Raw genomic sequence first — 72,089 nt, 5'->3', positions numbered from 1 at the left:
TTTGTAGTAACAATTTATATTATTTATAATAATTATAATCATTTATAATATTTATATATTATATATTATTTAATATACATTAAATATATTATATTTTATAATATAATACCAAATATTTATGCATTAGTAAATATAATATATAATATATTATATATAGTAAATATAATATATATTTACTATATATTTATGTAATACAGTGTATTTATATTTACTCTATAGTATATTTATATACTATATATTTATATAATCAGGACATATAATATATATAATATATCATAATTATATTATGTATTATATGTAATATTATAATTATACATTATAATATATTAGCAAATATTTGTGCATTAGTAAGTGATGGTTTTAACATTAATCTTTTCAAAATATTACAATCTAATTGTTGCATAGCCTCCTTGCCCAATGTGTGCCATGTAATAAGTATTTCTTGAATACATTTGAATTAAATGGATGTAAGTCACATCAGGGCACTACAACCTGATTGTCATTCTCAATTAATTATTATCTTTTACCTCCATGAGATTTTACTTTTTTTTTATGCCTGTGATGATGGACGGTGTAGAAATACTCAGGACTGAGACATTAAACTCTGGAGGAACTGTTGTTATTTATGGACAGATTTCAGGAATTCCAATTGTCTTCTGTCTGGCTTGTAGTTAAAGAAAAACTAACTCAGTATGTAAGAAGAATTTCAGACAAGAGTATCCTGGAGTTTAAACTCATTTATAAAACTGAAACTCTTTGTTCATGGCTAGAGATCATTTATAGTTCTTAAAAATTTTTTTTTCCCAGATGGAAAAATAATCACTCCAAAGAAGCCCTTGGGAAATAGAGCCTCGCCTTGATGTAGTTAATATTCTAGCTCATCTGCATCACTGCTTAAAGAAGGAAACAAAGAGTGGACATCAAGGGAATGCATTAAAAAATCACCTAGTGACATGCACCATTTGATATCAAAGATATAACATGGAGTGGCGTGTATAGAGAGCCTATGAGTATATATGCATCACTCCAGGTGATTATTCATTAGGCATACCTGTTCATATTCCTGGGTATAATTAATTGCCTTTTTTGTTGCCCACCTCAAAATGGACAACTCATGGTTGAGCAATGGATCAGGGAACAGCAGAAGTGTTTCTACTCAGTAGCTGGGAATTTGTAGGTACATGTTCAATGTTGTCAGTGTACCTCTTGTCTTCCAGTAAGTACAGTTCCTTGTGACCCATCTGCCACTGAAGATAATTCATGAGACTGCTGTCCTAGGAAAAGAGGGGTCAGTATCCTTGCAGTAAAGAGATGACCATACCACTTCCATTCACAAAGTTGATTGTTCTGGGTTCAGAGGAATATGCTGTTCTAAAATTCAGGCTTTTCAAAGAACTTCTTTTTTTCTAAATTCCTCCTTATACATCTTGGTGTCTCTAATAAATACTCCCATCGTACATCAGTCCTGGTCTATGCAGAGAACTGAGATTTTATGCGACTGTAAAGTGGGAAAAGGGGAGGATCTGAAGAAGGGGAAGGTCCAACCCAAGAGAAACGGAAGGACCTCTTTAGCAGGGAAGATGAAGGAGACAGAGGGATGAAGAAGATAAGACTAGAGTGAGAACACTGCCTGGGTCCCAGGCAGCTTCAGGCTTCAGCCAAAGTGAGAGGGAGAGACAATAGAATAGATGGAAATCTCAGATAAATGAGGGAGAATCTGAGACCATCCAGACTGGCTTTCCATTTTCCACTGGAAACGAAGATGGCAAAACCCAGTAGAGCAGCTTGGGTCGTATGAGATTTCTACACAGATGAGCCTGAAATGGCATGCCCTAGGCCCCCTGCATTTCATTTGTGGTGTGAGGGCTCTGGCAGTTTTCACAGTGCTGTAGCTGGTGCCCAAAAGACAGCCGAGGAGAAAGGTTGGCTGGCTTGCCAGGGAGAACAACCACAAGATGGAACAAAGACTACATGGTAGATTGGCAAGATCTTGCCAAACCTATAGAACAAGGAAGAGCCAAGTTGGACCTAGTCAACTTGGAGAGGTGGACAAGGTCCCAAGAACTGTCAATCATGGCATCTCCTCCATGAGGAGAGAAGGGCCACAGCTTATCCCACCTACATAGGCATCCGCTCCCTGTGCCACTGCCCAATAGAACCAGACGGTATTGGTTCCTCATCCTCTGGCCCCAGTGCATGAGAAAGCTGTAAAGATCAAGCAGGTAGCATTCAGACTTCTTGTTCTTCCAGCTCTTATTGCCAGGAGGCAAGGAGAGGACCTCATCCACACCCGCACAGGACCTCCAGTTTGGGAGCTCAGAGTGGGGAGAGAAAGGAAAAGCTCTGTCCTGATAGAGACTTGAACCTTGAATTGAACTTGAGTTAAACCACAGAGGGAGTTCCCACTGTGGCTCAGCGGGTTAAGAACATGACTAGTATCCAAGAGGATGTGAGTTCGATCCTTGACCTTGCTCAGTCGGTTAAGGATGTGGCATTGCCATGAGCTGTAGTATGGGTCGCAGACATGGCTTGGATCTGGCTTAATTGGTTGCGGTTGTGGTTGCGGCATAGGCCAGCAGCAGCAGCTCAGTTGGACCCCTAGCCTAGGAACTTCCATATGCTACAGGTGTAGCCTTAAAAAAAACAAACAAACAAAAAAACAAACAAAAAAAAAAACTTCCAGGCTTGTCGCATTAGTTCACCTGGAATACCCTGATAAGTAAAATTCCCAGCTCAGCTTGTGATGAGCCCCCGTTACACACTGTTCATGGAAACATATGTATGTTCCATTTAAAGATAATCTATGAATAGAATATTAAGTATGAACTGGAAATTAAAAAATAAACTTCAACAGTGTTTTAATCGAAACACACTGAGATATCATCTCACATCCATTAAGATAGCTAATCCATGTTTAAAAAAAAAAAGAAGAAAAGAAAAGAAAGAAAAAGTGTTGGAGAAAGTGTGGAGAATTTGGAAATTTTGTGTGCTGGTGGCAGGCATATAAAATGGTGCAGTCACGGTGGAAAACAGGAGGGCAGCCATGACACTTTGTCCAAAGAGTAAACAGAGAATTGAAGTTTCAGTTCTGGGTATGTCTCTGAAAGAATTGAAAGCTAAGACTCTAGCAGACATTGGTACCTTTGTATTCAGAGCAGCCTCATTCACAAGACCTAAACGATGGAAGCAAACCAAGTGACAGATGACAGATAAATGGAGAAACAAAATGTGGTGCATGCATAACATGGAATATTATTCAGCCTGAAAAAGAAGGAAACTCTGACACAGGCTACAACATGGATGAACCTGGAGGACATTATGCCAATAAGCCAATCACCAGAAGACAAACACTGTAGGATTCCACTGACAAGAGGTACCCAAAGGGGTCAGATCCATAGGGACAGAAAGTAGAGTGGTTGTTGCCAGGGGCTGGGGGAAGAAGCAACGGGTAATTGATGACTCATAGACACAGAGTTCCAGTTTTGCAAGATAGCAAGAGTTCTGTGGACAGAAGATAGTGATGATATCCCAGCATCATGCATGTACTTAAGGCCAATGAACTATACACTTACCCATTTTACGGTATGCATTATTTTACCATAATTTTTTTAACTAAAAAAAAATGTTTTGAGAGGTTAACTTCTAATAATGGCTGAGTAGGTTATTTGGGGATGACCCTTCCTCCAAGAACAACTAGAAAAGTTGGATTCAAATAATAATTCAAAAATACATTCCAGGGAGTTCCCATCATGGCTCAGTGGTTAATGAATCCAACTAGGAACCATGAGGTTGCGGGTTCGATCCCTGGCCTTGCTCAGTGGGTTACGGATCCAGCGTTGCCATGAGCTGTGGTGTGGGTTGCAGACACGGCTCGGATCCCACTTTGCTGTGGCTGTGGTATAGGCCGGCGGCTACAGCTCTGATTAGATCCCTAGCCTGGGAACCTCCATGTGCCACAAGTGTGGCCCTAGAAATGGCAAAAAGTCAAAAAAAAAAACATATATATATATATATACATTCATTCCATTTGAAGGAATCAGAGAGTAACCAGGACAGGAAGAATTTGCAGATTTAAGATCTGAGAGAAAGCAATGGAGGGAAGTAAGATGTGCATGCATGAGGCCACTTGTCCCCTCAAGCTGACTATGGACTTTGAAAGTGAACGTGGTGACTAAAAAGCTGAGAACGAGGACAGAACTTTAATAGTCTCGTGTCTGTTGGAGCAAAAAGAACAAAGTTCATGGCCCATTCCAGGGCTTTTCTTGTGTCTCCAAAAGGCTATACCAACAGATAAAAATAAACCGGAAATTGATTAGTCCATATCAGATTATTTAAGGATGATTAAAATCCATATTCAGATTAAATCTAACTATGTTTAATTTCTTTGGTTAGAACATGATGGAAGATAGTATAAAAAAAAGAATGTATCAGAGTTCCTGTTGTGGCGCAGCAGAAATGAATCCAAGCAAGAACCATGAGGTTCATCCCTGGCCTTGCTCAGTGGGTTAACGATCTGGCGTTGCTGTGAGCTGTGGTGTAGGTCGCAGATGTGGCTCGGATCCCACGTTGCTGTGGCTGTGGTGTAGGCCAGCTCTGATTAGATCCCTAGCCTGGGAACCTCCATATGTTGCAGGTGCAGCCCTAAAAAGCAAAAAAAGAATGTATATATGCATATTATATAGAATATATGACTGGGTCACTTTGCTGTACAGCAAATGTTGAAGGAACATTGTAAATCAACTATACTACAATAAAAAAATTTTTAATATTCTGTATCGAATAAAAAGATCTTCCCCTAGCCTAGCAGCCTGCTAGAAGAAGGAAAAGTAAATTCTCACTGGGGAAAGATAATAACATCCAGAACTTCAAATTATCTATACAGTTTATCCTTATAAATGCCTAGCACACCATCAAAAATAGCCAGATAAAGTTTAGAATTCAGTTGATAGTAAAGTACTACTGTGTTGTCTTAGCTTTGACAACTATATACCATGATGATGTGTGATGATGTAAGATTATGGTATTAGGAGAAACAAATTTGAAGGGATATATGGGAATTCTGTGTTACCTTCACAACTTCTCTATAATATTCCAAAGGAAACATTTATTTAAAAAAAAATAACCAGGCATCCAAGAATATAAGACTGTATTTGAAATCAGTTGACTGAAAACAAGGAGGAAAAAAATAACAAGAAACTGGAATTATTAGCCAAAGACTCAAAAAACATGCTGCTGAATACATTCAGGGAATTAAATGAGATGAAATTTTTCTGTAAACTGGAAAATATTTTAAACATGGAATTTCTAGAGCCAAAAGATATAAGAACTTATAGCAAAAGCTTATCAAATGGGTGAACATCCTGTTAGAAAGTGAATAAGTTAAATCAGGAAAAAATATTGAAGATGAGGCACAAAGAGATGAGAAAAGAAAACATAGGCAAGAGTGTGAGACATGAAACAAGTAATTGAAGTCCCAGGAGGAAAGAAAAAAGAGAATTATGAAAGTATTATTTGAAATGGGAGTGGATGAGAATTTTCAAAATCTGAATAAAGATACCAAATCACAGATTCAAGGAGCACCATGAATGCCATGTCAAAAAATAATAAGATTTATGAGAGAGGAGTTCCCTTTATGGCTCAGCAGTTAATGAACCTGACTAGTATCCATGAGGATACCGGTTCAATCCCTGGCCTTGCTCAGTGGGTTAAGGATCTGGTGTTGCCATGAGCTGTGGTGTAGGTCACACAGACGTGGCTCAGATCCCTGCATTGCTATGGCTGTGGTATAGGCCGGCAGCTGTAGCTCCCATTGGACCCCTAGCCTGGGAACTTCCATATGCTGCAAGTGCAGCCCTAAAAAGCAAAAAAAAAAAAAAAAAAAAAAAAAAAAAAAGGATTTATGAGAAGTTTCAAAGAGGAAATGCAAATACAAACCATAATAAGATACAACTCACCAAGGTGCCTACTATCTTTTAAGCTGATGATATAATTGTGGGCAAAATTGAGGTGCATGTCCACTCTCCCATACAGCTCTTAAGACTGCAAACTGGGAAAAATCACTCTGAAAAACTACTCGTGATGTTCCCTAATAAAGATGCTGACCATAAAATATATACCCTATGGCATAGCAGTTTTCCCCCCATAAGGAATGCCCAACAGAAATGCACCCTACGGTACAGACAAGACAATTCACGGCGGCACTATTCATCCATCAACAGTAGAACAGATAAATAAAGTGTGGTAACTGGCAATCAATGAATCACACAAGCAAACAATTGAGGGAAAGGAAAGTCTAGACGTAAGAGGATACATACTGTATTTGGTTTGGAATTTAGAATACTAAATTACCTTTGACAGGGTGGAAGGAATAGTTATTCAGTAGGGCTGCTGTAATGTTGATCGTGATCGGAGTACTGATTATATGGGTGTGTTCACTTTGCAAAAGTTTGTCAAGCTGTGCATTTAAGATTTGTGTACTTTACCATATGTAGGTTATGCTTCTTGAATTTTATTTAAGGTCTTTTTTGATGGACCGTGGTGTAGCACCCTGACACATGCATGCATCCAAACACAAAGGCAAAGTGAAAAACTAAAGCAGACGCTTGTGTCAAGAGTGAAAGCATATCCTCAACAAAGACACTGCTGACAGAGGCAGAATATATGCAAATCCTCCAGATTTGGCTAAGCATCTCCTCTGTCCCAGGCACTGCGCTGGGGGCTTCTTACATTTTTTTTTTTTTTTTTTTGGTCTTTTTAGCCCTGCACCCACGACATACGGAAGTTCCCAGACTAGGAGTCAAGTCAGAGCTGCAGCTGCCAGCCTACATCACAGCCACAGCACGGCCAGATCCAAGCCACATCGCTGCCTACACCACAGCTCATGGTAACACCCAGATACCTAGCCCACTGAGCAAGACCAGGGATCGAACCGCATCCTCATGGATACTAGTAGGATTTGTTACCGCTGGAGCCACAACTCAAACTCCCTTCTTATATATTTTGTAAATCATAGGTTCTTTCATAGATAAGTTCTTCCTGATTAACTACTAGCTCAATCATCTAGCCGACACACAAATACCATATACTGTAAAATTTTTATTTAATCTAAAATATATATGTGTGTGGCTTAACTAGAACCACCACCACCCCTCCCGCTAAGAAGAAAGAAATCCAGTAATCCCTGCCTCATGTTTCTATCCTAAATTTCAGCTTTTTAGATGAAACCACTTCCAACATATTTTTTTTTTCTTTTATGAGAGAAAGCAAGGGAGAACCCCAAATGGAAGATGCAGTCTTTTATAACCTAATGTTGAAAGGGACATACCATCACTTCTGCCGTATTCTATTGGTTACAGAGACCAGCACTCATTCATTGTGGGAGGGACTACCCAAGACAGTGAATACTAGGATGTGACCATCACAGGGCATCTTACAGGTTGGCAACCATAGCCTGCATTATAAAAACCTCAACTCTGACTCTGCCAGCTCCTCCATCTCCTCTTTCTAGGATCGTTGTCTTTTCCTCTCATTTTCTATTTTATTTTATTTATTTATTTATTTATTTATTATGTTTTTGGTCTCTTGCCTTTTCTAGGGCCGCTCCTGCGGCATATGGAGGTTCCCAGTCTAGGGGTCTAATCGGAGCCGTAGCCACTGGCCTATGCCAGAGCCACAGCAACTCAGGATCCGAGCCGCATCTGCAACCTACACCACAGCTCACAGTGACGCCGGATCCTTAACCCACTGAGCAAGGCCAAGGATCAAACCCGCAACCTCATGGTTCCTAGTCAGATTCGTTAACCACTCAGCCACGACGGGAACTCCTCCTCTCATTTTCTAATCACTGCCTATGTCCCACTTCCCTTAAACCCAAAGCAGGAGTGTTCAGAATTCATAGAAGAAGAATGTGGATAGAACTGACAAGTAAATCTCCCCTCTTTTTCTAGGGCAATTGTTATCACCTCCAACTGTTTTGAATGTTTCTTGGGATATTTATGTCCATATTTCAAAATAACCGGCTGTCCCTTGATCCTAATCACCTTTGAACAGCCATTATCTTCATGCAATGGAAATTGAGGACTTAGCTCCACCCGCTTACCCTATAAATGTCCCACTCTTCCTTTTGATAGAGCTCCGTTTTCTTTGCTATCTTTATTTTTAAAATTCTTTTGGCCATGCCCACAGCATGGGGAAATTCCCAAGCCAGGGATCAAACCCACGCCACAGCAGGGACAAAGCCAGATCCTTAACCACTAGGCCACCGTGGAATGCTCTACTTTTCTTATTTATTTTTTTATCTATGTATTTATTTATTTTCTTTTTGGGGCCACACCTGTGGCATATGGAAGTTCCCAGGCTAGGGGTCTAATCGGAGCTACAGCCATTGGTCTACGCCACAGCCACAGCAATGCAAGATCCAAGCTGTGTCTGCAACCTACACCACAGCTCACGGCAATGCCGGATCCTTAACCCACTGAACAGGGCCAGGGATCAAACCCACATCCTCATGGATACTAGTTGGGTTCATTACCGCTGACCCACATTGGGAACTCCCTATACCTTTCTTTTTTAAAGGAATGGACTTTCATTATTTATATTATTACAGCTACATAAATATTATTCACACTGAGCCATGTGATGGATAGATCAGATGAATATCCTCATACAAAATTTTGCTTTCCCTGGAGTTAACTTTTTCATTTTTCTAGATTTCTAAGAACCTTATCTCCAGTCTCCACAGATTGGCTCCTGATCAGTTGTATCGAGAGGTCTGTCTGCTTCTTAGAGAAATTTTCAACCAAGCCTCTCAATGCCCCACCATGCCTGCCTGGGACGTTCCTGGTACCCTCATTTCCAAGACTTTTCTGAGGTTCCTCAGCTGTAGAAGGGACAAGCCCACAAGAATTCCTTGATGTAGAATGTGCACAGGGCAGTCCGGACCTCAAGGGACCCCAGGTCTGCTTTTTGGGGTGAAGGCTTGAAGGGAGCTGGGCAGTCTCTGATGTCACCTCAACTGCATTTCTGTGGGTTTTTTGCTCGGCTCTGCCTCTCTCCCCTCACTACCTTCTCCAGCTGCCTTTCCCGCTGCCTGCAGCCCTGGAAACTCTCTCATGATGTGTGTCAGGTGATGCAGAGGCAATGCTACCCCACACGTTTTTTTCTTTGTCCTGAGTCACTCAGAGGCAGTTCTCTCTTCCCAATGCATTTTCCCAGGACTATCATGGTTCATCAGGACTGCTGATGCCCTGCTGTGAGAATGGGCAGGAATAATAAAAAAAATCTAGGGAGTGGTGGAAAGAATGATAAATTCTCTCACATGGAAGGCTGCTGACTTCTTCCCTGCTAAGCGCCACCCCAGCTGAGCATTTGTCTTAATCATTATTTCTCTTCCTTGTTTCTTACTTTCCAGAATTTCACATTCTTAGGTGGATGATGATGGATTCCTTCTCATCTTACATCTTCTGTGCATGACTAAACCAAAGAAATAGAGTTTCTGGGCATCCTTGCCAAGGTCATGACAGAGCAGCAACCAACATCTCACTGGGCTGTGAAGGGTCCTAGCTCCACCATGTCTAGTTTCTCACCCTGATTTGGCATTTCTACCTGATTTTGACTCCTTTTGGGTTCTCAGTAATCTTAAAAATCCATAGAAGGGAGTTCCTGTGGTGGTGCAGTAGTAACAAAACCAACTGGTATCCATGAGGATGTGGGTTCGATCCCTGGCTCTGCTCAGTAGGTTAAGGATCCAGCGTTGCTGTGGGCTGTGGTGTAGGTTGCAGACATGGCTCCAATCCCGAGTTGCTGTGGTGTAGGCTGGCAGCTGCAGCTCTGATTGGACCCCTAGCCTGGGAACCTCCATAGGCCAGGGGTACAGCCCTCAAAAGACCAAAAAAAAAAAAAAGAAAAATTCTATAAAACCCAGTTAATCTCTGCTCAGTTTGTCACTCTGTAACCTCTAGTTATAATTTCCAGATATTTGCTTATCACTACCGGGCAGTGCTTTTTTTGTTTTTGTTGGGTGTTTTGGTTTGTTTGTTTGTTCACCAGGAGGAAAATTTCCCTGGATTTTTGAAACCTTAGTTTCTCTTTTAACCAGCTTTTAAGCCAAAAAGTCTAACAAGCTAACAAATCTAACACTTTCCTAAATCAAAACCGTTTCTCCCTCCAGCCTCTCCTCCATTATTATCTTGTAAGTGTGTTATCCACATTTTATACCACAAGGAATAGAGGCTGGGCAAACCAGACAGTTCTCATGATTAAACCCATTCCCAGGTATTTTTTAAAAATGTAATGATTGGATTTCCCATTGTGGCTCAGTGGGAATCAACCAGACTAATATCCATGAGGATGAAGGTTTGATCTCTGGCCTTGCTCAGTGGGTTAAGGATCTGATGTGGCCACAAGCTGGGGCATGGGTCCCAGATGCAGCTCAGATCTGGCATTGCTGTGGCTGTGGTGCAGGCTGGCAGCTGCATCTCTGATTCTACCCGTACCCTGGGGAACTTCTATATGCAGGAGGAGTGGCCTTACAAAAGAAAAAAAGAAAGAAAGAAAGAAAATGGTATAAGAAAAAGAAAATATATGTATATGTATGCCTGGGTCACTTTGCTGTATGGCAGAAATTGGCACAACACTGTAAATCAACTATACTTTAATAAAAATAAATAATCTTGAATGTGGCCCCCCAAAAAGCCACAGCTAACACCACACTAAATGGTGAAAAACTGAATGCTTTCACCCTCAGGTCAGGAGCAAGACATGATTAATATAGGAGTTCCCATTGTGGCTCAGCTGGTTATGAACCCTAGTATCTATGAGGATGCGGGTTCCATCTGGGCCTCGATCAGTGGGTTAAGGATCCAGCTTTGCCACGAGCTGAGGTGTAGGCTCAGACACAGCTTGGATCTGGCATCACTGTGGCTGTGGTGCAGGCCCATGGCTATAGCTCCAAGTTGACCCCTAGTTTGGCAATTTCCATTTGCCACAGATGTGGCCCTAAATAGTAAAAAAGAAAAAAAAAAGACAGGATTAATACAGAAATTCCTAAGGAATCCACAAAATAAGTATTAGCTCTAGTATACGAGTTAGCAATGGGGCAAGAAAACAAGATTAATATGTGAAAGACTGACCAATACTCATTAACGCATTCATGGAAAACCTGCTTAGATCTGAATAAAAATATAGTTTAACTTTAAAAAAAAAAAGAAAAATGGAGGTAAAGGTACTTGATACCTAAATAGGGCTATATAATTATGAGAGGCTCTGGTCTTTCTTTTGTATAATAGTGCATTTATTTAACAAATATTTACTGAGGTATTAATCTATTCAGGACACTGGGATAGGGAATAAAAATCTAAAGGTGAGAAAAACATATAGGAGCATATATTAGTAAGACAGAAACATTATTCCTACCCCATAGCAGTCCCTGACAACAGCATAATCACAAACTGTAGAAGGTGTTAGAAAAAAGGCCGTATAGTGCTATGGATGCAAGTGTATAGGGAATGGCCATCCAAAAAGGCATCCCTAAAAAGTGGCATTTGAGGAATTCTCATTGTGGCTCAGCAGTAATGAACCCAACCAGCATCCATGAGGATGTGGGTTCTATCCCTGGCCTTGCTCAGTGGGTTAAGGATCTGGCATTGCCATGAGCGGTGGTGGAGGTCACAGATGTGGCTTGGATCCCTTGTTGCTGTGGCTGTGGTGTAGGTCAGGAGCTGCAGCTCTGACTGGACCCCTAGCCTGGGAACTTCCATATGCTGCATATACAGCCCTCAAAAAAAAAAAAAAAAAAAAAAAAGACAAAACAAGAAAAGAAAAAAGGAAAAGAAGAAGTAGCATTTGAATTGCAGTCTGAATTTGAATTGCTGTCTGAAGAATGCACATGCTTTCCTTAGGGGAAAAGAGGTAAGTCCTTACAGGAAGGGCTTATGCAAAGGCCCTGTGCAGGAAGGAAAATTCCTCACTCATGGAATAGAATAAGGTCCAGGATGATGGGAACATAGACCTGGGAGGTGAGTGTTGAGGGGATGGAGAGTGGCCTGAGATGATGCTGGGGAGAGGCAGGCAGGAGCTGGATCATCCAGGGCTTGGACAAATACCAAAGCCCCTGCCATTCTTGGACTTGGAGCCCCTCTCTCCTCACCAAGGATCCACTCTCTCTTTGCCGTTTTGGGGGAGAAGCACTGCCTTGAAAACCTTTTGTATGTGGAGTCCCTCACTGCCCCCTTCCAGAACCTGGAAATTCTATTACATTCCACACACCTACCGGTCCCAAGAGAGCTGAAAGTGCGCTTTGCTCTGCTCCTCTTGAGGACTTGGAGTCTACAACAGGGACGTTGGTCTGAAGCAAAATACAGTCTTGCTTCAAGAATACCCACGCTCCTACCCCTGGTTTTTCCTTTCCTTCTTTTCACCCTTCACTTCTACTCAGAAAGAGAATCCTGTGTTTTGTCCTTATTTATTGATTGATTTTATTTTTTGCTTTATAGGGCTGTACCCTAAATCAAAGCTACAGCTGCAGGCCTACACCGCAGCCACAGCAACTCAGGATCCAAGCCTCGTCTTCGACCTACACCACAGCTCATGGCAATGCCAGATCCTCAACCCACTGAGCAAGGACAGGGATTGAACCTGCATCCTCATGGATGCTAGTCAGATTCGTTAACCACTGAGCCACTCCGGGAACGTCTGCTTTTTCCTTTTTAAAAAACAAAACAAAACAAAACCTTAATTTCAGGAAAGGAATTGAACATCTTCCTCCGTAAGGACCGCATATGATACGATGTGAAACACCTAAAGAAAGACAAACTTTCCCACCTACAGGGAAAGAATGTGGTGGCCTCTGTAATCAATCTGGGTTAGTCTATTTAGAGGAAAGTAGGGAAGGCCTTTATTTGTGCTCCTGAAATTTCCCTCTCTTCCACAGGTGTATGTGTGTATGCGTGTGTTTGTGGGGGGTAGGGGGTGTGAGAGAGAGATCAGCTGATTGATTTCAAAATCAGCTATACTGATCTTTTTACATTGATCATGTTTTGAGATTTTTGTGGCTCATCAATACCTACTATCAGACCCTTAGGAATAGTGTGTTTCTCCACGTCTTTGAAGTTAGGCAGGGGAGTGTGACTTGCTTTGGTCGATGAAATGTTCGTGGAAACAACACGTGGTCATCATTGTCTTGACTCTCTTAGACTATTCTTTTCCTGCTACAGTCCCCGAGACATGTGCTGATATGGAAGTGAAATAATAAGATTGAAGAAGCCTGGATCGCTCCACCAACTCATGGAATACCACTGTTCTGAAGACTGCTCCATACCCAGAGAGGATTCTACGTGGGGGATAAATAAAATTTGATTGTGTTAACCTACTGAGATTTGGGATTGTCTGTTACTGCAGCAATGTCTAGCCTCTCCTTACTAGTGTATGAGCTTACTTGGGATGCAGAAATACTGTGGAGCAGTTTTTTTTTTTTTTTTTTTGTCTTTTTAGCTATTTCTTGGGCCGCTCCCTCAGCATATGGAGGTTCTGAGGCTAGGGGTCGAATCAGAACTGTAGCCACTGGCCTACGCCAGAGCCACAGCAACGCAGGATCCGAGCCGCGTCTGCAACCTACACCACAGCTCACGGCAATGCCAGATCCGTTAACTCACTGAGCAAAGGCAGGGACCGAACCCTCAACCTCATGGTTCCTAGTCGGATTCGTTAACCACTGCGCCACGACGGGAACTCCTGGATCAGTTTTAAATGCTGTATACATAAGTGGTGTGGGGTTTGTGTGTGTGTGGTTGAGAAACAGAGAGAGAGAGAGGGAAAGAAAATTGATTCGTGATGACAGTTTGATATTTGATTACAGAATAAGAGACAAGATTCTTAACTACTTGATTTTTGCCTGTTGGGACTTTTAGCTATAGGTCGCACAAATGAATGTGTCAGTACATTTAGACAAATACATGATTTACGTCTATGAGTGTTAATTTATGCACAGTATTAAGATACATTCTCATGTCTTTGTGCTTTAGTATATAAATTGATTGTTGTCACTCAGAATTGTCTTCTACAATCCACAAAAAAAGTTTTAAAAATTTGAGCTAAGGAGTTCCCATCATGGTTCAGCGGTTAATGAACCAGATTAGCATCTATGAGGATTCGGATTCCATCCCTGGCCTCACTCCAGCATTGCCATGAGCTGTGGTGTAGGTCCAAGATGCAGCTCAGATCCCGAGTTGCTGTGGCTCTACATCTCCAATTCGACCCATAGCCTGGGAACCTCCATGTGCCACAGGTGCGGCTCTAAAAAGACAAAAAAAGACCAAAAACAAAACTGAGCTAAGAAGTCAAAGCGGGAGTTCCCTGGCAGCTCAGTGGGTTAAGGATCCAGTGTTGTCACTGCTGTGGCTCTGGTTACTGCTGTGGCACAGGTTCAATCTCTGGCCTAGGCACTTCCAAATATCACAGGCTTCACAAAAAAAACAAAAACAAAAACAAAAACAAAAACAAAAACAAAACAAAAAAACCCCTCAATGTGATACTGCATCTTTCAGATACATTGCAGATTACCTACTGAGTCATGGGCAATGTACACTGTGCATTCATCCCAAAGGCATGAGTTTTTTTATATTTCCTGAGTTTTCTTGATTGCAGTCTGATCCTTCATGTTATTCCAACACAGAATGATTTTTCAGGATGATTTAATTGAATGCAAGTCTGAATAGCCTTTGGCATGCTAGAAACCAGCATTACTACAGCAGCCCTAATGAAAAACACAAGTTCCGTGTACCAGGTTGTGGTCAGAGTCGGCATTCCAACCCTGTTCTCTCCTGGCAGCTAGTACTCCGTTGAGTGCCTCTTCCTAGCACTTTGCTCTTCCAGTTAAAGATGTCAGGGGCTGTGGCCCACATGGCATGCTAAACAGTCCACTGCTTGCAGCCGACTCCTCCAGTTTAAGTGCAAAGCCTTCAAACTCATAAAACACACCACCCTCACCCCCTGTCGCCACTGCCACCACCTCCCAGTGGAAGTCCCTGAGGATTTCCTATTAACATCCCTGCAAGGCGCATTTATTTTAAAACAGCCTACAAAGGCACAGAGACACACTCCCATCTATGCAAGACAAAGAACCTGGCACCTTCCAGAAGCAAACTTGCACAATTGGGTGGAGGCTGATTCACTCAAATGTTTTATCACCGGTGTGGAATGCCAGTAACAAGGGCAATCATTTGTTTGTGAATTCACGGAAGACTGGGCTTGCACACTGGAAAAGGACTTCCTAATGAATAGCAATGGGGAGACTCGTTGTGTATTAGCATATTTTATCTGCCCTTGTTTTGAAATTAAACGGAGAGGTGGAGGAAAAGGGAATGGCCACATTGCCACCAGGCTGGCTTTTTAGAATACTGGCAATTTGGAGGGAGGTCTAACCCATGCAGACAAATTCTAAAGTTAACTGTTCCTCCGGCTTGTCCTCTTCCCCTCCTCGCATGATAACAGAATTTCCTAGTCGCTGTTATTCTTCCCTAAAGGCTACTTGTGTTTGAATACAATGCTTCTCTGTTTTGTCTGGAGTTGCTTAAATAGAAATCAGGAGAGTTCACCTCTTGGTTCAGTGGTAATGAACCCAACTAGGATCCATGAGGACTTGGGTTCGATCCCTGGCCTCTTTCAGTGGGTTAAGGATCCAGCGTTGCCATGAGCTGTGGTGTAGGTTGCAGACGTGGCTCAGATTCTGCATTGCTGTGGCTGTGGTGTAGTCTGGAAGCTGCATCTCTAATTCGACCCCTAGCTTGGGAACTTCCATATGCTGCAGGTGCAGTCCTAGGAAAAAAAAAAAATTAAAAAATAAAAAATCAGGAGAATTCTGAGCTATAGCAAAGGCTACTCCACAAAGGTCAATTAATTTTTTTTTTTTTTTGTCTCTTTAGCTATTTCTTGGGCCGCTCCTGCGGCATATGGAGGTTCCCAGGCTAGGGGTCTAATCGGAGCTGTAGCCACCGGCCTACGCCAGAGCCACAGCAACTCGGGATCCGAGCGCATCTGCAACCTACACCACAGCTCACGGCAACGCCGGATCGTTAACCCACTGAGCAAAGGCAGGGATCGAACCAGCAACCTCATGGTTCCTAGTCGGATTCGTTAACCACTGCGCCACGACGGGAACTCCAATTTTTTTTTTTTTTTTTTTTTTTTTTTTACTTTTTAGGGCTGCAGTGGTGGCATATGGAAGTTCCCAGGCTAGGAGCCTAGGGGTCCAATCAGAGCTACAGTGGCCAATGCACGCCACAGCCTCAGCAACGTGGGATCCAAGCCACATCTGCAACCTACACCAGAGCTCACAGCAATGCCAGATCCTTAACCCACTGAGTAAGGCCAGGGATCGAACCCAGATCCTCATGTATACTAGTCAGATTGGTTTCCACTGTGCCACAATGAAAATTCTGGCTCAATTAAATTTTATTCAAGTGTCTATTTATGAACATATGCTGTGTGCCTAAAACTATGCTAAGCACCTTGGGGGCAGCATAGGGAAGGGAGAATAGATTAATAATTTCAAAAGCTTCTTGAAGGAATATGTCATAAATTTTCCTACCCACCTGGAAGGGGAGAAAATAGATAAATGGATAACGGTATAGATATAGCTGGGTGAAGAAGGTAAAAATTAAAGTAGCACATCATTAAGACCAATGAGTATTTTAGAAGTTCTAAGAAGATGATGATGAGAAAGAGCAGAAATACCCAGAGAAGATTTCAAGAAGACTGGTGACTCTTTCCTTAATTTTGAAAGTTTGGATACATGTATAAGGTGCAGGCACTCTAGAATTAAAAAGCACCAAGTTATTAGCCCTATATTAAGTGTGTTTGCTTTCTGTCTTCAAAGTGTGATTTCCTTTTCTTTTCGTTTTCTTTTTTTCTTTTTTTTGGCCGCACCTGCAGTACACTGAACGTCCCAGACCAGGGATTGAACTCTAGCCACAAGGGCCACAATGCAAAGTCCTTTACCTCTAGGCCACCAGGGAACTCCCTTAATTTTCTAAACGTTAAAAGCATGACGCTCATAAAAATGTATAGTACACACTTTTCATGGATAATAGTCAGATTTGTTTCCACTGAGTCACAATGGAACTGCAAGCGTACACTCTTTTCAAAGATTCACTTAGTAAAGAGAGAATCAATAGTATAATAAAACTGACTCCACAGAATAAAGGAGGAATCAAAATACATATTGTTAATGAGAGCTAGAATCCTGAAATAAAATTGCTTAGTTAAAATTGGGTAATGTTCTACAGGATGACAAAACTGTATCTTAGGGGCTTCCTTTTCTTTTTTTTTTTTTTTTTTTTCCTTCTATTTACAGCTGCACCTGCATCATTTGGGATTTCCTGGGCCAGGGGTCAAATCAGAGCTGCACCACCGCCAGGGCGACATTGTATCTGCACCACATCTGCAACCTATGCCACAGCTCGTGGCAAGGCCGGATCCTTAACTCATCAAGGGAAGCCAGGGCTTGAACCCACATCCTCACAGAGACAATGCCAGGTCCTTAACCCACTGAGCAACAAAGGGAACTCCTAGGGCTTTCCTTCTCTACCAGACAAAAATCTACATAAAAAGCATTTGCAACTTGATAACCTTTACTAATTTAAAGCAACTGCAGCATCTGAGTCCTAATAAATATTCACTTGAAAGTCAAACAGGAGTTCCAATTGTGGTTCAGTGGGTTAAGAACCTGACATAGTGTCTGTGAGGATGCAGGTTCGATCCTTGGCCTTGCTCAGTGGGTTAAGGACCCAGTGTTACCACAAGCTGCCCTGGAGCTTACAGATGTGGCTCGGATCCAGTGTTGCCATGGCTGTGATACAAGTCACAGCTACAGCTCCAATTTGACCCTTAGCCTGGGAACTTCCATATGCTGTAGGTATAGCTATAAAAATGGAGAAGAAAAAAAAAAGTCAAACGAAAGTACATTCCCCTGAAGAATCACATACTCCCTGTTGAAGCCCATTAGGCAATGCTCCAACGTGGCATGGAAAGGACACGATATTGAAAGAATCTCTGAGTCTTGTTTTTTTCCTAAGAGCCTTCGGGCAGCAGGGAGTTCCCAGCCTGTTTTACCATTTGCTAGCTGTATAATGTAGCAACGTGCCTTAACTCCTTGGTTTCTCAGTTTCTTAATAAAATGTAAACAACAGTAATTTGCGGTAGAGATCAAATGAGATAATGCACAACATGAGTTTGCAATGAGTACACAGGAAGCGCCCAAGATATGTCACCTGCCACACCTAGGCAAGAGTTATGAGCAAAACCCAAGACAAGAATGAGCATGTTTCAGAGCACCAAATAGACCAGCCTGGCTGGGGGGCAGGATGCGGGGGTGGACAATCTGCTTTGGGAAATAGGGAGAAGGGGACTGAATAAAGAGTTTTTGGTCAAACTAGAAGAGATTTAAGGAAGAAAGAGAGAAGTGCGCAGTTTTCAGAAATTTGGATTGTATCCTGAAGTCAATTGAGAGGTACTGGCTTTCTTTTTTTCCTTCACTGAAGAGTGACCTAGTAAGTGCAGAATTGCAGGGGGGAAATTAGCCCAACCTCTACAGGGTAACAAGATGAGTGTGTGATTAGAGAAGAATTGGGAAGCCGTAAAGGGTTGAAGAGTCAAAAGAGAAGGAGCAATCACACTTGACCAGATTTTAGAACCAACAGATTGTAGGAATAGTGTTAGCTTTGGTTTAAATAAGCAACTTCGCAAAAGGAGATGTTTTGAAGTGAATTCGAGGAATTGTGTTTTGTATCAGCAGATGCAAATGCCATAGGCTGCATTTGAGAGTAAGGGATATTCAAGCAGATGATGAGAGAGGAGGGTTTGAATGAGAAATCAGTGGAGGAGATATATATATTGAGGTCATCCACACAAATGTAAGAGCAAAAGCTGTGAAAAATCAATGGACTAGCTACCCTAGCACTAGAGAAAAAAAGAGCTGGGGAAAAGAATCATTCGTGTGTTCTCTCCTCTTCTTTTTTTTTTCCCAGTATCCAGGGAACTATCCTCAATATCTTGTAGTGACCTACAATGGAAGAGAGTGTGAAAGGAGAATATACGTATAATTGAATCTTTTTGCTGTATATCTGAAACTATCACAACATTGTAAGTCAACTATATTTCTTTCTTTTTTTTTTTTTTGGCCACTTATTTCACTCATTTTTTTTTTTAAATCCAGCCCCCAAAGGCTGAATTACATACACATCTCTTCACCCTCCTCTTGTGATATTTCTAGTTATTCAATAAAAATTCATTCACCGAATAGTTGCCACAATTCGTTCTATTCTTCGGGAGATTGAGACCCTGGTCAAAGTGGTGTGAATAAGCTATTACATGCCTTTTGCAAACAGCATGGAAATGGCTTTTGGCTGTGGGTGTGTGGGGTTTGTCTTAGAATGGAATGGTGAGGGCAAGTACTAATGTGCTAATAAACCACCGTTTGCTGGAAGAGCTTTCTGTCGATGAACTCTCAGAGAAGCAGCACATAGTCTCGTGAAGTTCCAAGATGGGGTCAACTTTACGGGAATTGAAATCAAATCCAAGCATTTTGTGGTTCAGCCATTTAAATTTCTACTTTAACCTTTGGACATGTAGCCATCTCTGGTCCAGCCTGGAGCCACTGTGACTTTCACATGATATCCCCTGCAAGCTACTAATTATCGTCTTCACAAAAACCACAGGGCAGGCGGTAGCTGAATTCCAAAAATGGGCTTTCTGCTCTCAAGGAATAATACTGAAGAAGAAAATTTGTAGACAGCTAGTATTTTTACCTATGAGGGTGTCCCCAAACATTGATTCAATGCCAAGACTCTCTTTTCTGTCTCTCAACCCCATCGGCACCAAGCTCTTGGAGCCCAGCCGGTTAGCTGCTTTCCCTGATAGCGCTTTGATGGTAGCTATGAGGGAGGTTGGTTTCCAGAGCAAGTGGTTCTCGGGGCTATGAGAGGTCATCTCAGTTGACTGTGATAATTTACATATGGAACCATTTGTCATGACTTTGTCAAGGTGTTAAAACTCTTACACATGCCTGCCGTGTTTGACTTCCAACGAACATGCCTTCTACCTAATATGATAATGGAAGGCTGGTGGTATAAGGACTTTTCAAGTCAATGATATGCGAGAGAGAGTAGTTCTCAGATTCTTTGGTCTCACTTCTTGACACTCTTAAAATGATTAAGACTAATATCTACTAATGATGACTAAGTTAACAATTAAAACTGCGAATATGGGGTTGTAATTTACTTTCACAATAAAAACATGACATGTACATCAAAAATGTTATGCTTTTATGAACAATATATTTTCCAAAGCTAAAAAAAAAATAGTGATCAGGGTAGCCTTGTTTTGCAGTTTTGCGAGTCTCTTTAATTTCCTCTCTGGCTCCACGGAAGATGGCTGGGTTCTCTTTCTGTTTCTGTTTTCAACCTGTTGCCATATCACAGGTCACATAGCTTCTAGGAAACTCCACAGCACTCTTGCGATAGAGCAAGAGGGAAGAAGACAAATAATATTTGGCCAATTTTTAATTTTATTTTTTATTAAAGTATAGTTTATATACAGTGTTGTGCCAATTTCTGCTATACAGCATATTGACCCCATTATATATATATACACACACACACATATATAATGTATATATAATATATATATAATGTTTTATATATATATATATATAAAATGTGTGTGTGTGTGTATTTTTTTTCTCATACTATCTTCCATCATTGATTCTATCCCAAGAGATTAGGTATAGTTCCCTGTGCTGTACAGTAGGACTTCATTGCTTATTCACTTTGGATATATTAGTTTTGACCTAGCAGATCCCTCAAAAGGATCTCAGGGACACTCTAAATTTCTGGAAGGTAATTTAAGCACTGTTGTTGTAAAGTAAAGGCACTATTCCTCTTCCTTAGCTGAAGGGAAATCGGCAAATTGAGGAAGGAGTGTGGTGGGCAGGATGTCAGGAGGAAATCACCACTCATCCCAAGAAAGTGCTGTGAGATTTGGGGAGTGGCAGGGAAAATTGGGTTTAACCTAATCTCACCACTGAACCCTTTGGATGTGCAAAGACAGACTTCAAATATTGGAGCTGGATGGGAACTTAAAGATCACATTATAAAAAAAAATTTCATTCTTTAAAAAAAAAAAGAGCAAAAACCCATGTTGACTCAATGACTAGTTATTAGCAAAATCCAGCCAACACCTGGGGTGTAGCCCAAGCACAGAATGATGGATCCCCAGAAGCAACAGGAGAAAGGGAGTGTGCTCCCCATCCCCCCATGCATTCCCATTTTTTATTGCTGAATTGTCCTCTCTCCAGCAGCACTGGGCTCCATCCAGCGAATATATGTTCTGCTAGCCACTTAACAAACTCAAGCTGTGCTTTAGGGCTGATAAATAATTATGTTAATTAACAGGTTGGAGGAAAACTATGATGTGATGCCCGTGGAATGCTCTGAGAAGCTGGAAACACTTAGCTGCACAAACTACATGTGGTGAAATAACCAATAATTTGCTTAAAAAACCCACATCTGGTTTGCTGGCTCAAAGCAGGGGTTAACAGTCGTTCGAGGGCAGCCAGTGGTGAAGAGGGGTCCCAGGATAAACAGCCAAGCCTTCACGGCAGGAAATATGCTTGTTCTGTAGCACAAGCATTTACGTTGGCTTCTAACCAGGATGAAACGTAAAAGGAATTGTTTAGTTTGCCTCTTACTTTCTTCTCTTTATAACTTATAGTTCAAGAATGTCCTGCTCATATTTGTACACTTGGAAATGGGAAAGGATTAGAGAATAGTTGACTGAGAATAATAAGAAAAAAATTATTTGCTCCAAACTTCCAAAAGGATGCAGCAAACACATCACAGCAGTTGAAGAATAGAAAACTGAGTTTGAATCCTACACAAAATTATTTATTGTCATAATAGATATGCTTGTTTGACAAATATCTATTGATCATCTTTCTTGCACAAGGCTCAGATAGGAGTCTAATAATTAATATACCAGTGAGTAATCTGTGGTCCCAGATCTCAAGCGGAAAAGAGCTCAGGAGAGAGACTAAAACAAATATACAGTGTGTGCACAGTACAAATCCCAGTGTGATATATGTTATTAAAGAGAGAGAAATAAATCGCTGTAAGAGGTTCAGGGGAAGGAAACTTCATGTAAGATTAGAGGAGTCTGTAAAGGTTTCCTGTCAACAGTGGTATTTCAGCTGAGGCAGAAAAGATGATGAGGATTCCAACAGATAGAAATAAAGGCAGAATGATGTTGGGGTGGAGAGCACCAGCACATCCATAGCAACTGTAGAGGGGGATAGGGAATCAGGAGATGGTGAGTAAACTCATTTGGCTGGAATATAGAAGAGGTGTAAAGAGTTTGGAGAGGTTAAGCAGAGAAAAGCCAAAATTAGAGGTGCCCATGGGAATATTGCTCTGGCAGCTATGCTGTTTATGATTTGATATGAGCAGATCTGATGACAAAAATGGGGCTCATAAATATAGTCTCGTGATGAACCAGGAAGTCATTACAGAGGTGCTATGGTTGACTGTCATCCACCCAGGTATTTTTGCCACATGAGGACTCATGAGCTGGTGCAAGAGCCAAGGTAGTTGGACATTTGAAGGTATTTTCCTAGGTTCCATCTGCAGAGACTAAGGAAATGTGCTTGTATTTCTGACCTGCCAGGTAGACATATCCAGCTGGTGTTTAAAAATTGGATATAATTTCATTTGTACCATATTTTATGAACTTATTAACAAAATAGGAACAGACTCACAGACATAGAAAACAAATGTATGGTTACCAAAAAAGAAGGAGAAGGGATAAATTAGGAGTTTAGGATCAGCAGATACAAACTACTATATAATAAAATAGATAAACAGCTAGGTCCCACTCAGAGGACTACATTCAACTGCCTGTAATAAACCATAATAGAAAAGAATATGAAAGAGAATATATACATGAATTATATATATGTATGAATCTCTTTTCTATACACCAGAAACTAACACAATATCATAAATTAACTGTACTTCAATTTTAAAAAATTAGGATATAGAGGCCAGAACCATGAAGGGAAGGAGTACATTTAGGGATCAAGGAGGTAATGAAAATACTGAAGGAATGAAGACTGGATATGAACAGTAATGCAGATTACTTGAGAAAGGAACTAGAAACCATGAAGAGGAGCCAAGAAAAATGAGAAAACTCTTTTGCAGAGATGAAAACTGAGTTAAAGGTATTGAAGAACAGAATGAATAATGCAGAGGAATGAATAAGTAACTTGGAAGAAAGAATAATGGAAATTACCCAATCATGACAGCATACAGAAAGTCAAATGAAAAAAAAAAAAGTAAGTAATATAAGAGAACTGTGGAATAATATAAAATATTTCAATCTATACATAATAGGGATTCCGGAAGGAGAAGAAAGAGGAAAAGGGATTGAAAATATATTTGAATAAATTATGGATGAAACTTTCCAAATCTGAAACAGGAAACATATCTAGATACAGGAAGCAGAGAGGGCCCCAAACAAGTTGAACCCAAACAGACCTACATGAAGCCATATTATAATAAAAGTGGCAAAAATTAAAAGGTAAGGAGAGGATTCTAAAATCAGCAAGAGAAAAACAAAGAGTTAATTATAAGGGAACCCACATAAGGCTATCAGCTTATTTCTCTACAGAAACACTATTGGCATGATACATTTAATAATTCTAGGAGTTCCCGTCGTGGCTCAGTGGTTAATGAATCCAACTAGGAACCATGAGGTTGCGGGTTCGGTCCCTGCCCTTGCTCAGTGGGTTAACGATGGGGCGTTGCCGTGAGCTGTGGTGTAGGTTGCAGATGCGGCTCGGATCCTGCGTTGCTGTGGCTCTGGTGTGGGCCGGTGGCTACAGCTCCGATTCAACCCCTAGCCTGGGAACCTCCATATGCCGCGGGAGCGGCCCAAGAAATAGCAACAACAACAACAACAACAACAAAAAGACAAAAGACAAAAAATAATAATAATAATTCTAAAAGGGGAAAAATTTGCAACCTAGACTACTTTGCCCAGCAAGATTATCATTTAAACTAGAAGGAGAAATAAAGAATTTCTCAGACAAACAAAAACTAAAAGAATATAGCAATACTAAGCCTTTTCTAAAAGAAATATTGAAAAGTGTCCTCTAAACAGGAAAGAAGTAAGAAGATATAGGATGGAGGAAATCACAATTGGAAAGTAATCACTTAAATAAGCTAGTATACAGATAAAAAAAAGACTATTTTTGGAAGTGATGATAAACACAAGGAATAGCAATGGGATAAACATGAAGATGTAAAAAAAGGACATCAAAATAGTAAAATATGGGGGAGGAGAGTAAGAAAATCTAGACTTTTTTTTTTTTGAGATGTGTTTGAGCCTATCTGACTATTAGTCTAAAGCAAGCAGATATAGGAAGGGGTTAATATACTTGAAAAACATGGCAACCGCAAATGAAAAACAAACACTACATTTACAAAAACCAAAAAGAAGAGGACACGAGCATAAAATAAAAGGAAATCAATTCATCCAACAACAACAACAACAAATAGAAAAGTAAAAGAAGGAAAAGAAAGGAACAAAGGGGAAACATACAGTCAAATGGAAAACAAGATTTAAAATAGCAATAAATACATATTTATCAATAATTACCTTAAATGCCAATGGACTGAATGCTTCAATCAAAAGAGATAGAGTGGCAGACTGAATTAAAGAAAAAAAAAAAGGCCTACAATATGTTGCCTACCAAAGACTTACCCTAGGGCAAAACACATATAATTTGAAAGTGGGGGAATGGAAAAAGATATTTCACTCAAATGGAAATGACAGGAAAGCTGGCGTGGCAATATTCACATCAGACAAAATAGACATTAAAATAAAGGCCATAAAGATAGAGGAAGGATACTATTTAACGATAAAATATGAATTCAAGAAGAGGATATTACACTTGTCAATATATAGATGTACTCAAATACATGAAACAAATATTGAGACATAAAAAGTGAAATTGATGGGAATACAATAATAGCAGCATTTAACATCCCACTCACATCAATGAATATATCATCCAGACAGAAAATCAATAAGGTTACAGAGATCCTAAATGACACAATAGAACAATTAGACTTAGTTGATATTTTCTGGACAATACAACCACTGCCCCCCGAATATACATTCTTTTAAAGTGCATGTGGACAGTCTCTAGGATTGACCACAAACTGGGCCACAAAACTAACCTCAACAAATTAAAAAGTATAAAAATGATTTCAAGCATCTTCTCTGACCATAATGGCATGAAACTAGAAATCAACCACAGGGGGAAAAAATGAGTAAAAAAAAACCCCAAAAAACAAAACTTAGCACAAGGAGACTAAATAACATGGTATTAAAAAACCAATGGGTCAACGAGGAAATCAAAAAGGAAATTAAAAAATATATCTTGAGACAAATGACTATGAAAACATAACCATACAAAATCTATGGGATGCCAAAAGCAGTTCTTAGAGGGAAGTTCATAGCTATACAGGCCTTCCTCAAAAAACAAGAAAAATCTCAAATAAACAACCCAAGCTATTACCTAAAAGAATCAGAAAAAACAAAATCTAAAGTCAGCAGAAGAAAAGAAATCATAAGGTCAGAGAGGATATCAATGTTTTAGAGTTTAAAAAAAATAGAAAAAAATCTATAAAACCAAGAGCTGATTCTTTAAAAAGGTAAACAAAATTGACACACCTCTGGCCAGACTCACCAAGAAGAAGAAAGAGAGACCCCGAATAAACAAAATAAGAAACAAACCAGGGAAATCTCAAAGGATACTGTAGAAATATAAAAACCCGTAAGAGAATACTACAAAAAATTATATGCCAACAAATTTAACAACCTAGAATAAATGGACAACTTTCTAGAGACAAACAGCCTGCCAAAACTGAATCAAGAAGAAATAGATCATTTGAACAGACCTGCCACAAGAAATAAAATTGAATATGTAATTTAAAAACTCCCTACAAACAGAAGTCCAGGACCAGATGGCTTCACAGGCAAATTCTACCAAACACACTAAGAAGAATTTATACCCATTCTTCTTAAATTTTCTAAAAGATTGAATCAGAAGGAATACTCCCAAAGACATTCTATGAAGCTACTATCACCCTAATACCAAAACCAAAGATACTACCACAAAAGAAAAGTATAGGCCAATATCTTCGATAAATATAGATGCAAAAATTCTCAACAAAATTTTAGCCAACTGAATCCAGCAAAACATAAAAAAGTTCATACACTACGACAAAGTGGGATTCATTCCAAGTTCACAAAGATGGTTTAACATACACAAATAAATCAATGTAATAGACCACAATGACAAAATTTAAAAAACACATGATCATCTCAATAGATGCAGAAAAAGCATTTTAAAAAATCCAACATTCATTCATGATAAAAAACTCTCATTAAAGTGAGTACAGAGAGAACATATCTCAATTTAATAAGAGCCATTTATGACAAACCCACAGCCAATACAGCACTCAATGAAGAAAAGCTGAAAGCCTTCTTGCTAAAATCTGAAACAAGACAAGGATGCCCACTCTCACCACTTTTATTCAACATGGTATTGGAAGTCCTAATCACAGCAATCAAACAAACAAAAGAAATAAAATGTATCCAAATTGGAAGAGAAGATGTAAAACTGTCACTATATGCAGATGACATCATACTATCTATAGAAAACCCTAAGGACTCCACACAAAAACTATTTGAACTGATCAACCAATTCAGCAAAGTAGGAGGATACCAGATTAACATTCAGAAATCGGTTATAAGCTGCTGGCATTTCTGTTTACTAACTACAAAATATTAGAAAAGGAATATAAAAAAATACCTTTTAAAATCACACTCCCCAAACATTAAATACTTAGGAATAAACCTGACCAAGGAGGTGAAAGACCTATACACTGAGAACTATAAAACATTCATCAAAGAAATTAAAGAGGATGCAAAGAAATAGAAAGATATTCCATGCTCCTGGATTGGAAGAATTTATATTGTTAAAATGGCCTTACAACCCAGGTGATCTACAGATTTAATGTGATCCCTATCAAATTACCCATGACATTTTTCACAGAACTAAACAAATAATCCAAAATTTTATATGGAAGCATAAAAGACCCAGAATTGCCAAAGTAATCCTGAGGGAAGATAAAACAAAGCAGGAGGCATAACTCCCCCAGACAATATTACAAAGATCTTTAATCAGAACAGTGTGGTACTGGTATAAAAACAGACATACAAATCAACGGAATGGAATAGAGGGCTCAGAAATACACCCCAACACCTACAGTCAATTAATTTTTGACAAAGGAGGCAAGAAAATACAATGGGGAAAGAGTCTCTTCAGCAAGTGGTGCTGGCAAAACTGGACAGCTGCATGTAAATCAATGAAGCTAGAACACACCCTCACACCATACACAAAAATAAACTAAAAATGGCTTAAAGACTTAAACAGAAGACATCATAAAACTACTACAAGAGAACATAGGCAGAACATCCTCTGACATAAACCATGCAAATGTTTTCTTAGGTCAGTTTCTCGAGACAATAGAAATAATAACAAAAATAAACTAATGGGACCTAATCAAACTTGCAAGTTTTGCACAGCAAAGGAAACCATAAACAAAACAAAAAGACAACCTATGGAATGAGGAAAAAACAGTTGCAAAAAAATGCAATTGACAAGGGCTTAATCTCCCAAATATATAAACAACTCATACAACTCAACCAAAAAACAAACAACCCAAATGAAAAATGTGCAGAAGTCCTAACTAGACATTTCTCCAAAGAAGACATACAGAGGGCCAGCAGGCACATCAAAAAATGCTCAACATCGCTAATTATTAGAGAAATGCAAATCAAAACTACAATGAGGTACCATCTCACACCAGTCAGAATGGCCATCATTAATAACTCTGCAAATAGCAAATGCTGGAGAGGATATGGAGAAAAGGGAACCCTCCTCCACCTTTGGCAGGAATGTAAGTTGGTACAACCACCATGGAAAACAGTATGGAGCTTCCTCATAAAACTCAATATGGAGCTACCATATGATCTAGCAATCCTAGTCCTGGGCATATATTTAGACAAAACTATAATTCAAAATGATATATGCACCCCTACGTTCCTTGCAACACTATTCACAATAGCCAAGCCATGGAAACAACCTAAATGTCCATTGACAGAGGAATGGATTAGGATGATATGGTACATACATACAATGGAATACTATTCAGCCATTACAAAGAACAAAATAATGTCAGTAGTAGCAACATGGCTGCAACTAGAGATTATCATACTAAGTGAAGTAAGTCAGAAAGATAAAGACAAATATTACTTATATGTGGAATCTAAAATATTGCATGAATGAACCTATCTACAAAACAGAAACAAACTCATGGACATAGAGAACAGACTTGCGGTTGCCGAGGGGAAGGGGCGAAGGAATAGGATGGACTGGGAGTTTGGGGCTAGTAGATACAAATATTACATTTATTACAGGTAAATAACAAGGTCCTACTGTATAGCACATAGAACTATATCCAATCTCCTGGGATAGACCATGATGGAATGTAATAAAAAAAGAATATATATATGTATGTCTGAGTCACTTTGCTGTACAGCAGAAATTGGCACAACATTGTAAATCAACTATTTTAATTAAAATTTTTTAATTAAAAAAAGCAGTATCACAAGAGCAATAAACCAGCTATAATGGAAAAAATAAAAATCATTATTTAAAAAAAGAGCAATGGGAACAGAAATCAGACTACGAGTATCTTTTCAATTAATTTATTTATTTTAGGACCACACCCAAGGCATATGGAAATTCTCAGGCTAGGGCCTGAATCTGAGCTGCAGCTGCCAGCCTACGCTACAGCCATAGCAACACCAGATCTGAGCTGCATTTTTGACCTACCCCACAACTCTCAGCAATGCTGGATATTTTAGCCCACTGAGTGAGGCTAGAGATAAAACCCACATCCTCATGGATACTAGCTGGATTCTTAACCCACCCACTGAGCCACAGTGGAAAATTCCGACTACCAGTATTTTTAAATACGGCAGATCAAGGAAAGCTTTTGGAGAGAGGTAAGGTGTTACAAGATGATTAGAAAAAGTCATGCAGGTGATCCAGATGGGGGCTGGAAAAATCACTTGAGTACTGAGAAAGTTATAAGGAACTTAGGGTAGAATCCTCTCCAGGACAAATAAAAAGACAGAACAGAACTATGCTCCATAAACAAGGAAACTGAAAGTCTATTCCAAGACAATACATGAAAAATGAAAATGACAAAAATAAAGTAATGAAAAGGAGAAAAGTTAGAATTAGGGGAATCATTTTCACTCCTCAAACTGGGAATTTTTTTTTTTTTTTCCATTTTGGCAGCCCTGTGGCATATGGAGTTCCCAGGCCAGAGATCAGATCCGAGCCGTAGTTGCAACCTAAGCCACAGAGGGCAGAAATGCCAGATCCTTAACCCACTGTGCTGGGCTGGGGACTGGACCTGCAACCTAGCGCTCCCGATACTGCTGATCCCGTTGCACCACAGTGTGTACTCCCAAACTGGGAATTTTTTAAAAATAAGGATGATTGATATATTGCATTTTTGTTTACCTTCTGGTGCGTATAAGGACCAAACAAGCCTCATAGTGTAAAGGCCACTGTTCAGAGGGTTTAATAGCCTTCATGATGGTGAATGAACATGATGGGTGATCCATAGGAGGAAAAAATTTCACTTCTCTCCTTTCCCTGGCAAGTTCTTCTGAAGAAGGGAGTGTGAAAAATTATTTGCTGTACAAATGCTGTTACAGAACATGGGAAGAGATGGATGACCTGCTTTCTGGGTGGCAAAAGGCCTCTTCATTTTAAAAGCAAGAGGAACATACAAGGGTATGCTGTCTGTACAAACAGCAGTCCTGGATAGCAGATATTGCTGTTAAAATAAAATAAACCAGTGGAAACTTCTAATTAAAAAAAATTAAAGAGCTTGGTTATAATTTACTAATGGAAACTTCTGACATTCCAATCAAAACCTCTATCTGTAAAGATATAGCCATTTAAAGAGGACAGACACATCTCACATGAAGCTAATTTTGGAGACCAACCTACTGTGAGAATCAGAGATTTCTACAACTTTAAGTCCACAGTGTGGACTAGTGTGCGACTCGTGTTTGACAACCTGAAACTGACTCTTGTCACCTAAAAGGACCTTTGCTTAAAAGACGAGAGCATCAAGCAACTTGAAAATTCTCTTTCAGGGTTCCTGCTGTGGCTCAGCAGACTAAGAAGCCAACATAGTGTCTGTGAGCATATGGGTTCAATCCCTGGCCTTGCTCAGTGGGTTAAGGATCCTGTGTAGGGCCACAAACTGCAGCATAGGTCGCAGATGTAGCTCAGATCTGGTATTGGTGTGGCTGTGGTGTAGGCTGGTGGTAACAGCTCTGATTCAACCCACAGCCCTAGAACTTCCACATGCTGCAGGTGTGGCCTTATGAAGCAAAAAATAAAAAATAAAAAAGAATGCACTTTGAGGAGCTCCGTTGTGGCACAGCTGGTTAAGGATCTGGTGTCACTGCAGCAGCTCAAGTCATTTCTGTTTCTCTAGTTCAATCCCTGGCCTGGAAACTTCCACATGCCATGGGTACAGCTGAAAAATAAAAATAAACTAATCAATTAAAAAGAAAAGAATGTACTTTGATTTGTTTAATGATATGAGGAATGTTTAGTATATAAATTAAAATTTTCTAAAAAGATACAAAGCCTTTTAATACAATATGTTCCCTAATTTTTAACACCAAACCAAAAGCATTAGAGAGCAATACAGTAGGATGAAAGGATGCAGGGCTCACTTCCCCTCACTAGCACATTAAAACCATGACTATATACAGAATGGCTTTCTCTGAAATTGACCTGGAGACTAGCATGGCAGCTCTTCTACAACAAAGGCTGTAGATCTACACATACACAATGGAATACTACTCAGCCATTAAAAATAGAATAAAATAATGTCATTTGCAGCAACGTGGCTGGAACTAAAGACTCTCATACTAAGTGAAGTGAGTCCGAAGGAGAAAGATAAATACAATATGATGTCACTTACATTTGAAATCTAATATATGCCACAAATGAACCTATCTACATAAACAAAACAAAATCATGGACTTGGAGAACAGACTTGTGGTTGTCAAGGGGAGGGGGAGGGGTGGGAGGGACTGAGAGTTTGGGGTTAGTATATGCAAACTATTGCATTTGGAGTGGATAAGCAATGAGATCCTGCCGTATAGCATGGGGAACTATATCTAATCATTTGTGATAGAACATGATGGAGGATAATGTGAAAAAAAGAATATGGATACACTATACACACACACACACATGTATGTATGTATATAATTGGGTCACTTTACAGTACAGCAGAAACTGACAGAACATTGCAAATAAACTGTAATAAAAAAAAATTGGAGTTCCCATCATGGCTCAGCAGTAATGAACCTGAGTAGTATACATGAGGATGCAGGTTCAATCCCTGCCTCCCTCAGTGGGTTAATGATCTGGCATTGCCATGAGCTGTGGTATAGGTCACAGACACAGCTCGGATTCCATGTTGCTGTGGCTATGGTATAGGCTGGCAGCTACAGCTCTAATTTGACCCTAGGCTGGGAACTTTGGTATGCTGCAGGTATAGCCCTAAAAAGACAAAAAATTAAAACATAGATAAATAAACAAATAAACTTAACATTGCTTTCCAGCCAAAAGGGAAAAAAGAGGAAAGAAAAAAGAAAGAGCCACACAAAGTCTGATAGGAAGAGAGAAGTGAGCTGGTGGGGGACCTGCACTCCTAGTGGGGGACACAAAAGAGGAAGGGGGTATGTCACAGGCTTAGGGATCATCCCCAGGCAGGGCTTCAAGCCACATATTAAGCACCCCAGACCTGGGATCCAACACCAAGAAGATGCATTCCCTGAGGTGGTTTGAAAACCGGAGGGGTTTATTGGAGGGCTGTAAGAAACTAAGACTCTGCTCTTGAAAGACTCACACAGAGACTTCCTTACTTCCAGTCACACCCAGGAGGCAGCAGATTGAAAACTGCTGGGCTCTGGCTGGCTTTCCAGGACCACCCCAGTGCATCCCCTCAGCCAGCACTGGGCTCCTACTCAGGCCCTCTTGCTCCAATACTGCTCTCCAATAAGGCAGAGGCTGCCATTTCTAACAAGAGTACACACAGTGGGATGGAATAGAGCCACTGAGCATAGGAAAAGGCCCTGGCTCTAGCCCCTCCAACTCCAGACTACCTCCCATGAAGGCAGTGACTGCCAGCACAACTCTGGGGGAGACATGGCCCATACTCACTTCAGATTTAGATCTCCCACCAAAGTCACTGGGCACATAGAGACTGCATGGGACACTGACACACAAGGAATGCTTTCAAGAGTGGAATACGAAGCTGTTTCACTTAATTTCATAGTTAAACCAAATTGGAAGACAAGAATATATTTCAAATGAAATGAGTGAAAATAACAACATAAGTTTCCAAAATCTATGAGACACAGCAAAAGTAGTACATAGATTTTGGAAAATTGTGTTGTTACCGCTGCAAACAAAAGTCCATGACCAGATGGCTTCACAAGGGAATTCTACCAAACATAAAGAAGCGTTAATACCTATCTTTTTCAAACTATCCCCCCAAATTGAAGAGGATGGAATGTCCTCAAATTCACTCTATGAGGCCACTATTACCCTAACACTAAAATCAAAGAAGACATTACCAAAAAGAAAATTACAGGCCAATATCACTGATATTTATAGATGCAAAAATCCTCAGTAAAATATTAGCAAACTGAATTCAACAATGTGTAAAAAGGATCATACACCATGAACAAGTTGGACTTACTCCAGATATGCAAGGATGGCTCAATATCCACAAATCAATCAATATGATACACCACCTTAACTAAACAAATGATAAAAATCACATGATCATCTGCAGAATGCAGAAAAAGCCCAATAGACAAAATTCAGTACCCATTCATAATAAAAACTCTCAACAAAGTTTGTATAGAAGAAACATATCTCAACATAATAATGACCATTTATGACAAACCTACAGGTAACATCATATTCAATGGTAAAAAAATGAAAATTTTCCCTTAAAATCAGGAATAAGACAATGATGCCCAGTCTGACCATTTTTATTTAACATAGTATTGGAAGTCCCAGTCACATCAATCAAAGAAAAAATAAAATAAAAGGCATCTAAATAGCAAGGGAAGATGTAAAATTGCCACTATTTGCAGATGACATGATACTATATATAGAAAACCCTAAAGTCTTCACCAAAAAACTTTTAGAATATTCAGCAAAGAAAATTAAGTAAAGTTACAGGGTAAAAGATTAATATACAGAAATCTATTGCTTTTCTATACACCAATAATAAACTGTCAGAAGAAAAGAAAATAATCTCATTTACAATCTCATCAAAAAGAATAAAATATCTAGGAATAGACTTAACCAAGAAGGTAAAAGACTCTGAAAAGTATAGTCATTAATGGAAGAAACTGAAGAGGATACAAATAAATGGACAGATATTCCATGTTCATGGATTAAAAGAATTTATATTGTTAAAATGTCCATACTACCCAAAGTAATCTATAGATTTAACGCAATCTCTATCAAAATACCCATGACATTTTTCACAGAACTGAATAATAATCCTTAATGTGTATAGAATCACAAAAGACTGCAAATAGCCAAAGCAATCTTGAGAAAGAAAAAAGCTGAAGGTATCATTCTGACTTCAAGCTGGATACTTTGTACACAACAAATCTACAGTAATCAAAACAGTGTGGTGCTGGCACAAAAACAGACACATGGATCAATCGAACAGAATAGAGAGCCCAGAAATGTACTCCCACACATATGGTCAATTAATCTACAACAAAAGAGGCAAGGATATACAATGTGGAAAAGATAGAAGTGGTGTTGGGAAAACTGGAGAGGTACATGTAAAAGATTAAAATTGCAATATTTTTTCATACCATATACAAAAATAAAGTCAAAATGGATTGAAGAACTAAATGTAAGAGCAGAAATGTCAAACTCCTAGAAGAAAACATGGGCAATACACTCTGACATAAGTCTTTAGAAATACTTTTTTGGATCTATCTCTTCAGGCAAGAGAAACAAGAGCAAAATAACTACTGAGACCCAATTAAAGTTTAAAAGCTTTTGCACAGTGTAGAAGGCCATCAACAAAATGAAAAGAAAAAGTGCTAAGTGAGAGAATATATTTGCAAATGATATGTTTGATGAGTTAGTATCCAAAATATAACTCAATATCAAAAACAAAACAACCTAACTAAAAATGGGCAGAAGACCTGAAGAGACATTTTTCCAAAGAAGACATACAGATGGCCAATAGGCACATTAGAAGATGCTCAACATCACTAAGCATAAGGGAAATGCAAATCAAAACCACAATGAGATATCACCTCACCCATGTAAGAATGGTTATCATCCAAAAGACCCCAAATAATAAACATTGGCAAGGATATAGAGGAAAGGGAACCATCGTACACTGTTGGTGGGAATTTAAATTAGCGCAGCTACTATGCAGAACGGTATGGAGAATCTTCAAAAAATTAAAAATGGGACCACCCTATGTTGCATTAATTCCACTGCTGGGCATATAGCCAAAGAAAACAAAAACAAAAACATAAATAACATATGCACTCCCATTATTCATAGCAGCATTATTCACAACAGCCAAGATACGGAAGCCACGTAAGCATCCATTAACAGATGAATAGATAAAGAAGATGTAGATAAAGAATATTACCCAGCCATAAAAAAGAATGCAATTTTGCCTTTAAAAAAAAAAAAGATAGATGGGACTGACAGGTATTATGCTTAGTGAAATAAGCATAGAAATAAGCATTCAGACAAAGAGAGACAAATACTCTGTGTTATCACTTATACTTGGAATCTAAAACATGAAACAAACAAATGAATAGAACAAAACAGAAACAGACTCACAGGTATAGAGAACAAACTAGTGGTTACCAGTGGGGAGAGAGGGAAGAAGGTAGGGGCGAGATAGGGGAAGAGGATTAGGAGGGTCAAACTATTAGGTATAAAATAAATAAGATACAAGGATGAAATGCATAGCACAGGGAATAGAGGAACTATTTTATAATGTTTTCAGAGTATAATCTATTGTATCACTATGTGTCACTATATGCACACCTGAAAAATATTGTATCACTGTGTGGTACACCTGAAACTAATATAATATAAATCCAACCATATATATATATATATATATATATATATATATATTTTTTTTTTTTTTTTTTTTTTTTTTTTTTTTTTTTTTTTTTTTGCTTTTTGAGGCTACACCCACAGCATATGGAAGGTCCCAGGTTAGGGGTCGAATCGGAGTTACCACAGCCACAGCAATGCAGGATCCGAACCAAATCTGCAACCTACACCACAGCTCATGGTAACGCCTGCTCCTTAACCGACTAAGCAAGGCCAGGGATCAAACCCACATCTTCATGGATACTAGTTGGATTTGTTTCCACTGTGCCACAAAGGGAACCCCCATACTTCAATTTTAAAAAGAAAAAAGATTAAACACTAACCAAAAGCACATACAGGCATTAAAAAAAAAAAAAAAAAAAAGACAAAAGACAAAACAAAACAAAACAAAACAAAACCATTGGACATGATGGAAGAAAAAAATGGAAGAACTATATCTAAATGTTAAAAGTGATTATGAGTGAACATATATAGAATTTAGGATTATCTCCAAAGCAAAATATGTTATATTTTTGTAATAAAATGCGTAGGTGAATAAGACAACTGTGGGGAGATGGTTTTTTAGAGCTACTTAGAGAGTCCAGCCAGAAAATAGAAGGGGCACACACACACACACACCAGCCCAGCGATTAGATTAGAAATTAAAGCATGTCAGACACAAGATTCTTTTCTCCCTAAACAGGGCCCCTAGAAACATTTTTAAATGCCCAGAACCTTGTAAACAAACTCGCGCTCGACGGACGGATCCTTAACAAATCAGTCGTGGAACAGTTGTTTTTTGTTTTTATTTTTTTGTCTTTTCTAGGGCAGCACCTGTGGCATATGAAGGTTCCCAGGCTAGGGGTCGAATCGCAGCTGTAGCCACCGGCCTATACCACAGCCACAGCAACGCGGGATCCGAGCCACGTCTGCGACCTACACCACAGCTCAGGGCAACACCGGATCCTTAACCCACTGAGCAAGGCCGGGGATCGAACCTGCAACGTCATGGTTCCTAGTCGGATTCGTTAACCACTGCGCCACTATGGGAACTCCAGTCGTGGAACAGTTTTATTAACGGAAACCTTGTAGGAACATGATCTCATTCCAAAGGGTGCTTCTGGACCCGAACTCTGAAGTAAGGGGAAAACGATCATAACAGAGAGACTTCACAGAGTTATAACTGAACCAGTGACGCCTCCGCTGGAAAGGCAGATGCTCTGAAAAGAACGCTGGGGTCTGACGCACAGACTCCTCCACCTTGGGATGGAGGCGTCCTTGGGCAAGTCACTCACCTCTGGGGGATTAGGGTCGTGCTCTGTGAAGTGGAGGAAATAGTCCTCCCCTTGCAGGACTGTTATAAACCGGAAAAGGCAAAACACACATGAACGCTTGTGCTCCGCACACGGGAACTCATTCGTGCACTCATCTATTAAGGAGAGGAGTGTAAGGAGTCGGCTTTGACGAGCCTGGCACAAATGCTATTGTTTATGACAGCACCACCCTTTCTCCTAACAATAGCACTAAATGCACACAGCCCTAAAATGAAGGACTTAAATCATTTTCCCGGATGAGATTATTTTCTGAGAGGCTTGGAAATAAATAAATATGTTTTATTTATAATGCTGGTGTTTCCATTTTTCATTTTTTTTTCAGAATACTCAAACTATTTTTCATACTTGGAATAAGTGCTTAAAATATGCTTTCCAGGAGGTCCTGTTGCGGCGCAGCAGAAACGAATCCGACTGGTATGCATGGGGATGTGGGTTCGATTTCTGGCCGGGTTAGGGGTCTGGTGTTGCTGTGAGCAGTAGTGTAGATTGTAGACTTGGCTCAGAACCAGCATGGCTGTAGCTGTGGTGTAGGCCGGCAGCTGCAGTCCCAGTTCCACCCCTAGACAGCCTGGGAACCTCCATATGCCACACTGCTGCCCTAAAAAGACAAAAAAAAAAAAAAAAAAAAAAAAGGAACCAAGCCTGCCCAACAAGCTCAGAAATCTAGATTCTGGTCACTGATGTGAAAATTCCCAAATTTTAAATAGAAACCATACAATCAACACATGTTTTTTTCTCCATGGGGTTGCCTGCCTAGCCAGTATAATGGCAGTATCAGCGGCTTTGATAACATTTTTTAAAGGCACAGATAAAGAAAGAGCTTGAGCAGCAAGCTAAGCCATTATTTCTGCAGGGGTAAAATCACTGTGGGTGAGGATATTGAGTCAAATGAAGTTGACTTAAAGGAGGTTTAAATCAGGACCTCTAGGAGGAAGAACTAGTTTGACAAATCTATTACATCTAATACGTTGGATAAACAAAGATTTCATGTCAGAATAGTATTAACTATAATGGTTGGGGCATAGAATGAAACGTTTTCCTTCTTCTAATCCTCCCTTTAAGATAGGCAGCAACCACAGGGACCCATTATGGAATTAAAATTAATTCATATTTTTTAGTTTTTGTATGTAGCCAACAATTCCTCTCAAATCCCTCTGGGCAGTCAGGCATTACTTTCTTTAAAAATGTTTGCAAAGTAAAGAAATGTTATGAATTCCAAGGAGTCTTCTTTTCCATACTACAACTCCCCCATTTACCTGCCTTAAACCAATCCGCAAAGAAGCCTCATTGGAAACCAGGGTGTTGTTTGGCTAGAGCTGGTGTTGGTGTGCAGCCTGGGCAAAAACGCAAGGGGGCTGCTTCTTGCTGAAAATCATTACCGCTTCCAGCAATGCAGTCCCCCAAAATTAGTTCTACTTAAGTTCTAGTGGACTGTAACAAAATCTGGATATTTTTACTCTTCTTTTGTCATAATTCTGGATGGTTTTTGCTTTTTATTTTTGTCTTTTTAGGGCTACACCCATGGCATATGGAGGTTCCCAGGCTAGGGGTCTAATTGGAGCTGTAGCTGCCAGCCTGCACCACAGCCACAGCAACACCCGATCCTTAACCCACTGAGTGAGGCCAGGAATTGAACCCACAGCCTCATGGTTCCTAGTCAGATTCATTTCCACTGCGCCAACTCCCTGGATGGTTTTGCTGAGAGTGTGTTTTGTTTGTTTGTTTGTTCTTTTTAGGGCTACATACCTGCACCATATGCAAGTTCCAGGGCTAAGGGTCGAATTGGAGCTGCAGCTGAGGTCTACGCCACAGCCACAGCAACACCAGATCTGAGCCGCGTCTGCAACCTACAACGCAGCTCACGGCAATGCCAGATCCGTAACCCACTGAGTGGGGCCAGAGATGGAACACGCATGCTCATGGATACTAGTCGGGTTCTTAAATGCTGAGCCACAGAGGGAACTCAGAGAGTGTGTGTTTTAAAGGAAACACTATTTATAGACCATCCCGTGATCTGGGGGAAACTGGGGGAGAGGTGGAGCGTCGTGGCCAAAGGCAGTTTTGCTCTCTTTGCATCCTTAACCACCCAGTAGAATATTAGGAACCCTCAAGATTTAGGGAAGGTGACTGTAAGCTTTGCAAACGAATACGTCTCTTATTTATTAAAACCTCCTGGTAACCCCAACTATACTTCTTTTACAGTTAAGCTCTGTTTTTTTTCACTTTTTAAAATTTTTTTTATTTTTAGATATTTATTTTTTTATTACTCAAATGAGTTTTGAAGGGTATGTGGCCTCCCCGTCAGGGAATCGAACCCTGGTCTCCCGCATGACAGGCGGGGTTACTCACCACTATACTAATGAGGACAGCTTGCTTTTTTGTAAATGGTGTTCTCCATCCTTTTGGCAGAGCCCAGATGGATGGAGCCAGCAAAATCTCACTACTGTGAATGGTCAGTGCTTTTCACAAGGACAAAGCTGTTTCTCTCCGAGGGCTTCTCTATTAAAGCTCACATTTAAGGATCCCTGGGTCTTTGAAGCTGCTCCTTATACCTCCACTGGAAGGTGATACACAGAATGTTGACAAAGTGCCTAGAATGGTGCCCACCTCGTTCCAGGGCCCATGCTTGCTCCCACCAGCTCAGCCCACAGTACTGAACAGTACTGGGTTAAATAATGTCCCTCGGAAAACTGTGTCCACCTGGATCCTTAGAATGTGAACTTATTTGGGAACAGGATTTTTTGCAGTTGTAATTATTTAAAATGAGGTCATACAGGATTAGAGTGGGCTCTGATCCAATGACTAGTGTCTCTGTCAGAAGGCCACATGGAGGAGTTCCCGTCGTGGCGCAGTGGTTAACGAATCCCAATAGGAACCATGAGGTTGTGGGTTCAATCCCTGGCCTTGCTCAGTGGGTTAAGGATCTGACACTGCTGTGAGCTGTGGTGTAGATCACAGATGTGGCTCGGATCCCGCGTTGCTGTGGCTCTGGCATAGGTCGGCAGCTACAGCTCTGACTGGACCCCTAGCCTGGGAATCTCCATGTGCCACAGGAGTGGACCTAGAAAAGGCAAAAAGACACACACACACCCACAAAAAAAAAAAAAGAAGGCCACATGGAGACATAGACACATAAGAGAGAACATCTTATGAAAACAAAGGCAGAGAATGAAGTGACGTGTCTACCAGCCAAGGGATGACAAGGAAGCTAGGGGAGAGGCATGGAACAGATGCTCCCTCAGAGTTTCTTCTAGGAACCAACCTGCCAACACCTTGATTTCAGAATTTCAGGCTCCAGAAATGTGAGGAAAAAAAATTTCTCTTGCTTTAAGCCCCCCCCAAGTTTGTGGTACTTTGCTACAGCAGCCCTAAGAAACTAATATGTGGATAGACTGGAGAGAAAGTTCTTAAGAAATGCAGAAGAAGGAGTTCCCATTGTGGCTCAGTGGAAACGCATCCGACTAGGAACCATGAGGTTGTGGGTTCGCTTCCTGGCCTGGCTCAGTGGGTTAAGGATCTGGCATTGCTGGGCTGTAGTGTAGGCTGGTAACTGCAGCTCTGATTTGACCCCTAGCCTGGGAACTTCCATATGCCATGGGTGTGGCCCAAAAAGACAACAAACAAAAACAAAAAAATAAATTTTATCTTAAAAAGAGTTTATCCCTAGAAAGAGCTATATTATTCTACTCAGGGACTAATGCTTGGTCTAGTGATAAGTTCACTTACCTTTTTTTTTCCTTTTTTTCTTTTTTGGCCACCCCACTGCATATGGAGTCCCTGGGCTAGAGATCAATCCAAGCCCCATTTGCAACTTATGCTGCAGCTATGGCAATGCCAGATGCTTAACCCACTGTACCGGGCCAAGGCTTGAACCTGTATCCCAGCACTCCCAGGACACTGCCAATCCCGTTATGCCATAGCAAGGACTCCTAGCTTTTTGGAAAGACGGCTAAAAGTTCACATATAAGAGCACATATCCACACTCAAAGAGGCGGACACACTGATGTCTGATAACTACTGGCCGCTTATGCACATCAGTGTTCCCAAGCACATCAAATATTCCAAGAAACCTCACACTGGAACACCCAGAAATTCTAAATAAAATACAAGAGACACAACTTTTTTTTTTTTTTTTTTTTTGGTCTCTTCGTGGCTGCACCCTTGGCCTATGTAAGTTCCCAGGCTAGAGGTTGAATTGGAACTCCAGCTGCCAGCCTACATCACAGCCACAGCAACGCAGGATCCCAGCCACGTCTGCAACCTACACCACAGCTTGTGGCAACCCCAGATCCTTAACTCACTGGGCAAGGCCAGGGATGGAACTCAAGTCTTTGTGGATAATAGTCAGGTAGGTTACCTCTGAGCTATGCCAGGAACTCCAGACATACTTTTTAAAATGTATGTGTGACTATAGGCCTAAATAAATAAGGGGCCAAAAATGAAGAGTAAGATGACAACACAAGTGATAAAGTGGACACTGGTACTTTGGTTCTCAGAGGTACACTGTAGGGTCCTAGTTTTAGCATCTTCAAGATCAGGAGTCAGAGACTTGGACCCACATGAGGCAGAAAGCCACAACTGAGACCCTGGCATGCAGTCCAAGAACCAAATGCTCAGAGAAAAGTTGAAGGAAAAAAAAAAAGTGAGAAAATCAGAGTGCAAAAAACATATCTGTCTCCTCCTACACTTTAGTTTGGGGGGAAAGAAAAGGCTTTTGTGAGAATTTTTAATCACAGATTTACACTGTACAGGTTTGATATTCATTTTTATACCACAGCATGGGTTAAGAAACTCCAAACCAAAAAGAAAAAGAAAAAAATTTAACTTAAAAAGAGTTGTCCTGGGTGCCCACCAGGAAACCTCAACCCAGACCACACAGGATTCTCATAAAATATGAGCTCAAAATCCAAACATAAGAGGAAACAAGGCAAAATAGACAAGAATCCTATAACTCAGATCCTTAAGAATTTGGGGTTATGGAAGTATCTGAAACCAACAGGAGAAGGTGTTTAAAATAACTAAAGTGAAATAATGCAGTAAATATAAGAGAAGACAACTAGATTGAATGTAATTGTCCAATCCTACTTGAAACTGAATGTCATTGTCCAATCCTACTTGAAACTGAATTGGAACTTCCTGAAAGAAATGCAGTCTTTGACAGTGAAAACTCAGTGGACAACAGATGAACGGAAAAACAAAATATGATACATCTGTGTGATGGAATACTATTCAGCAATGAAGAAGAACCCAGTACTGATGCATGCTGCAATACAAATGAAGCTCAAAAGCATTATACTAAAGAAAAGACACCAAACACAGAAGACCACATACCATAAGATTCCATTTATAAGAAATGTCCATAAAGAGCAAATATACAGAGTCAGAAATAGATTAGTGGTTCCTTGGGGCTGGGGGTGGAAATAAGGATTAAATGATCATAAGCCATCTTATGGGAAGACAGAAACATTCTCAAACTGGATTATGACAAGGTCTGCTCACCTGGGTAAATTTGCTAAAAGTCCCATTAAAAGCAAATTTTAAATGGCTGAACCTATATAGGCAAATTGAATGTGTTTGTGTAAATTAGCCACGTAAAATTGATCTCATTAAATTTGTTTTTAAAAACTCAGTGGGAAATTTAAAGAGCAGATTAGACAATGCCAATATCGGAATAAAAATCCAAAGAATTAACACTGACTGCAGAACAGAGAGAGATGGGAAATATGAAAAAGAAGTAAAGTTGGGAGGAAGTATAAGAAGGCCCAGTATACATCCAATAGGAGTTCCAGAAAAGGAACTAGAGGAGAAAAAAAGAGAAGAGAAGAAAATGTTTTCAAAGAAACAAAGGCTTAGAATTTTCTAGACCTGATAAAAGACATGAATCACATGCTAAGTAAATAAAAAGAAATATACACTTTGATATGTTGCAGTGGAGCTATAGAATCGCTGGCAAAGGGAGATTCTTTAGAGCACTAAGAAAGGATATCTGTTGGAGTTCCCATAGTGGCGCAGTGGTTAACAAATCCTACTAGGAACCATGAGGTTGCAGGTTCGATCCCTGGCCTGGCCTTGCTCAGTGGGTTAAGGATCCGGCGTTGGCATGAGCTGTGGTATAGGTTGCAGATGTGGCTCGGATCCCGCATTGCTGTGGCTCTGGCGTAGGCCGGTGGCTACAGCTCCAATTCAACCCCTAGCCTGGGAACCTCCGTATGCCGTGGGAGCAGCCCTAGAAAAGGAAAAAAGACAAAGAAAAAAAAAAAAGTATATCTGTTATAGACACTAAGGAGAGGAAGGAATTTTTGTCAAGAAAGATGTCACAGAAGAAATAGGATTTAAGTGGAAGCTGGAAAGAAGGTTAAGGTTTAGCTAAATGGATTTGAAGAAGAGTGGACATTCTAATCACAGGTCTGAGGAGATTGGAAGTAAAGATGGGAGTTCTCGTGGTGGCTCAGCAATTTAAGGGCACTATGTTGTCTCTGCGAGGGGACAGGTTCTATCCCTGGCCTCTCTCGGGGGGTTACTGATCCAGCATTGCCACAGGGTGAGGCATAGGTCACAGATGTGACTTGGATCCAATGTGGTTATGGCCATGGCATAGGTCAGCAGCTGCAGCTCCAATGTGACCCCTGGCCCAGGAACGTCCATATGCTGTGCATTTGGCTGTAACAAAAAAAAAAAAAAAAAAAAAAGGAGCAAAGATGCATGAGTTCCCTAGTGGTCTAGTGGTTAGGATTCAGTACTCAGTACTTTTAACCAGGTTCCATTCCTGGTCTGGGAATTGAGGTCTTGCTTCAAAGCCATTGCATGCCTTGGCAAAAAAAAAAAAGTAAAGGCCAAAATGCACAATGGTGAGGCTTTGGGTACATGAAAAGGACACCCATGGACTTCCCTCTGTGGCTCAGTGGGTTAAGAAGCCAACTAGTATCCATGGGGATGCAGGTTCAATCCTTGGCCTCTCTCAGTGGGTTAAGGATCCGATGTTGCCATGAGCCTCTGCATAAGCTGGCAGCTACAGCTCCAATTCAACCCCTAGCGTGGGAGCTTCCATATGCTGCAGGTGCGGCCCTAAAAAGCAAAAAGAAAAGAGGACAGTCAGGTAAAGCAAAGAATAAATGTAGGAAATTGGCAGAAGTCAAGTTTAAAGAGGCACAGCCAAGCTAGAGTAGAGTGGACCCTGAAAGACCCTCTCAAGATTTAGATGTATTAATCCATCATGATTACAAATATTCCCTGGCTGAGTCATAATGGATCCTCTTTTTTATCAAGCAGACCATTGTTTCACAGTAACCGGAGCAATTCTGTCAAACTGGAAAGGCAGCTTTCTAAAGGTTGGAGTGCATTTTCCCTTGGAGCCTTATAGTGGCCTGCAGTCCAAGTTAAACCCGAACCTGGGAAACACGAGGAGCTCCGGGTTTACCGCTGGACATCTGTGCTCATTGGGCAGACGACAGGGATGGCCTCAGCCTCCCTGGTGTGTTTTCTCTAAACTCCTATAAATTTAATAGGCCTGGGAAAAAAAGGTGAGTCATAAAGGTGGAAAAATATTTGGGCTGCAGCTTTGGTGGAAGGTGAAATGCATTCACCTTGCAATGAGTCACCGTCACCTCAGGCAGCTTAAAAGAGAAAAAAAAAAAAAAAAAGCAACAAACCTCCACCACCACGGTTACAGATCTCTGGGAGCTAATCTGACAGGGTGTCAGGATCTGGGAACTTCTTGTCTGAGGTGAATGCAGCCTGGTGTGAGTATGGTTTATCCAGAAGCAGACCTGAAATGCCTCGTTTCCAACATGCAGCCCTTAAGCCTGGCTGACCCTCCTTCCAAGCCTCAGCGGGAGACACAGCTGCAACCCACCTGCTTCCATGGGGCCAGTGTCACTCCAAGAGAAGGAAGTCTCAATGGAGGCCCTCAAGTAGACATGTTTTTTAGGCCATGCCAATTAAATTCCAAGAAATGACATAGGTACTAAGGTTACGCGGAATTTATTTCTCTGAACGGCAGCTGCCAGATCTCCTGAAATCAACCCTACCAACCCATTTGCAGGTTTCAATGTGAACGAAGTTAAACATCCCTCCGTTATATAGTTTTAATAAATAATCACACATCCTTTACTGGCTTTCCAAAAAATGAAAACTGCATGAAGATCATGTTCAAGCATCTACGACTGTCAAATGTTTACCAAGGAACGCATATCCCCTGATAATCATGTGATAGGGAAAGGGGTTTGAAGATCTCTCATGCTGTATCAGCAAATAAAGGCTGGTTTACTGACATTGCCTTAGAAAAGAGCTGCACACTGCCTATGGGCAAGAGAGGCACATACAGTACTGCACAGACTTTGGATTTGAATCTGAAACTAGCCACTTTGCCAAGTTACTTAGCCTTATGGAACCTCAGCCTTCTCCTAAGTACAATGGGGGGATTTTGGAGTTCCCGTTGTGGCTCAGTGATAATGAACCCAACTAGTATCTGTGAGGATGCAGGTTCGATCCCTGGCCTCACTCAGTGAGTTAAGGATCTGGCATTGCCATGAGCTACAGCATAGGTCACAGGTGTGGCTTGAATCCCGAGTGGCCATGGCTGTGGTGTAGTTAGGCAGCCGCAGCTCTGGTTCGACCCCTAGCCTGGGAACTTCCATATGCCTTGGGTTGTGGCCCTAAAGACAATAATAAAAAAGAAAGAAAGAAAGAAAGAAAGAAAAAGAAAAAAAGACTCAGAGTTTTCAGGCAGGCAGAGAGGAGGCCATCTCCACAGGATCACAGTCTCTAATCAGCATTAGCTGTCACTTGGCCTATCATTTAAAGGAATCTGCATACAGACGATGATCGTAAGAGACCAGCTAAAGCCCCAAACAACTGGGATGCTGCCTCTGGGACAGTAGGCACCTTAGACCCACATGAAGCCTCACGAGAACTGGGGGAAATAGAGTGCCACCCTAGCCCAGGGTTCACAGACGCAAGGAACATTGCACTCATCCATGGCCCTCCTGGGCCTCCTTGAAATCCAACAGTGAAAGGGACAGGGAATTTCTTCCAGGTTAAGATTTCTCCAGTCCTACTCTGAAGTATTTGATTTTAGTCTGTCTACAGTGGAGGCAGAGAAGCTAAGTTTTCATAACCACTCCAGTGACCCTGAGACAAACAGTCTAGTCTTGAACGATATCAAGATTGCCAGCTCCTCGGGGGCAGAGAACAAGGGCACCAGTTTGAATGAATGAAGATCCCGCATTGCTGTGGCTGTGGTGCAGGCTGGCAGCTGCAGCACGGATTCCCAACCCCTGGCCCTGGAACTTTGATAGGGTGCAGGTGACACCCTAAAAAGAAAAACGAAATTGAATGAATGAGAATATGCAAAAGTAAATCAATGTCTGAACTCCCCTTTTTTAGGAGGCCTTGCTTGTGTGTATTGAAATAATGGGCTTCAATGTGGAAGTGCTCCTGGGTGTTAAAAGCATCCCTGCAGACTGCCCTTGGGGACAGGAGCTGGTCTGTGCTCAATCTGATGAGCACATGGCTGATTTTGAGGGGTCACAAGTGAATATTTGGCAAAGCATTCTTTTTTTTTTTTTCATAATATAAATCTGTTAATACAATGCTTTCCAACCAAAAATGCTTACCACCTAACATTGTAGTGAGTGTCACTCATTTTATTCATCCATATTTAGTAAGTGTATCTAGTAACTGCCTACTATGGGTCAGGCACTCCACTAGCTATCAGCTGAACAAAGTCAAACAAAGCCCCTGTGCGTATGGAGCTCACAGACCCCAGGTAGAGACAGACATTGGCCACATGCTCACATAAATCAACGTGGCATTGCAATTGTGATGTGCAAAGGAGACTAATCATGGGGGAGGGGGACTGCCCTCATGAGCAAAAGGTCCCAAAGCTCTTGTGGGGCAGAGAGGAAGCTGCTGAAGGCATAAGGATGAAAAGGAAGGGGAGGTGGAAAAAGGCAGAAGAGGGACTAGAGAAAGCCGGGGGAAGCTAAGGCTGTCTGGGCAAAGCAGACACCATGATGAGCTCATCCTGAGCCCTTAAACATGGTACCCAGAAAACGTTCAAGGGCTGCGATCCAAGCTAATTGATTGTGGACATCAAGGTACAACGTGCATCAGTAACAGACACGGCACACACAGAAGACTCTTGCAGCTGGAACGTGGTTTGTTCTTCCTGTCAACCCCTCAAAGAACTTCACGGGTGTCACTCGATGACCGAACTAGTCATTCCTTTCAGACAGTGAACGTGGATAAAATATTTGATGCTCCTTGAGAGCACGAGGAGATGAGCTCTCAGAATTGGCATGATTGCTCTCATTCCAAACCATCTCATAAACGACAAATAAATGTGACAAAGAGGCATAAGAGAAGCACAAAGTACTTTCATAATATTCTAGCTGAAGCATTAAAAGACACCAAAAAGCATTAAACACATTAAAAAAAAAAAAAGATGTGTTTATGTTTTAAAAGAGCCTAGAAAAGTGATATAAAAATTGTCAATTTTAGAATTATTTACAAAACAGAAATAGACTCACAGTCATGGAAAATAAACTTATGGTTACCAAAGGGGAAAGAGAGAAAGAGGGATAAATTAGGGGTTTGGGATTAACAGATCACACTACTACTGTACATAAAGTAGATAAACAACAAGGATCTACTGTACAGCACAGAGAACTATACTCAATATATAATAATAATGAATAATGGAAAAAGTCTAAAAAAGAAAAAACCATATATATATATAACTGAATCCCTTTGCTGTACAGTTGAAACTAACGCAACATTATAAATTAACTTTACCTCAACTTTTTTTAAATTGTCAGCTTTACAGTGCTTTGTTGATAGAACTATAAACAATTTCCCATCTTAGTATCTCGGGCTTATCAGATAACTGTAATATTCTACAGTTAAAAAATATGTGTATATATTATTGCTTTGACAATATACACTTCTGATTGAAGAGCAAAATAACAGGCATCTATTATCTTAAACTCTTTTATCTTAACGCTTTTTAAAATAGAAACAAAGACTTATCAAGTACTTTGATATTCAGAAATTTCCATTTAGAATGTAAATTGTTTGAAGCATGCAGAAACATTCCTGTAGCCTTTTCAAGGTGAAATACTGAAAAATATTCAGCTTCCACAAGCCCTACTCTTGGAATAATCCGCATCACTGAAAGTATCAAAGGCACTAAATTGAATATAATCATTTTAGCAGTGCTTTTCATAGTTTTGCTCAAACCGAATGTCTTTGGCTAAATCCTAGACTCAACGAGCAAGTCTCATTAAACCTGAAAGGTTGTGACACGTGGCATAGTGGAATAAAAGGACCTCCTTAATTGCCTTTCCAGTTTGCAAATTATTTCTAAATGCATTACTTTATGAAATGGATATTTAAAGGTCTGCTTTCTCTTTCAGTGCTCATGATTCTGAACTATTCATTTCATTTACCTCGGTGGTATGTCACGTACTACCTCTCGAGCTGTATTTTAGAACTCATTTCATCATGCAAACACATGCAAGGAATAAAGAAGGACCCAGAATGAGATGGTGATCACATTTCTCTCCAACACGCAGGCTATAAAGTGTAGCCAGTTAAAATTCTGTCATGCTCTGGGGTACAATTTGAGCCATTCAGAATGTTTCATTTCTAAAACAAAGTGCTTGGGAAAAAAGTCTCAAGACTAATTACCCCTTTTCTTTATTTTTGTTTGGGGGATGGGCCAGACATGGAGAAGTTCCCAGCCAGGGATGGAACCTGAGCCCCAGCAGGGATAAGGCTGAATCCTTAACTGCTAGGCCACCAGGGAGCTCCTACCACTTGGGGGTCATATTGGAGCTGTAGCTGCCAGCCTACACCACAGCCACAGCAACGCCAGATCTGACCCACATCTGTGACGTATGCTGCAGCTCATGACAATGCTGGATCCTTAACGCCAAAAGCATCATTACTCTCAATATCTGAGCCACACTTAGGACACATCTATGGTGGGATGCACTTGTAGTTGTCACATTCCTAATGTTTTAAGTGAGCACTTAATTCTGTCATCCGGTGTTGGTATTGCCTTGTCTTCATGTGCTGAAACATGTATGATGCTATTACATACTTCTCTCATTGTAATTTTTTTCTTCAACTTTTGGGCTCTATGTGCATTTTTTAAATATGTGTCCTGGTAGATTACATCCTTTCTGAATTTCTTCTCAGGGTAGTAAACGGGGGTGTTAAAAAGTTCTCTTATGAGAGGGGTTCTCTTCACAGCTCAGCGGTTAACAAACCCGACTAGCATCCATGAGAATTCCGGTTTGATCCCTGGCCTTGCTCAGTGGCTTACAGATCCGGTGTTGCCGTGAGCTGTGGTGTAGGTCGCAGATGTGGTTTGGATCCAGCGTGGATGTGGCGGAGGCACAGGCCAGCAGCTATAGCTCCAATTTGACCTCTAGCCTGGGAACCTCCATATGCCAAAGGTGTGGCTGCCAAAAAATAAATAAATAAATCTCTTGTGAGAAAGAAGGTTTTTTTCCCTTTCTTTCTTTTTCTTTCTTTCTTTTTCTTTTTTTTTTATGGCCATATCTGCAGTATATGGAAGTTCCCGGGCCAGCAACTTATCGAACCCATAGCTTTGACCTATACCCAGCTGCACAATGTCAGACCCTTTAACCACTGCACCAGGCTGAGGATCGAACCCACAACTCTGCAGTGACCTGAGCCGAGGCAGTCAGATTCTTAACCTACTGCGCCACAGCAGGAACTTGGAGGAAGAAGCTTTTTATCTCATGGGCCTATCAGCCTTCTCTGACAGTCCAATGGAGAAATGCTGAGGATCTGGACTAAAGCTCTGGACGTGGAGGACAAAAGATCAATTTCGGAGACATTTCGAATGCAAAAATCAAAGGACATGATTTTGTATCATATTTTCTTTTCTTTTTTTTTTTTTTTTTTTACTAAAGTCTTATTGAATTATAGTTGATTTACCAATGTCGTGATAATTTCTGCTGTACAACAAAGCGGTTAGGTTATACCTATATACATACCATTCTTTTTCAGATTCTTTTTCCATATAAGTTAATACAGAGTATTGAGTAGAGTTCCCTACCGCAGGGCCCCGTAACATATTTTACATGGGTGGAGGGACTATTAAAAAGAGCCCTGAGATTTTTAGCTTGGGCTACTAGGCAGGTGACTGAAAAGTCTAAATACGAAGAGCAGGATGCTGGACTCAGTGTGGGATATTTCTGCTCAAGACACATGTGGGCAAGAAGGAAAGCCCATGGACATCAGGGACCTCAGATGACAGCTACATGGGTTTAGCAACTAAGAGATCCTGAGATGGGAATGACCGTGCCACTGAGATTGCTGTGAGTTGGGAGTGACCACGCCACTGAGATTGCTGGGACCTTGGAAATGGAGAATATACAGAATAAGGGGTGGGGGAGGCCCTAACAATCTGAGGGCAACCCCCCCCCAAAAGGACATGCTCCCTGGAAGAGAGTCACGAGGAGACTTTGCCTTTGCAAGCTTACCTCCCTGCTGTGCTTGAAGCTGCTTGAGATAAAAGGCAAAAAGAAAAAAAGAATGACAACAAAACCCAAACCTTGAACCTACATCATGTTGGTGTTCACGTTGCCTTGGACCTTGTTCACTTTGCCCTGGGATCTTAGGAGCCTCTATCAACATCGGTCAGCTGATGCCCCACAGCCCTTTTCCTCCCTGGAACATTCAGGAAGGAAATGTTGGGGAAATCCTCCCCAAGTCCAGATGTCATCCCCATCCAGAAGTTCACTGCATGTGTCAAGACTCAGAGGTCTCATTGTGGCTTAGCAGAAATGAATCTGGCTGGTATCCATGAGGATGCAGGTTCGATCCCTGGTCTTGCTCAGTGGGTTAAGGATCCAGTGTTGCCATGAGCTGTGGGGTAGGTCAAAGACACAGCTCAGATCCCATGTTGCTGTGACTGTGGTGTGGGCCAGCAGCTACAGCTCAGATTTGATCCCTAACCTGGGAACCTCCATATGCCTTGGGTGCAGCCCTCAAAAATAAAAAATAAAATAAAATAAAAAAAGAAGACTCAGTGTTCTGGAGTTCCCATTGTGGCTCAGCAGTAAAGACCCTGACTAGTATCCATGAGGATGCAGGTTCCATCACTGGCCTCGCTCAGTGGGTTAAGGATCCAGCATTGTCGCGGGCTGCAATGTAGTTGTAGATGCAGCCCAGATGTGGCATTGCTGTAGCTGTGGCGTAGCCTGGTGGCTGTGGCTCTGATTCGACCCCTAGCCTGGGAACCTCCATATGCAGTGGGTGCGGCCCTAAAAAGAAAAAAAAAAAAAAAAAAAGACTCAGAGTTCTCAGGCAGGCAGAGAGAGGAGACCATGTCCACACGACCACAGTCTCAGCTCTGCTAAGGGGTGGCTATTTCACTCTAACTGCCTTGGCTGGGAAGTGGGGACTTGTACTGTGAGACAGGCTAGCAGCCCCCTTTCCCTCACCCCTAAGAGTGGACAAAACCATAACTAAACTTAACCTTGGAGGAAGCATCATTCCCCAAATGCTTCATCCAGCCCAAATCCAGAAGAAATGCCCCCATCGTATTCCACCCCGGGACTCTCCTGGTGGTGACATCCAGACCTCAGGGGCGCTGCCTCTAGCTCTATCCCATGTGCCACTGGCCTGCCAGGACAGAGCACATGGAACAGGGGCTCTGTCACTGAGGGCACATACCTGTGGTCACATAAACACATAAACACTTTCACTAGCAGCCACGCTCACAGGCTCTGGCCGGGGAGGCAGCCGACAGCCAGACAGATGAGACTGCACTCAGGGCTGACGGACTCCAGCCCTGCATCGACCATCCACCCCGGCCGGAAATGGGTTCCAGATGTGTCTTCAGCTGAGCCTGGAGTGGAATCATCAGTGGGGTCCTGGCCTGGGTCTCCAGCCCTAGTCAAGCTCCCTGGACACCGCTGAGAAACGTGGGCGAAAAGGTGAAGAGGATATGTTTCGGCAGAAAGATGACGATGTGTTTTGAATTTCCAGGTCCTGTTCTCGTTCCTGTTTTTTTGAAGATCACACTTTGTGTGTGTGTGTGGGTGGGTGTGTGTACACAAAGGGGGAGGGGAACAAAGGAGACAGGGGAGGGGAGAAGAGATCCTATTTCAGTTACAAAAAGATGTCATGTATATTAGACAAACTAAAATAATAGTGCAACCCGTGTCAACTCAGGAAATTCAATAAATGTTAAGATCAATACGCTTTCCTCATTTCTTAGCTCTGAAGCAGGTAGTTCAGAATTGTGGGAGCAGGGCACCTAATGCAAGATGATTACCAATTTTTATTAATAAGTATTCAACTAGAAGAGCTTTCTTTCCAAATTTCCATAGTTTACACATGAGTGACCTCAGCATCTCTATACTTGGATACCTTAATTTCTTCTTTACTCACAGGGATAATGGCTTTTTAAAAAATCTCACTTGAAAGTAGAATTCAGACAAGATCATGACAGCCTGAGAAAAGTAAATAATAATTAACCCTTAACATTTATCACAAATAGACAATCTTAGTTGGGACGCTGACCCTAGGAAGCCCTGTTCGGGATGGATTGTTCTGCAGAATTACCATGAGATAAGCAGGCGGCTCCAGACCAGTCCCTTTGATAAGCAGTAGCGGAGTGCCGAGGTCCCCACACCATGTATTTGACACTAAGAGTCACTGCCAAGGTCACCTTGATGAGACCCTTAATCCTTCTGGTCCTCAGTTGCTTCCTTTGTGAAGTGAAAGATTAGACCACAGTGTGTGAGTTTCAGATTTTAGTTTTTTAAAGCCTCATATATTTTAAGCAAGATTCAGTCATTGCCAAATGGTAGGGTTTGAGGTCCTCACCATACTTTACAATCCTAAAGAAACTGACGCCTTTTATAGGATCATACTATTTATCTTATGCCTCCTGGGCTTGCAATACCTAGACAAGAAGCAAAAGATTCTTTTATCCTGGGAGGGCAATATACACCTAATAAAACTCATTTTCAGTTTTTTGGCAGAGTGATCAACCAATAGATTTTGCTATGTGCTAGCTTATCACGTTTAGACAATTTCATGAGATCTTTAAAAGCTATGATCCAATCTATCCAAATGAAAAAAACTGAATTATACTAAATATTCAGCCATTAGTAAAATATAGGATCACCTCTTTTTAAAAATAATTTTAATTATGTAATAAGATATGAATTAATCTCTTTTTTTATTACTCAATGAATTTGTTACATTTATAGTTGTACAATGATCATCACAATCCAATTTTATAGGATTTCCAACCCACAACCCAGCACATCCCCCACCCCCAACTGTCTCCTTTGGACACCATAAGTTTTTCAATGTCTATGAGTCAGCATCTGTTCCACAAAGAAGTTCCATCTGTCCTTTTTTCAAATTCCACATGTCAGTGAAAACATTTGATGTTGATGTCTCATTGTATGGCTGACTTCACTTAGCATGATAATTTCTAGGTCTATGAAGGTTGCTAAAAATGCTGGTATTTCATTCCTTTTAATGGCTGAGTAATATTCTATTGTGTATATGTACCACATCTTCTGGATCACTCCTCTGTCAATGGACATTTAGGTTGTTTCCATGTCTTGGCTATTGCAAATAGTGCTGCAATGAACATCAGAGTACATGTGTCTTTGCAAGTCATGGTTTTCTCTGGATAGATGCCCAGGAGTGGGATTGCTGGATCAAATGGTAGTTCTCTGTTTAGTTTTCTGAGGAATCTCCACACTGTTTTCCACAGTGGTTGCACCAATTTACAATCCCATCAACAGTGTACTAGGGTTCCTTTTTCTCCACACCCTCTCCAGCACTTATTGTTTGTAGACTTTTGGATGATGGCCATTCTGGCTGGTGTAAGTGGTATCTCATCGTGGTTTTGATTTGCATTTCTCTAATAATGAGTGATGTTGAACATCTTTTCATGTGTTTCTTGGCCATCTGTATGTCTTCTTTGGAGAATTGTCTGTTTAGATCTTCTGCCCATTTTTTGATGGGGTTGTTTGGTTTTTTTTTGGTATGGAGCTGCAGAAGGTGTTTATAAATTTTGGAGATTAATCCCTTGTCAGTCGATTCACTTGCAGATTTTCTCCCATTCTGTGGGTTGTCTTTTCGTTTTCTTAGGGTTTCCTTTGCTGTGCAGAAACTTTTAAGTTTAATTAGGTCCCATTTGTTTATTTTTGTTTTTACTGTCATGACTTAAGAGGTGGAACTGAGAAGATGTTGCTGTCGTTTATGTCAGAGAGTGTTTGGCCTATGTTTTCCTCTAATGAATTCATTTCTGATGTAAGAAATTGAAATAGGGAGTTCCTGTCATGGTTCAGCAGTCATGAACCCACTATCAATTCACAGCATTCATGACCATGCAAGTTCAATCCCTGGCCTCGATTAGTAGGTTAAGGATCTGGGATTGCCATGAGCTGTTTTGAAGATCACAGACGCAATTCAGATCTGACATTGCTGTGGCTGTGGCATAGGCCAGTGGTTATAGCTCTGATTTGACCCCTAGCCTGGGAATTAATATGCCACGGTGCAGCCCAAAAAGAAAAAAGAAAAAGAAAGAAATTGAGATAATATAGATACAAGTAAAATCACTCCAATCTCAGTTCTTTTATTATATTAATGCCTGCCACGGATTAGTGTGTATCCATTCAAACTTTTTCTGTTTACTTATGAAATTATACAAATAAATGCTTTTGTTTCCATTCTGTATTTTTTACATAGAGTCATTCTTCATTTCCGTGAATATTTTTAACTGGCAAGAAGTCTTTAGGTATTTATATGGGGTAAATATGGATTTCTTTGTTTAAAAAAATTGCTGCATAATATTCCATAGGATTATTATGAAATTATGACCCCATTAGTGGAAATTCAAGGTTGCTTTTCTTTAAAAAATCTATTTATAAAATGCCACAGGGAACAGTTTGGTATATGCCCCCTCGCACACATGTGGATATGTTTCTCTTGGGTGGATACCAAGAAGTGGATTGTTGGCTCAAACGATAAGCGCAGTTTTAAAAGGTTTGGCAAATGCCTTATGAAAAGGCAGGACAAAGGTTTCATTTAAAGGGAACGTCGCCTTTCCTCATGTCCTCATCAATATGTTTTATCTAATTGTGACAGATTTTCTAATCTAATAATTGAAAAGCAAAAGCTCACTTTAATTTGCATTTTTGATTACTTAGCGTAGCTGGGCATTTAAAAATAATTTATTAGTCATTTCCATTTCTTCTTCTGTGAACTGTCTATTTATATTTTTGCCCCTTTTTTTCTGGTGACTTTTTTTTTTTTAATCAATTCATAGGCATTCTTCATATACCCCAATACTATTCCTTTTCCTATTACACATGTTAAGACTATTTTCTCCTGGTTTGATGACTGCTATTTGACTTTGTCTATGGGATCTTTGGCAGTTGGATGTTTTCCTTTCTCTTTCTTAAGTATTCCTTGCATATATATTCAGAGCAGAGCTATAGTTGCATGATTAGTATCCTATAGATGCTTTTTTTTTTTTTTTTGCCTTTTCTAGGGCCATCCTGTGGCATATGGAGGTTTCCAGGCTAGGGGTCGAATCGGAGCTGTAGCCACCAGCAACGCCAGAGCCACAGCAATGCAGGATCCAAGCCGTGTCTGCAACCTACACCACAGCTCACGGCAACACCAGATCCCCAACCCACTGAGCAAGGCCAAGGATCAAACCCACAACCTCATGGTTCCTAGTCAGATTTGTTAACCACTGAGCCACAACAGGAACTCCATATAGATGCTTTTTTTAAGTGTATCTTTGTCCTTCCCTTCCCTGTCTCAGTCCTCTCTCTACTGATCTTAACCCATATAAGTCTCCTGTCCTGTTCCTCACCCCCCAAGGCAAGGTAAGATTGAAAAAATTAAAATGGAACAAAATTTAACAGGTAAATACTACCACGTAAGAGAAAGTTGTTGCAGATACATTATTATCAGACAACATACATTTATTAGGAATAAAAAGGGTCTCCACATAATGATAACCAATTAAATTCACCAAGGAAGTGTTCTAAACTTGTAGGCACCCAATAACAGAGCATTAGAATACACAAAGCAAAATTTTGCTAGATTAAAAGAAAAAAAAATGTGTTCTCTTGTGTTGCCTTTTTCCTTCATTTTCCTAGCAGCACTGAGTTGATTGTTTCAGAAGCAGCAAGGTAGAATGAAGACAGGATTTGAGATACATGAGAAGAAATGCAAGTGATTCAAATATTTTTTACTAATAGGATAAATTATACCATTTTTCTTTCATCCATGAAAGGGACGAGAAGGGACTATTTTGTTTGTGGAAGACTAAAGGAAATCACGGTAGATTTAGAAGGAAGACACCTGAAGGAAGTGAGAAACCACCCTTTCAAGAAAAAGACCTGAAAAAAAAATGTTTTTCTTTGGTTGCCAGTTTGTGTGTGTTTTGCATTTTAATTACAAAGTACAGGGTTTCAACACTTGGTTAGGGAACCATTCATAATTGGGGCTTTCCTGACCACAGTCAGCAAACCTTCCTTCACCTCCAGTAGGTTTGGGAAATGAAAACAGAGCCCATCTGCCAAAGAGCTGTGGTCCTCATCAAATAAAGCAGCCCCACAATTGGCACAGTGGTGTACTTGTGCTTAAGAGATGGCCTCAGCTACCAGATGCTGAGACTGAAATACCTCTCGGGGCTTGTTGGCAAGTGGGTAATTCATCGGACAGAAACTGGCCTGTGCAAAAACCCTTCACTTGGAACTGTCTGCCTGTGGCTTGTGGCAAGAAGAGAGGTTTCATTTCTCTTTCTTTCCATCCCACATCTTAAGCCCCCAAAGTGCTCTTGAACGTCCAGGTAGAGGCTCTGGTCCCTTTCTCAGGCTGAAAGTGTGCTGAATGAAATGTGTATTTACTCCTAAAAATGAGCCTGCATAAAGATTTCACCAACGGGAAAAAGAATACATGCATTTGAAATTAAAAGGATCATGCGTTTATGTGCAAGTGCTTTTTACCAAAAAAAAAAAAAAAAAAGTTAGTCATGTATAAAAGTAGTTTTCAAAATTCAAAATAATTTTACTATTAAACCCCACCCCATCCCATGAAAGGGAGATGATAGTAATTCCTTCTCAGGTTTTTACTCACTCTCAAAATTTCCTAACCTGAAATACACAAGTAAAAGAAAAGCCAGTGAAAATTGGAGAAAGGAAAAAACAGTAAGTATACAAAAATCACCAGGCCGAAATTAAAGAATTTCATCCTCAAGAGCATTTGGGTAAACTTAGAAAGTTATAGTCACATGAATTTTTAGACATAGACAGATTTTTGTATTTATTTATTTATTTATTTATTTATTTTTGTCTTTTTTGAGGGCTGCACTCACAGCATATGGAGGTTCCCAGGTTAGGGGTCTAACTGGAGCTGTAGCTGCCAGCCTACACCACAGCCACAGCAACGCCAGATCCTCAACCCACTGAGCAAGGCCAAGTATTGAACCCTCAAGCTCACGGTTCCTAGTTGGATTCGTTTCCGCTGCGCCACGATGGGAACTCCATAGAAAATTTGTATTGTATCACCTTTCTAGTGCATTCTAGAAACTTTCTTGCCCTCCTTAATGCTTTGAGTTCACTTGTTGAGTGTCAAGACACTTCCAGAGTTCCCATACTGACTCGGTGATAATGAATCTGACTAGTATCCATGAAGCCACAAGTTTGATCCCTGGCCCATCTCAGTGGGTTAAGGATCTGGCATTGCTGTGGCTGTGGTGTAGGCCAGCAGCTGCAGCTCTGATTCAGCCCCCAGCCTGGTAATTTCCATATGCCACGGGTGTGCCCCTAAAAAAAAACAAACAAACAAAAGACACCTCTGGTCTTTGCTTCTGAGCAATTCATCATATAATATCATGAAAAACCAAGAAATAGACTCTGGAAAGGAAAATTTGCACTCTGGAAAATCATTATTTCACATAAAGTAGAGTGTGCAGCAATGAAGCCCAGGACACTTGACTCTTAACCCCCACTTGTCTTCAAACAGTGCTGGGACTTCTGACACTGGGCCTCAGTGGACTTCTGCCACTCTAATAATAGAATAATAAGGCCTGTGTAGTTTTCTAGATGATTTCCATGGACCGTTTCAAATATAAAACACGATGATTCCCATCAGGCCCCATCACTGCGTCTTGCCTCTGTCTCTTCTCTTGATGGCCGAGGTTAACTGACCCCAGAGAAGAATGGTCCCTGTCCCTGGGGACTCTGAGACACAGTCTTAGGTTACTCTGGCTGCTGACCTAGTTCTGACCTTTGCACGCAGATCTGGAAATGGCCTCTCTGTTTTGTTCCCAAGACTTAGCTTCTACTTTGACCCTTGATCTGGAAATTAAATCTCTGATTCCTCCTAAGCTGAATTGCATTTTTCTCTAACACACCCCCACAGTATTCTGTGTTTCTTCCCATCAGAAAACTCTCAAACACACACACACACACACACACACACACAATTTCAATGATATATAGCAAGTTTGACATAACAAATACTTGTGTAATAGATACTAGGAGCCCCCTAAGATATTATGATGGTGTATTTTACAATATTTATTTGAAAATTAGCCAGTTCTTAACAAAATCTATGTTAATTTTATTTTCTACCCACTCAATTTTTCCTTTGAGCTTTCCTTTCTCCCTCTTTCTATCTTTCAAAAAAGGACCCCAAGAATTTTTAGGAGCTCATCCTCCAATATCAACTATGTTTTCTTGAGGTTTTCTCTTGATGTTTTCCTTTGTTGAATTGCTTCCGATTTTAGGACTTGCTATTTTTATTTCCTTTAATAAGAACATATAGAGGGGAAACTGCAGAAAGTCATGCCCCATCTTTGTATTTTATTTTGACTATAACTGTCCATGAACTATGAGCACATAAATATCTATATCCTCCCAGCTTTAGCAGCTTATACATCCCTGTTTTCCCAAAACATAAAACATGCATTCTCAGGAGTTCCCACTGTGGCTCAGGGGGTTAAGAACCCAACCTAGTGTCCATGAGGATGCAGGTTCGATCCCTGGTCTTGCTCAGTGGGTGAAGCATCCAGCGTTGCTGTGGCTGTGGTGTAGACCAGCAGCTGCAACTCCAATTTGACCCCTAGCCCAGGAATTTCCATATGCTGCAGGTGCAGCCATAAAAAGGAAAAAAAAATGCATTCTCAAGGGGGCAATATAATTTCCAACAGGGCAAAAATTAGTTCCTCAAGGGGTAAAAGAATCTTCCTCAAAATGTGCAAAGGACACATATGCATGTATTACAAAAACAAATATACAGTACATCTGTAGTATTATAATATTGCTGGAGGTAATTAGAAGGAAAATGACTAGGAGTTCCCGTCGTGGCTCAGTGGTTAACAAATCCGACTAGGAACCATGAGGTTGCAGGTTCGATCCCTGGCCTCACTCAATGGGTTAAGGATCTGGCGTTTCTGTGGCTGTGGTGTAGGCCGCAGCTACAGCTCTGATTAGACTCCTAGCCTGGGAACCTCCATATACCGTAGGTGCGCCCTAGAAAAGACAAAATGACCAAAAAAAAAAAAAAAGAGGAAAATGTCTAAAAATTCTATTTATGGGGCACTGGTGGGATAAAAATGTTTAGAAACCCTGCTCTAATAGAAAAAGCATGGTTTGTCTCAATGGAAGCTCCTGCTTGAGTGAAACATCATAAATAAATCCTTAAGCATGAAATAGAGGGGAAAACAAATCTTTGTGTTCAAATATTCACCTTTTTCCTTCCCTTTGATGTGTTTTACAAGACCTACTCTCTACGAGTCTTATCATCTTTTCTAGCAATATTTTTCCAAAGACCTTGACACCAGGGTTTAGAAATATAAGGGGTCCTAGGTTCTAACATCTTCTAGCATTTGTGAAATTACTTTTTTGGGATTTCTGTTTAGTTGTATGTGCATATGTATGTATTTACCTTCTTCCAACAAACCTTCGTAACACATGCTAATACAGAAATTGAGGAAGTGCTTCAGAGAACAAGTAGGACACAGTACCTATTTAAGGCTCAGGAATTTGGAGACAGCCCTCTCTTGAAAGAGAAAAGAAGGAGAAAGGAAAAGTAAAATGAAAAATAAGGAGCACAGAAAATGAAGTTAACACAGGATCTTCAGAAGTTAGTTTCTAATAAGATTTTCAGAAGCCAGCTTTTATGTATGGAAGTTATATATGACTCCCAGGGAAAGAGGATACAGCCCCAGTGATGGAGTCCATTCTGCGACGCATGGATCAATGGAAATGACACAACAAGAACGGAAGTAGCACATCTGGAGGAAATTGAGAACAGAGAGGAGAATGGAGTCGCAGATTCACCACAGAGCTTGGTGTGTTAACACTGCCTTTCCACGATTGACACTGCATGTTTCAATGTTCAGGATACATGAGAAAACAATGGCTCAAGGACAACTTAAATTTTACTTGTCCATATTCAAAACCAGCACAAACTGGAGTTCCCATTGTGATGCAGCAGTAATGAGCCTGACTAGTACCCATGAGGATGTGGGTTCAATTCCTGGCCTCGATCAGTGGGTTAAGGAGCTGGCGTTGCCATGAGCGGTGGTGTAGATCACAGATGAGGCTCAGATCCCACGTTGCAGTGGCTGTGGTATAGGTCAGCAGCTGCAGCTCTGATTTGATCCCTAGCCTGGGAACTTCCATATGCCTGCGGCCCTAAAAAAAAAAAAAAAAAAAAAAAAAAAAGTTATACGACTTCTGATGGAAGGAAGATTCTAGTCGGCCCTGCAAGACTGGGACCAGGAGCTACCCCCCACTCTGTTGGGGCTTCCCAATTTGGATGGTGAGTCTCAGAAAGAAATGGAGGTGCAAAACACATCCAGACACTCCATTTATACGGGAGAGTCCAGATTTGAGGTTAGAAGTTCTAAAGTCTCAAATTTCCAGTTTCAGGTTTAGACATTTTGAAACATCCTTTCTCAACACCCTGGGATGTCTTTAGGGGATGGGAAAACATTGCCTAACCCCAAGATCCCTCAGATCACTCAGTCCCCTGCAGCAATTAATTCCAGCTTCAGTCCTGTTTGTGTTATTTAGCTGGTTTCTTGGTGGAAAGGAGTCAAGTTTTCATAGTGATGACAGAACAATCCAATGTGGTGTCTTCAGTCTCTCGGGATGCCTCACAGGCATGGGGCAGACCGCCACTGGTGCCTCATCTGCTCCACACCCTCTCCTTCTCTGTGCATTGTATTACTCGGGAGCCAGTGACGATGGTCACGTCCCAGTGGTTAGGCAGGAAACTGGGCTGAACATAAGGATCTTCAGGACTTCCCGTCTTGGCTCAGTGGTTAACGAATCTGACTAGGAACCATGAGGTTGCAGGTTCGATCCCTGGACTTGCTCGGTGGGTTAAGGATCCGGCATTGTCGTGAGCTCTGGTGTAGGTTGCAGACGTGGCTCGGATCCCACGTTGCTGTGGCTCTGGCATAGACCAGCAGCTACAGCTCCGATTAGACCCCTAGCCTGGGAACCCTCATATGCCACAGAAGCAGCCCTAGAAATGGCAAAAAGACAAAAAAAAAAAAAAAAAAAAAAAAAAAGATCTAAGGATCTTCATTATCCTCATGGACTTGCAACTTCAGATATTGATTTATGATGGTTTCTGAACCTCAGCCCAGAAATCCAACCTTATGAGATGCTGACTAACATATTCTCATCCCTAAAATTACACTATTCCTTGATCATGGAAAATACTGTGGATATTTTCAATTAGAATGTTTCTGCTTTTAATTAGGGTGTCCCAGGAAAACAAACAAAAATAAGATTTGGTAAAACAGCTTTTATTTATAAATCTAAAAGCCTGGAGTTGAGTTCCCATTGTGGCTCAGTGGGTTAAGAAGCTGACTAGTATCCTTGTGGATGCGGGTTCAATCCCTGGCCTTGCTCAGTTGGTTAAGGATCCGGCATTACCGTGAGCTGTGGTGTAGGTCGCAGCTGCAGCTCTGATCTGGTGTTGCTGTGGCATAGGTCGGCAGCTGCAGCTCTGTTCAACCCCTAGCCTGGGAACTTCCATATGCTGCAAGTGTGGCCTTACAAAAAAACAAAAACAAAAAAACAAACAAAAACCAAATGCTTAAAAACCAGGAGCTTCCAAGTGACAGAATTGTCTGTACAAGACCCTTATTTTGAAATAGCTCATTTTATTTACTTTTTCATTTTTTTAATTTTATTGAAGTATAATTGACTTACAATGTTGTGTTAGCTTCAGGTGTACAGCAAAGTGAATCAGTTATGTGTATGGAGATTCTTTTTCAGATATTTTTCCAGATTTTTTTCAGATTCTTTTCCCATACAGGTTATCACAGCATATTGAGTAGATTTCCCTGTGCTATATAGTACGTCCTTGTTACTTATTGATTTTGTATGTGGTAGTGTGTATATGCCAATTCATTCCTCATGCCAATGTTTCCCCTTTCGTAAACATAAGTTTGGGTTTGAAATCTTTGAGTCTGTTTCCATTTTGTGAGTAAGTTCTTTTTTATCACTTTTTATTAGATTTCACATATAAGTAATCTCATATGATGTTTGTCTTTCTCTGACTTTACTTAGTAGTTAATCTCTAGGTCCATCCATGTTGCTGCAAATGGCATGATTTCATTCTTTTTATGGCTGCATAATATTCCATTGTGCAGATATACCACATCTTCTTTATCTAGTCTCTGTTGATGGATATTTAGGTTGCTTCCATGTCTTGGCTATTGTAAATAGTGCTTCAGTGAACATAGGGGTGCATGTATCTTTTCAAATTATGGTTTTCTCTGGGTATATGCCCAAGAGTGGGATTGCTAGATCATACTGTAATTCTACATTCAGTTTTTTAAGAAAATTCCATACTATTCTCCATAGTGGTTGTACCAGCTTACATTTCCACCAATAGTGCAGTTCCCCTTTCTCCACACCCTCTCTAGCATTTGTTTGCAGACTTTTTGATGATGACCATTCTGGCTGATGTAAGGTGGTACCTCATAGTAGTTTTGATTTGCATTTCTCTAATAATTAGTGAAGTTGAGCATCTTTTCATGTGTTTTTTGGCCATCTCCATGTCTTCTTTGGAGAAATGTCTATGAAATAGCTCATTTTAAACATCACACCAAGGCACAGGGAAATGTGTGCGATTGGGTCACTTTGCCCCCCAGCAGAACTTGAAGAAGTGTAAATCAATGATACTTTAATAAAAAGTATTAAACAAATAAATAAGTAAACACCATCACACCAACGTGACAAAGGAGACATGGTGTCACATGGTGGCGTGTCAAGATTAGAAGTCTGGCTGCAAAATGACCATCAGGTGATCCTGTGACAGCCCAGGAAACTCAGTGAGAAAAAGAAATGTAGATGAGGCAAAGAGAAAATAGAACAGAGTCTATGAAGCAGCTGATGTGAAAATCTCACAATTTTCCTAGAAGACATGACACTGATGACTGAGTCAGAGACCTTTGAAAAGGGACGTCTGAAAAAGTAAGTTATAGCAAAAACAGAGATGACACTGCCGAGTCCCTTCAAGAGAAGACTGGACAACCTCACCTTCGGTTCTGCGGGCACTGTTGCAGCAAATGCTTGCAAGAGACATGTCCCCACCTCTGCCCACAGCTTCACAAGGATTTCCTGAAAAGTAAAAATTATACATATACAAATATGTAATTGAAAGATGTTTTGCTGTGCCACTTATAAGGAGAAGAGTGTGCAAAGTGCAAATTCATGTTCAGACTTTTTAAATTGATAAGGAAAATTTACTCACTGGGCTTTTTCATTTAATGTATTTTTCCATTTTCTGATAAACCTGGGATATTTTAAATTACTATAAAATGGTAACAAGGCCTTGATATAGTTTTGCATCATACATTTATAATAAACAATATTTCCTGAGACCAATCATTTCTTAAAACCAAGTTGTGGCCTACTATTTTCTTATAGCTTATATTTGATAGTAAACAGCTATTGCAAAAATCTCTCTTTTCTGGGGTCACTTGCTTTTCTTGGAATAAAAACACTTATAGGCCTTTAGAGATGTGGGTTAGGTCTCAGAGACTACAGGAATTTTTCCTGCAGAGACCCTTATTACACCATTCTACTGCCTGTGAGAAGAAAAATGCAAATGTATTTGGGCCCAGAAATGCTCACAATTGATGTCCATCGACAGATGAATGGAGTAATAGGATGTGTACATACACACAATGGAATACTACTCAGCCATAAAAAAGAATGAAATAATGCCATTTGCAGCAACATGGATGGAACTAGAGATTCTCATACTAAGTGAAGTAAGTCAGAAAGAGAAAGACAAATCCCATATGATATCACTTATATGTGGAATCTAATATATGGCAAAAATGAACCTATCTACAGAAAAGAAACAGACTAAGACATGAAGAGCAGGCTTGTTGCCAAGGGGGAGAAGAAGAGAGTGGGGAGGACTGGGATTTTGGGATTAGTAGATGCAAACTATTACATTTAGAGTGGATAAGCAATGAGGTCCTGCTGTAGAGCCCAGGGAACTACATCTAATCACTTGTGATAGAACACGATAGAAGATAACATGAGAAAAAAAAATGTATGTATATGTATGACAGGTCACTTTGCTGTAGAGCAGAAATTGACAGAACATTGTAAATAAGCTATAATAAAAAAATTTTAAATGCTCACATTTGAAAGAGAGACTGTACTTCTTTTTGAGTTGACGATATAGAATTTCCAGAAAATGCGATATTCTGTTGGTATGGCCTCTTCCATGACATACCTAAGTCTGTTGTTTATCTTATGTCTCTGCTGTGCCACTAAGAAATTAGAGCAGTGGGAACCTCCCAGATTCTGGCAGGTGTGGTAGACAGTTAATCAATCTTTTTTTCCCAGAAGAGCATACCTTCTGAACAAGAAAATCATCTCGGGCTGGGCTTTTATCAATGCAGATTCGCCCGTGAGAGACCTGTTCATATGCATTAGTGCCTTGCTCTCTGCACGCCTCAGGGTCAATGTAAGGTCTTTGCTTTTCCTCTAAGTAACTTCTTATGCCAAGGAAAAAAATCCCAGAAAAGAAGCAAGGGTGATGGACCTCACAAACATTCTGCTGAGTGAAAGAAGCCAGATGGGAAAGAGCATATTATTGCATGATCCCACTTATATAAAATGTCTAGAACAGGCACATCTGTACAGACAGAGAGTGTATTTGCCTGGGCCTGGGGAGTGGGAACAGGGATTTACTATAAATGGGCCCAAGGGATCCCTATGGGGCGATGGAAATATTTTAAAACTGGATTGTGGGAATGGTGGAACAACTCTATAAATTTAGTAAGCAGTTGAATTAGACACTTAAAACAAATGAATTTTATGGTATGTAAAAAACAGAATGGATCTCTAACAAGGTAATTATCACCTTCTAATGTAGGGAATATACCATGTTCAGAAAAAAAGCAGAGTCATCCTGTAACTGCATCCCCGCGTAGGAAGAAAAATCAAAGGAATGGCTCCGTTTGCTTTATATTTCAGTGAAAGCTATGAGCTGAACGGTCATGCCATGCTTCCACTGCATAACTTCTTCTTCAGCCTACAGTTTATTATATTTCAAATCTATGATTTTAAGCAAAGCCTCTAATCTAGGCATTGTCGGGATGCCTATGGAAATTGCAAGCAAATTTATTGGAATGACTCGCTTTAAACATTACCCAAGAATTGTATGTCTCGTCTTTTGATGCTATTATCATAACTTTTTATTCTGATATAATTTCAAACGTACAGAAAAGTTGCAAGGATGGTACAAAGAATTCCAAATGCCATTAGCCAGATTCACCAATGCTTACATTTTCCCCATTTTTTGTCATTCTTTCTCTATTCCTTCCATCTTTTCCTTTTTTCTTTTTTTATTAAAATATCATTGATTTACAGTATTGCATCAATTTCTGCTGTAAAGTGACCCAGTCATACATACATATATACATTTCTATAATATACACATTCTCTCTTTTTCACATTCTCTCTTCCATCATGTTCTATCCCAAGAGATTGGATATAGTTCCCTGGACTGTACAGTAAGATCTTTTTTCTTTTTTAAATACAATCATATTGTATGTGCATTGGAAAAATAAAATGATTTCTGTAAGTGCAATCATTTAAATAAGTGTAATTTCCCTACTTCCCCAGAGAAAATCACTATCAATAATTTCCTGAATACTCTTCATTGAGATTTTGAAAGAAGCAAATGAAATAATCTATTAAAATGCTTTGCTGACTATAAAAGGCATATACAACTTTTTTTTAAGGGCTGCACCCACGGCATATGAAAGTTCCCAGGCTAGGGGTCAAATCGGGGCTGTAGCAGCCGGCTTATGCCACAGCCAGAGCAATGCTGGATCCAAGCCATGTCTGCGACCTGCACCACAGCTCACGGCAACGCAGGTTCCTTAACCCACTGAGCGAGGCCAGGGATTGAATCCGAGTCCTCATGAATACTAGTTGGGTTCGTTACCACTGAGCCACAATGGGTACTCCGTAAAAGGCGTATACAAATAAGAGTTATATCAAAAACAAAACAAAACCAAAAACTAGTTAATTCTAGTTTTTTCTTGCAGTTATACTGGCATTAACTTTGTACTCTTTCTTTTTTATGCAGAGTGACTTTTTTGGAAGGCAAGGTAGAAACTGGGGATAGTTAGCAGCTGAATTGAGTGAGTGTTGGACTGAATGAAATAGCAAAATAGAAGCCATGACCACATTTCTATGATATGTATCATAGGACATCCAGAGAAAAGCAGAGGCACCTGTGCCCTCACAAAGCCACACAAAGGCAATGAACCAATACGTGTGTTTTGTAATTGTTTCTCCTGGCCCTCCATTTCTCAGCCACTGGCCTCCCATCAATGATCACATTTACTTGGAATCATACCAGAGAGAGCACTGCTGAGCCAGTTCTAATCAGAGGCAGTTCATAGACAGGACCCCTGGCTGAGACCCTGCTGACAATGAATGGTGAGAAGTGAAAAATAACAGTGAATGAAAAGGAGCTACACTAACAAAGAACATGTTAAAACAACAGCCACCGCAAGAAGTGCCCCACTTCCATGATTACGGTGGGCGCTTCTTGCTACGGCCACCCTTGCCTAAAGTTTCTCACACGGAACCCTGGTAGCTCATACAACTTCACTGATGCCCAGCGGGTTTGTAGCCTGCAGCCATGGCTAGAGATACAAAGACACCCTTTTACTGTTCCTGGGAAATGGCTTGAGACAGCTCCTCTGGAAAGGCGAGTTCTTCCAAAGCTGCAAGGAAGGCTTATTCTAGAAGAATGTGAGCATTGAAGAGGCAAAGTGTGCACGCCTGTGTGCCAGGGCATTGGCAGGTATGGAACCTGGTTCATGCCTATACCATGGCCATCGTGGTCAACATTGTATCCACCAATCTCAATACTGGCCTCAGTGGCTGAAGGAAGTGGGCTGGGCAACATTTTAGACCAGATCAACATTTAGTGCAGACAAGCAAAGATTTTCCTGGATGTCACTAGTCTCAAGAGCAGAACTACTCCCCAAATTCACCTTCGTCCTTATTTCTGTATAGAGGTTGACTTTGGCAGCATCTCAGGGCTGGCTCAGCCATGCCGGCTGGGTCAGTGTGGAGCTGGGCTCATGCCTATAACTCATCTCAGTGGCTATACCAAAAGGAGCATTTTATATCTATTGGGTCTTAGTGGAGTTGGAAAGTAGTCTCCAGTAGAGTGCACAAGAGAGTTGCTTTATTATTTCTTCTATTTTGTTGCCGTGACCTTGTCCCAGTGAGCTATCTGGATGGTTTATAGCCACAACACAACATGTCCCACTAGCTAAGTCACATTTCTCACTCTTATTTTGCATTTTTTCTTTGTCCTTTTTGTAGGTTACTTTTATGATTGTGGTTGTTTTGTTTTCATTATTATCATTACCTCCTCTCTTGCCTGCCTTAAGGTTCTTTTTGAGTGTGTTTTCCCCCTTATATCCTTGTTTGCTTGCACGACTACAGGAATTACACACTCGGTTGTTATGCTTTCAGTGACTACTTCAGAAATTTTAACATGCATATTTAATTTTAAAAAATATAAATTTGTCAACATCTGAATAATGCAAGAAATGTGATATGCTTTCATTACAAAATCTCCTCTCTCAATTCACACAGAATTGTTGCTATATATACAGTGCCATCTAGAATGATTAGCTTTGCAAATTAGACAATTTTTTTAGCCAGTGATTATTCAGATTTATCCGCATGCTTAACATTTTTCTTTCTTTATAGCATTCCTTCTTGTATCTCTCACCTCTTTTTTTTTCTTACTATACCGAGAGCTTTTAATCATAAATATTCTTTGAAATTTGTTAAATACTTTCTCTGCATTAGTTTATAGGCCTGTATGGTTTTTCTCATTTAGATTGTTAACATAGTGGATTACATTGATTCTTAAGTATTGAACCAGCCTTGCATTCCTGGAATAAGACTTGCTTGTGGTATTTTCTTCTTTCCATCTATTGCTAGATTCAATTTTCTAATATTATGTTCCAAAAGGATATTAGTCCATGATTTTATTTTGCTGTACTATCTTTGTTTCCTTTTGGTATTAAGGTAAAACTGGTTGAAATGTATTCCTTTTTCTTTTATCTTCTGGAAAAAATTATAAATTTGGTGTTACTTTTTTTTTAATAGTTGGAAGAAACCACCAGGAAAACCATCTGGTTTTGAATATTTCTATTTTTTGGAAGGTTTTTAATTATGAATTCAATTATTTTATCTTAAGGTTTTTTTTGGTTTTGGGGTTTTGTTTTTTGGGTTTTTTTTTTGTCTTTTTGCCTTTTTGCCTTTTCTAGGGATGTAGCTGTGGCATATGGAGGTTCCCAGGCTAAGGGTCCAATGGGAGCTGCAGCCACTGGCCTACTCCAGAGTCACAGCAACACCAGATCTGAACCAGGTCTGTGACGTACACCACAGCTATGGCAATGCCAGATCGTTAACCCACTGAGCGAGGCCAGGGATCGAACCCGAAACCTCATGGTTCCTAGTTGGATTTGTTAACAACTGAGCCACGACAGGAACTCCCTTATCTTAAGTTTTGACAGTTGGTGATTTTTTAGGAATTGGCCCATTTTATCTAAATTATTTAGGCACGTAGTGGTGTTTGTTGTGTTCTTTATTATTCTTTTAACATCTATGGAATCTCATTAACTTTTAAATATGAATTTTTTTTTACCTGCTCCACCCAGAGTCGAGGCCAAAACAGGAAGTTAGCCTATCATCTCCCTCTGCTGGGCCAGATTTTTTTTCTAGTTATCACAAAAGGAGGTAGCCTTTTAGTGGTTTATGACTAATAGAGGATCTCACTGTCTCTCTCTATCTCTCTCTTTCTTTTTTGCCTATTCCCTGAACTTGTGACCCATTAGAACCATAGCTAGAAACCACCTACAACTGATAAATAAAACCTGAACATACAAAAGCTCACATACCTTGTGGTTTCACATATTCTTTTTGTTTCTGGTCTCTAATTTTCTTTCCAGTTCAGCCATTTATTTTAAAAGTTTTTTGGTTTTATTTGTTTATAATATTCTATACAACATTTCATTTATTTATTTATTTACTTATTTATTTATTTGTGGTTGTACCTGAAGAATGCAAAGTTCCTGAGCCAGGGATACAACCCATGCTGCAGCAGCAACCAGAGCCACAGCAGTGACAATGCAAGACCCTTAAACCACTGAGTCACCAGGGAATTCCATTTGCCCAACATTTTAAAGTATGCCTCTTTAAGAGGAATTTCTCCAAAATTCTAAATCACAGTATGTCTAAGAATAATGATGAGATAGCAATTTATCCACTGGTTTGGAAAAAATCTTCAATGTGAAAATGTTAAATGTGGGGTTTTTCTGTTGTGGCTCAGACCCAATTAATACTTACAGGATGCAGGTTCAATCCTGAATCTGCTAAGTGGGTTAAGGATCCAGCATTGCCATGAGCTGCAGTGTGGGTCACTGGGCCAGGTGGAATTAGGGACTGGAAGGAATGGAAAGTGTGGGTGGCTGTTCTACCCCCACACTACCATAGGCATTGGTGGAGAGGAAGTGATTGGAACAGCAGCTCCTGATGCTGGACCCAGGAGACAGGTAATGTCATTCCCGGCACTAGCTGGGCTTGGGGCTCTGGGAACTTGAACTCTCACCTTCTGTATATATACTTGCTTTGAAATGGTCTGGCCTCTCTGAGCCTCTGTAAAATGAGGCTGTTGGTGGGAGTTCCTGCTGTTGCTCAGTGGGTTAAGAACCTGATGAGTATCCATGAAGATATGGGTTTGATCCCTGGCCTCGCTCAGCAGATTAAAGGATCCGGCATTCCTGTGAGCTGCATTGTAGGTGGCAGATGTGGCTTGGATCCTGCATTGCTGTGGCTGTGGTGTAAGCCTGCAGCTGCAGCTCCAGTTTGTCCTCTGGCCTGGGAGCTTCCATATGTCATGGGTGCGGCCATAAAAGAAAAAAAATATATATATATTAAATATGATTTAGGAAGCCTAGAGATGATGTGGTGAGGAATATAATTTTCTATTTGTATGGAAATGTTTAAAGCCATAGGTCTTATGATGCAATACCTCCCTTTATCAATATCTATCCCAGAATAACTCCTGCAGAATTGAGTAAGGATGTTTATAACAATCTAGTTTGTCATAATGAAATTTGGAAAATACTAAAATGTTTATCAACAGTGGAAAAAACCAAGGAAATTAAAGCACATATTTATCCAGGAACATTCCAAATACACTGATATGAATGGCTCTTAGGAATTCTTGTGAGTATTAATGTGCAAGTAAGTGCTTAGCACACACTGTGTGCTCATTAAATATTAGCAGGTACTATTTTTATAATGATTTTTATTTTTTCCATGATAGCTGGTTTACAGTGTTCTGTCAATTTCCTACTGTACAGCAAAGTGACCCAGTTACACATACGTGTATACCTTCTTTTTTCTCATTATCATGCTCCATCATAAGTGACTAGCCATAGTTCCCAGTGCCACACAGCAGGATCTCATTGCTAATCCATTCCAAAAAGCAAGTGTTATTTTTTTTTTACATGTTCCCTATCTTCCTCATCTTTCTGACTGACAGAAATAGGATTGAGTTTATGTCAAATGGCACTCACTGAATCAATTAATCAATCAATCTGTCTCTCACTGTCTCGAAAAAAAAAAAATCTGAGAAGTATGGAACATAAGATGTAAAAAACTTGTTGTTATGATCTACTTTTTGTTCTATTCATTTGTTAATCAGTTGACAAAACCCTTCATTCTTTGACTTTGGGAGAAAAATAAATACATATAATATCTTTACAAAAAGAGAATACCAATTGAGTCAACTGTCTGGCTATACCTAACATATTTCCTTTCATTAAAATATTTCCTCCTTTGGAGTTCCCATCATGGCTCAGCGGAAACAAATCTGACTAGGAACCATGAGGTCTCAGGTTCAATCCCTGGCCTTGCTCAGTGGGTTAAGGATCTGGCATTGCCCTGAGCTGTGGTGTAGGGTACAGATGCAATTCAGATCCCGCATTGCTATGGCATAGGCTGGCAGCTGTAGCTCCGATTGGACCCCTAGCCTGGGAATCTCCATATGCTGTGGGTTCGGCCCTAAAAAGACAAAAAATAAATATAATTAATTAATTAATTAACTAATTAATTTAAATAAATAAATAAAATATTTCCCCCTTTAAGTTGATAAGCAGTAAAATAGCCTTAGACATGACTGGATTAGTAGATATTTCCTTATAAATGATAAGTAATTAAGGTCTTTTTTTTTTTTTTTTTTTGCTTCCTCTAAAACTCATCTTTGGAACTCATCTAAGCTTATTTTGATCAAAGCAAAGACTGTAAAGGATTGATGGGGGCTGGGGGAACGTTGTGCCTTGGTTCACATGCAAATACAAAGCTAAGACCTCCTGAATGTAACTCTTCAAGGGAGAAAACATTGATTCCTCAAATACCAAGTTTCCTTGCTCAATGAGAATTTAGAATTTTAACCGATTGAAGTAGATGACGCATTTTTTCCTGGTAGATTCAATATAAGTCTTACTTTAAGTAGAGTGTTTGTGTTGAGATTTCAGGTCCCCCTAAACACTATTACACAGATCTACTATCTCATAGAAAGTAGAAATTCAATATATTCATGGTTCCTACAATTTCTTCCAAACCTTTAACTGGCAATATCTATAATTGTGCATGGCAAACTAATGTCACATTGTTCTTCATCCATTGACCCTGTCAAGTGGATCACATGGAATGTTCTTCTAGCACAGA

At 40.4% G+C, this 72,089-nt stretch overlaps 1 non-coding gene across 1 annotated transcript; it reads right to left on the bottom strand.

Annotated features, from left to right (window-relative positions):
* TRNAD-GUC lies at window positions 39,024–39,095 on the bottom strand. The gene has a single exon. It is a non-coding gene; the product is annotated as a tRNA-Asp (tRNA).

Source organism: Sus scrofa, chromosome 10, assembly GCF_000003025.6.
Source record: "Sus scrofa isolate TJ Tabasco breed Duroc chromosome 10, Sscrofa11.1, whole genome shotgun sequence".
NCBI lineage: Eukaryota > Metazoa > Chordata > Mammalia > Artiodactyla > Suidae > Sus > Sus scrofa.
This window is presented reverse-complemented; position numbering and strand designations above follow the sequence as displayed.